This window comes from Danio rerio, chromosome 10 (assembly GCF_052040795.2).
Source record: "Danio rerio strain M-AB ecotype USA chromosome 10, GRCz13ab, whole genome shotgun sequence".
Taxonomy (NCBI): domain Eukaryota; kingdom Metazoa; phylum Chordata; class Actinopteri; order Cypriniformes; family Danionidae; genus Danio; species Danio rerio.
The window spans coordinates 19655441-19724843 of NC_141030.1; positions in this window are offsets into that span (position 1 = coordinate 19655441).

Here is a 69403-nt window from a genome sequence, read left to right on the forward strand (position 1 = left end):
CCTTGCCCTCCACCTAGGGGCCTCTGACCCCAGCAAGCTACCCAGGGCTCCACCTCTCTCCCTGGACTTGCAGTAGAGGCCCCAGGGTGCCCCCTTGCTCTCCATCCATGGACTACTGACCCCAGCAAGCTACCCAGGGCTCCACCTCTCTCCCTGAACTTGCAGTAGAGGCCCCAGGGTACCCACTGGCCCTTCACCTAGGGGCCTCTGACCCCAGCAAGCTACCCAGGGCTCCACCTCTCTCCCTGGACTTGTAGTAGAGGCCCTAGGCTGCCCTCTGGCCCTCCACCTAGGGGCCTTTGACCCCAGCAAGCTACCCAGGGCTCCACCTCTCTCCCTGGACTTGCAGTAGAGGCCCCAGGGTGCCCATTGGCCCTCCACCTAGGGGTCTCTGACCCCAGCAAGCTACCGAGGGGTCCACCTCTCTCCCTGGACTTGCAGTAGACGCCCCTGGGTGCCCCCTGGCCCTCCACCTAGGGGCCTCTGACCCCAGCTACCTACCCAGGGTTCCACCTCTCTCCCTGGACTTTTAGTAGAGGCCCCAGGGTACCCCGTGACCCTCCACCTAGGGGCCTCTGAACCCAGCAAGCTACCCAGGGGTCCAGCTCTCTCCCTGGACTTGCAATAGAGGCCCCAGGGTGCCCCCTTGCCCTCCACCCAGGGGCTACTGACCCCAGCAAGCTACCCAGGGCTCCACCTCTCTCCCTGGACTTGTAGTAGAGGCCCTAGGCTGACCTCTGGCCCTCCACCTAAGGGCTTCTGACCCCAGCAAGCTACCCAGGGCTCCACCTCTCTCCCTGGACTTGTTGTAGAGGCCCCAAGGTGCCCCGTGGCCCTCCACCTAGGGGCCTCTGACCCCAGCAAGCTACCTGGGGGTCCAGCTCTCTCCCTGGACTTGCAATAGAGGCCCCAGGGTGCCCCCTTGCCCTCCACCCAGGGGCTACTGACCCCAGCAAGCTACCCAGGGGTCCACATCTCTCCCTGGACTTTTAGTAGAGGCCACAGGGGGCCCCCTGGCCCTCCACCTAGGGGCCTCTGACCCCAGCAAACTACCCAGGGGTCCACCTCTCTTCCTGGACTTTCAGTAGAGGCCCTACAGTGCCCCCTGGCCCTCCCCCTAGGGGCCTCTGACACCAGCAAGCTACCCAGGGGACTACCTATCTCCCTGGACTTGCAGTAGAGTACCCAGGGTGCCCCATGGCCCTCCACCTAGGGTCCTCTGACCCCAGCAAGCTACCCAGGGGACTACCTATCTCCCTGGACTTGCAGTAGAGTACCCAGGGTGCCCCATGGCCCTCCACCTAGGGTCCTCTGACCCCAGCAAGCTACCCAGGGCTCCAACTCTCTCCCTGGACTTGCAGTATAGGCCACAGGGTGCCCCCTTGCCCTCCACCTAGTGGCCTCTGACCCCAGCAAGCTACCCAGGGCTCCACTTCTTTCCCTGGACTTTTAGTAGAGGCCCCAGGGTGCCCCCTGGTCCTCCACCTAGGGGCCTCTGACCCTAGCAAACTACCCAGGGGTCCACCTCTCTCCCTGGACTTGCAATAGAGGCCCCAGGGTGCTCCGTGGCCCTCCACCTAGGGGCCTCTGACCCCAGCAAGCTACCCTGGGGTCCACCTCTCTCCCTGGACTTGCAGTAGAGGCCCCAGGGTGCCCCTTGGGCCTCCACCTAGGGGCCTCTGACCCCAGCAAGCTACCGAGAGGTCCACCTCTCTCCCTGGACTTGCAGTAGAGGGCCCAGGGTGCCCCCTTGCCCTCCACCTAGGGAACTCTGACCCCAGCAAGCTACCCAGGGCTCCACTTCTGTCCCTGGACTTGCAGTAGAGGCCCCAGGGTGCCCCCTTGCCCTCCACCCAGGGGCTACTGACCCCAGCCAGCTACCCAGGGCTCCACCTCTCTCCTTGGACTTGCAGTAGAGGCCCCAGGGTACCCCGTGGCCCTCCACCTAGGGGCCTCTGAGTCCAGCAAGCTACCCAGGGGTCCACCTCTCTCCCTGGACTTGCAGTAGAGGCCCCAGAGTACCCCGTGGCCCTCCACCTAGGGGCCTCTGAACCCAGCAAGCTACCCAGGGGTCCAGCTCTCTCCCTGGACTTGCAATAGAGGCCCTACGGTGCCCCCTTGCCCTCCACCCAGGGGTTACTGACCCCAGCAAGCTACCCAGGGCTCCACCTCTCTCCCTGGACTTGCAGTAGAGGACCCAGGGTGCCCATTGGCCCTCCACCTAGGGGCCTCTGACCCAAGCAAGCTATCCAGGGGTCCACCTCTCTCCCTGGCTTATAGGTGAGGTCCAGGGTGCCCCCTGGCCCTCCACCTAGGGGCCTCTGACCCCAGCAAACTACCCAGGGGTCCACCTCTTTTCCTGGACTTACAGTAGAGTCCCCAGGGTGCCCCATGGCCCTCCACCTAGGGGCCTCTGAGTCCAGCAAGCTACCCAGGGCTCCCACTCTCTCCCTGGACTTGCACTATCAATCAATCAATCAATCAATCAAGCCTTTATTTGTCACTACACTTTCGTATAGCGAAATTGGACCCCCCAGACCATAGACAAAACATCACAAACAACTTTCCAGGGGAGACAGATCTTAGGAGGTAGCATTTAGAAACGAAGAAAGATACATTTGGACAGTTAGGCTAAAAAACACCCCCTCAGCTTGCCCTTGATTAGGACAAAGTGAGAAAAGGGAGAAAAACAGCCCTATCTCAGCATAAGCACACCGGCAAGACACAACATAGACAGAAGGGATGGGAACAGGGATAATTGAAAACAATCCGTTGAGTGCGGGCAGCCAACTGGCCCAGCAGCCATTCCTGGCGCAAGTCACAGCCCCGCCCACGCCCCACGTGGGTAAAAGCACACGAAGGCGTTTGGATGGGGATCGGTGGTGAATGTTTATCTGTAGATATGTTTGTGTGTGTGTGAGCCTGCATAGTCCAGAGTCCCGCAGGTGTCCTTGACAGGGGCAGGAATTCAGAGCGTCCGCTTATCTTGCTTATCCCAGGGAGTTGTTTACTTCCAGCCGAGGCCGTCTGGCAGGAGTAAGAGGAGAGCCGAAAAAAAGACAGTAAGATACTTCAACTTTAGGTCAATATCTGCCAATTTCACAGATATTTAATGTCCATCACTCGTCTCCCGATCTGGCCAAAATTTGTTGCAGAGCCGCTAGCTTCACCTCGATGGTTTCCAGTTTGTGGTCAAGGACCATAGTCTGATTCCCGACCCTACCCATCAGTGTTTCAATCAAGCCGGCCAGCCTAGTGGGGTTTTGAGCTGCGCTGACCGCTTTTATCAGTTTCCGATATCCCAGGGCCCCGCATAAGCCCATCAGCAGAAACCCTGTTATCAAAGTTCCGAATAGGTAGATATCTTCAATATCCTCCAGAGACAGAGCAGCTAGACAGAGGACTCTCCACTTCTCCCACCCGTCCATCACATATCCAGCTGCGAGCGTCCCCGCAGGACAGCTGGGTTCCCCGGAGCCCAGCGATCTCGTTGAGAAGATGGTGTCAATTGCATTCAGAGACCAGTTGATCAAATCCATAATTCCTTTTTCGTTTGGAAAGCAGGACAAGGAGAGCCTCAGAGATAGAATAAGACGAGACAAGAGGTGCTAGCAAGGAGAGATATGGGACGGAGCGGGAAGAAGAGCGACCGCCTTCGCCGAGAGCCAAATAAGAAGAAGAGGCTCCACCTCTCTCCCTGGACTTGCAGTATAGGCCACAGGGTGCCCCCTTGCCCTCCACCTTGGGGCCTCTGACCCCAGCAAGCTACCCAGGGCTCCACCTCTCTCCCTGGACTTGCAGTAGATGCCCCAGGGTGCCCCCTTGCCCTCCATCCATGGGCTACTGACCCCAGCAAGCTACCCAGGGCTCCACCTCTCTCCCTGAACTTGCAATAGAGGCCCCAGGGTACCCCCTGGCCCTCCTCCTAGGGGCCTCTGACCCCAGCAAGCTACCCAGGGCTCCAACTCTCTCCCTGGACTTGTAGTAGAGGCCCTAGGCTGCCCTCTGGCCCTCCACCTAGGGGTCTTTGACCCCAGCAAGCTACCCAGGGCTCCACCTCTCTCCCTGGACTTGCAGTAGAGGCCCCAGGGTGCCCATTGGCCCTCCACCTAGGGGTCTCTGACCCCAGCAAGCTACCGAGGGGTCAACCTCTCTCCCTGGACTTGCAATAGAGGCCCCAGGGTGCCCCGTGACCCTCCACCTAGGGGCCTCTGACCCCAGCAAGCTACCCAGGGGTCCACATCTCTCCCTGGACTTGCAGTAGACGCCCCTGGGTGCCCCCTGGCCCTCCACCTAGGGGCCTCTGACCCCAGCAAGCTACCCAGGGGTCCACCTCTCTCCCTGGACTTTTAGTAGAGGCCCCAGGGTGCCCCCTGGCCCTCCACCTAGGGGCCTCTGAGTCCAGCAAGCTACCCAGGGGTCCACATCTCTCCCTGGACTTGCAGTAGAGAACCCAGGGTACCCCATGACCTTCCACCTAGGGGCCTCTGAACCCAGCAAGCTACCCAGGGGTCCAGCTCTCTCCCTGGACTTGCAATAGAGGCCACAGGATGCCCCCTTGCCCTCCACCCAAGGGCTACTGACCCCAGCAAGCTACGCAGGGGTCCACCTCTCTCCCTGGACTTGCAGTAGAGGCTCCAGGGTGCCCATTGGCCCTCCACATAGGGGTCTCTGACACCAGCAAGCTACCGAGGGGTCCACCTCTCTCCCTGGACTTGCAATAGAGGCCCCAGGGTGCCCCGTGACCTTCCACCTAGGGGCCTCTGACCCCAGCAAGCTACCCAGGGGTCCACCTCTCTCCCTGGACTTTTAGTAGAGGCCCCAGGGTGCCCCCTGGCCCTCCACCTAGGGGCCTCTGACCCCAGCAAACTACCCAGGGGTCCACCTCTCTTCCTGGACTTGCAGTAGAGGCCCTACGGTGCCCCCTTGCCCTCTAACTAGGGGCCTCTGACCCCAGCAAGCTACCCAGGGGTCCACCTCTCTCCTTGGACTTGCAGTATAGGCCCCAGGGTGCCCCCTGGCCCTCCACCTAGGGGCATCTGACCCCAGCAAGCAACCCAGGGGTCCAACTCTCTCCCTGGACTTGTAGTAGAGGCCCTAGGCTGCCCTCTGGCCCTCCACCTAGGTGCCTCTGACCCCAGCAAGCTACCCAGGGGTCCACCTCTCTCCCTGGACTTGCAGTAGAGGCCCCAGGGTGCCCATTGGCCCTCCACCTAGGGGTCTCTGACCCCAGCAAGCTACCGAGGGTTCCACCTCTCTCCCTGGACTTGCAATAGAGGCCCCAGGGTGCCCCGTGACCCTCCACCTAGGGGCCTCTGACCCCAGCAAGCTACCCAGGGGTCCACATCTCTCCCTGGACTTTTAGTAGAGGCCCCAGGGTTCCCCGTGGCCCTCCACCTCTCTTCCTGGACTTGCAGTAGAGGCCCTACGGTGCCCCCTGGCCCTCCCCTTAGGGGCCTCTGACACCAGCAAGCTTCCCAGTGGTCCACCTCTCTCCCTAGACTTGCAGTAGAGGCCCCAGGGTGCCCCCTGGTCCTCCACCTAGGGGCCTCTGACCCAAGCAAACTACCCATGGGTCCACCTCTCTCCCTGGATTTGCTGTAGAGGCCCCAGGGTGCTCCGTGGCCCTCCACCTAGGGGCCTCTGACCCCAACAAGCTACCCTGGTGTCCACCTCTCTCCCTGGACTTGCTGTAGAGGCCCCAGGGTGCCCCTTGGCCCTCCACCTAGGGGCTACTGACCCCAGCAAGCTACCCAGGGCTCCACCTCTCTCCCTGGACTTGCAGTAGAGGCCCCAGGGTACCCCGTGGCCCTCCACCTAGGGGCCTCTGAGTCCAGCAAGCGACCCAGGGGTCCACCTCTCTCCCTGGACTTGCAGTAGAGGCCCCTGGGTACCCCGTGGCCCTCCACCTAGGGGCCTCTGAACCCAGCAAGCTACCCAGGGGTCCAGCTCTCTCCCTGGACTTGCAGTAGAGGCCCTACGGTGCCCCCTTGCCCTCCACCCAGGGGCTACTGACCCCTGCAAGCTACCCAGGGCTCCACCTCTCTCCCTGGACTTGCAGTAGAGGCCCCAGGGTGCCCATTGGCCCTCCACCTAGGGGCCTCTGACCCAAGCAAGCTACCCAGGGGTCCACCTCTCTCCCTGGCTTATAGGTGAGGTCCAGGGTGCCCCCTGGCCCTCCACCTAGGGGCCTCTGACCCCAGCAAACTACCCAGGGGTCCACCTCTTTTCCTGGACTTACAGTAGAGTCCCCAGGGTGCCCCTTGGCCCTCCACCTAGGGCCCTCTGACCCCAGCAAGCTACCCAGGGCTCCAACTCTCTCCCTGGACTTGCACTATAGGCCTCAGGGTGCCCCCTGGTCCTCCACCTAGGGGCCTCTGACCCTAGCAAACTACCCAGGGGTCCACCTCTCTCCCTGGACTTGCTGTAGAGGCCTCAGGGTGCCCCGTGGCCCTCCACCTAGGGGCCTCTGACCCCAGCAAGCTACCAAGGGGTCCACCTCTCTCCCTGGACTTGCAGTAGAGGCCCCAGGGTGCCCCTTGGCCCTCCACCTAGGGGCCTCTGACCCCAGCAAACTACCCAGGGGTCCACATCTCTCCCTAGACTTGCAGTAGACGCCCCTGGGTGCCCCCTGGCCCTCCACCTAGGGGCCTCTGACCCCAGCAAGCTACCCAGGGGTCCACATCTCTCCCTGGACTTATAGTAGAGGCCCTATGGTGCCCCCTGGCCCTCCCCCTAGGGCCCTTTGACCCCAACAAGCTACCCAGGGGTCCACCTCTCTCCCTGGGCTTGCAGTATAGGCCACAGGGTGCCCCCTTGCCCTCCACCTAGGGGCCTCTGACCCCAGCAAGCTACCCAGGGCTCCACCTCTCTCCCTGGACTTGCAGTAGAGGCCCCAGGGTGCCCCCTTACTCTCCATCCATGGACTACTGACCCCAGCAAGCTACCCAGGGCTCCACCTCTCTCCCTGAACTTGCAGTAGAGGCCCCAGGGTACCCCCTGGCCCTTCACCTAGGGGCCTCTGACCCCAGCAAGCTACCCAGGGCTCCACCTCTCTCCCTGGACTTGTAGTAGAGGCCCTAGGCTGCCCTCTGGCCCTCCACCTAGGGGCCTTTGACCCCAGCAAGCTACAGAGGGCTCCACCTCTCTCCCTGGACTTGCAGTAGAGGCCCCAGTGTGCCCATTGGCCCTCCACCTAGGGGTCTCTGACCCCAGCAAGCTACCGAGGGGTCCACCTCTCTCCCTGGACTTGCAGTATAGGCCCCAGGGTGCCCCCTGGCCCTCCACCTAGGGGCCTCTGACCCCAGCAAGCTACCCAGGGGTCCACCTCTCTCCCTGGACTTTTAGTAGAGGCCCCAGGGTACCCCGTGACCCTCCACCTAGGGGCCTCTGAACCCAGCAAGCTACCCAGGGGTCCAGCTCTCTCCCTGGACTTGCAATAGAGGCCCCAGGGTGCCCCCTTGCCCTCCACCCAGGGGCTACTGACCCCAGCAAGTTACCCAGGGCTCCACCTCTCTCCCTGGACTTGTAGTAGAGGCCCTAGGCTGCCCTCTGGCCCTCCACCTAAGGGCTTCTGACCCCAGCAAGCTACCCAAGGCTCCACCTCTCTCCCTGGACTTGCTGTAGAGGCCCCAAGGTGCCCAGTGGCCCTCCACCTAGGGGCCTCTGACCCCAGCAAGCTACCCAGGGCTCCACCTCTCTTCCTGGACTTGTAGTAGAGGCCCTAGGCTGCCCTCTGGCCCTCCACCTAGGGGCCTCTGACCCCAGCAAGCTACCGAGGGTTCCACCTCTCTCCCTGGACTTGCAATAGAGGCCCCAGGGTGCCCCGTGACCCTCCACCTAGGGGCCTCTGACCCCAGCAAGCTACCCAGGGGTCCACCTCTCTCCCTGAACTTTTAGTAGAGGCCCCAGGGTGCCCCCTGGCCCTCCACCTAGGGGCCTCTGACCCCAGCAAACTACCCAGGGGTCCACCTCTCTTCCTGGACTTGCAGTAGATGCCCTACAGTGCCCCCTGGCCCTCCCCCTAGGGGCCTCTGACACCAGCAAGCTTCCCAGTGGTCCACCTCTCTCCCTAGACTTGCAGTAGAGGCCCCAGGGTGACCCTTGGCCCTCCACCTAGGGGCCTCTGACCCCAGCAAGCTACCCAGGGGCCTACCTATCTCCCTGGACTTGCAGTAGAGTACCCAGGGTGCCCCATGGCCCTCCACCTAGGGTCCTCTGAGTCCAGCAAGCTACCCAGGGGTCCACATCTCTCCCTGGACTTGCAGTAGAGGCCCCAGGGTACCCCATGACCCTCCACCTAGGGGCCTCTGACCCCAGCAAGCTACCCTGGTGTCCACCTCTCTCCCTGGACTTGCTGTAGAGGCCCCAGGGTGCCCCTTGGCCCTCCACCTAGGGGCCTCTGACCCCAGCAAGCTACCCAGTGCTCCACCTCTCTCCCCGGACTTGCAGTAGGGGCCCCAGGGTACCCCGTGGCCCTCCACCTAGGGGCCTCTGATTTCAGCAAGCTACCCAGGGGTTCACCTCTCTCCCTGGACTTGCAGTAGAGGCCCCAGGGTACCCCTTGGCCCTCCACCTAGGGGCCTCTGAACCCAGCAAGCTACCCAGGGGTCCAGCTCTCTCCCTGGACTTGCAATAGAGGCCCCAGGGTGCCCCCTTGCCCTCCACCCAAGGGCTACTGACCCCAGCAAGCTACCCAGGGCTCCACCTCTCTCCCTGGACTTGTAGTAGAGGCCCTAGGCTGCCCTCTGGCCCTCCACCTAGGGGCCTCTGACCCCAGCAAGCTACCCAGGGGTCCACATCTCTCCCTGGACTTTTAGTAGAGGCCCCAGGGTGCCCCCTGGTCCTCCACCTAGGGGTATCTGACCCTAGCAAACTACCCAGGGGTCCACCTCTCTCCCTGGACTTGCTGTAGAGGCCTCAGGGTACCCCGTGGCCCTCCACCTAGGGGCCTCTGAGTCCAGCAAGCTACCCAGGGGTCCACCTCTCTCCCTGGACTTGCAGTAGAGGCCCCAGGGTACCCCGTGGCCCTCCACCTAGGGGCCTCTGAACCCAGCAAGCTACCCAGGGGTCCAGCTCTCTCCCTGGACTTGCAATAGAGGCCCTACTTTGCCCCCTTGCCCTCCACCCAGGGGCTACTGACCCCAGCAAGCTACCGAGGGCTCCACCTCTCTCCCTGGACTTGCAGTAGAGGACCCAGGGTGCCCATTGGCCCTCCACCCTAGGGGCCTCTGACCCAAGCAAGCTATCCAGGGGTCCACCTCTCTCCCTGGCTTATAGGTGAGGTCCATGGTGCCCCCTGGCCCTCCACCTAGGGGCCTCTGTCCCCAGCAAACTACCCAGGGGTCCACCTCTTTTCCTGGACTTACAGTAGAGTCCCCAGGGTGCCCCATGGCCCTCCACATAGGGCCCTCTGACCCCAGTAAGCTACCCAGGGCTCCAACTCTCTCCCTGGACTTGCACTATAGGCCCCAGGGTGCCCCCTGGTCCTCCACCTAGGGGCCTCTGACCCTAGCAAACTACCCAGGGGTCCACCTCTCTCCCTGGACTTGCTGTAGAGGCCTCAGGGTGCCCCGTGGCCTTCCACCTCGGGGCCTCTGACCCCAGCAAGCTACCGAGGGGTCCACCTCTCTCCCTGGACTTGCAGTAGAGGCCCCAGGGTGCCCCTTGGCCCTCCACCTAGGGGCCTCTGACCCCAGCAAACTACCCAGGGGTCCACATCTCTCCCTGGACTTGCAGTAGACGCCCCTGGGTGCCCCCTTGCCCTCCACCTTGGGGCTTCTGACCCCAGCAAGCTACCCAGGGCTCCACCTCTCTCCCTGGACTTGCAGTAGATGCCCCAGGGTGCCCCCTTGCCCTCCATCCATGGGCTACTGACCCCAGCAAGCTACCCAGGGCTCCACCTCTCTCCCTGAACTTGCAGTAGAGGCCCCAGGGTACCCCCTGGCCCTCCACCTAGGGGCCTCTGACCCCAGGAGGCTACCCAGGGCTCCACCTCTCTCCCTGGACTTGTAGTAGAGGCCCCAGGGTGCCCCCTGGTCCTCCACCTAGGGGTATCTGACCCTAGCAAACTACCCAGGGGTCCACCTCTCTCCCTGGACTTGCTGTAGAGGCCTCAGGGTACCCCGTGGCCCTCCACCTAGGGGCCTCTGACCCCAGCAAGCTATCCAGGGGTACACCTCTCTCCCTGGACTTTTAGTAGAGGCCCCAGGGTGCCCCCTGGCCCTCCATCTAGGGGCCTCTGAGTCCAGCAAGCTACCCAGGGGTCCACATCTCTCCCTGGACTTGCAGTAGAGGCCCCAGGGTTCCCCATGACCCTCCACCTTGGGGCCTCTGAACCCAGCAAACTACCCAGGGGTCCACCTATCTTCCTGGACTTGCAGTAGAGGCCCTACGGTGCCCCCTGGCCCTCCCCTTAGGGGCCTCTGACACCAGCAAGCTTCCCAGTGGTCCACCTCTCTCCCTAGACTTGCAGTAGAGGCCCCAGGGTGCCCCCTGGTCCTCCACCCAGGGGCCTCTGACCCTAGCAAACTACCCAGGGGTCCACCTCTCTCCCTGGATTTGCTGTAGAGGCCCCAGGGTGCTCCGTGGCCCTCCACCTAGGGGCCTCTGACCCCAGCAAGATACCCTGGTGTATACCTCTCTCCCTGGACTTGCAGTAGAGGCCCCAGGGTGCCCCTTGGCCCTCCACCTAGGGGCCTCTGACCCCAGCAAGCTACCGAGAGGTCCACCTCTCTCCCTGGACTTGCAGTATAGGCCTCAGGGTGCCCCCTGGTCCTCCACCTAGGTGCCCCTGACCCAAGCAAGCTGCCCAGGGGTCCACCTCTCTCCCTGGACTTGCAGTAGAGGCCCCAGGGTGCCCCCTTGCCCTCCACCCATGGGCCACTGACCCCAGCAAGCTACCCAGGGCTGCACCTCTCTCCCTGGACTTGCAGTAGAGGCCCCAGGGTACCCCGTGGCCCTCCACCTAGGGGCCTCTGAGTCCAGCAAGCTACCGAGGGGTCCACCTCTCTCCCTGGACTTGCAGTAGAGGCCCCTGGGTACCCCGTGGCCCTCCACCTAGGGGCCTCTGAACCCAGCAAGCTACCCAGGGGTCCAGCTCTCTCCCTGGACTTGCAATAGAGACCCTACGGTGCCCCCTTGCCCTCCACCCAGGGGCAACTGACCCCAGCAAGCTACCCAGGGCTCCACCTCTCTCCCTGGACTTGCAGTAGAGGCCCCAGGGTGCCCATTGGCCCTCCACCTAGGGGCCTCTGACCCAAGCAAGCTACCCAGGGGTCCACCTCTCTCCCTGGCTTATAGGTGAGGTCCAGGGTGCCCCCTGGCCCTCCACCTAGGGGCCTCTGACCCCAGCAAACTACCCAGGGGTCCACCTCTTTTCCTGGACTTACAGTAGAGTCCCCAGGGTGCCCCTTGGCCCTCCACCTAGGGCCCTCTGACCCAAGCAAGCTACCCAGGGCTCCAACTCTCTCCCTGGACTTGCACTATAGGCCTCAGGGTGCCCCCTGGTCCTCCACCTAGGGGCCTCTGTCCCTAGCAAACTACCCAGGGGTCCACCTCTCTCCCTGAACTTGCTGTAGAGGCCTCAGGGTGCCCCGTGGCCCTCCACCTCGGGGCCTCTGACACCAGCAAGCTACCCAGGGCTCCAATACTCTCCCTGGACTTGCAGTATAGGCCACAGGGTGCCCCCTTGCCCTCCACCTAGGGGCCTCTGACCCCAGCAAGCTACCCAGGGGTCCACATCTTTCCCTGGACTTGCAATAGAGGCCCCAGGGTGCCCCATGGCCCTCAACCTAGGGCCCTTTGACCCCAGCAAGCTACCCAGGGGTCCACCTCTCTCCCTGGACTTGCAGTATAGGCCACAGGGTGCCCCCTTGCCCTCCACCTAGGGGACTCTGACCCCAGCAAGCTACTCAGGGGTCCACATCTCTCCCTGGACTTGCAATAGAGGCCCCAGGGTGCCCCCTTGCCCTCCACCCAGGGGCTATTGACCCCAGCAAGCTACCCAGGGCTCCACCTCTCTCCCTGGACTTGCAGTAGAGGCCCCAGGGTACCCCTTGGCCCTCCACCTAGGGGCCTATGACCCCAGCAAGCTACCCAGGGGTCCACATCTCTCCCTGGACTTGCAGTAGAGGCTCCAGGGTGCCCATTGACCCTCCACGTAGGGGTCTCTGACCCCAGCAAGCTACCCAGGGGTCCACCTCTCTCCCTGAACTTGCAATAAAGGCCCCAGGGTGCCCCATGACCCTCCACCTAGGGGCCTCTGACCCCATCAAGCTACTCAGGGGTCCACCTCTCTCCCTGGACTTGCAGTATAGGCCCCTGGGTGCCCCCTGGCCCTCCATCCAGGGACGTCTGACCCCAGAAAGCTACCCAGGGGTCCACTTCTCTCCCTAGACTTGCAGACTAGGCCCCAGGGTGCCCCTTGGCCCTCCACCTAGGGCCCTCTGACCCCAGCAAGCTACCCAGGGGTCCACATCTCTCCCTGGACTTGCAGTATAGGCCACAAAGTGCCCCCTTGCCCTCCACCTAGGGCCCTTTGACCCCAGCAAGCTACCCAGGGCTCCACTTCTCTCCCTGGACTTGCAGTAGAGTCCCCAGGGTGCCCCCTTGCCCTCCAACCAGGGGCTAATGACCTCAGCAAGCTACCCAGGGCTCCCCCTCTCTCCCTGGACTTGCAGTAGAGGCCCCAGGGTACCCCGTGGCCCTCCGCCTAGGGGCCTCTGAGTCCAGCAAGCTACCCAGGGGTCCAGCTCTCTCCCTGGACTTGCAGTATAGGCCCCAGGGTGCCCCCTGGTCCTCCACCTAGGGGCCTTTGACCCTAGCAAACTACCCAGGGGTCTACCTCTCTCCCTGGACTTGCTGTAGAGGCCCCAGAGTGCCCTGTGGCCCTCCACCTAGGGGCCTCTGACCCCAGCAAGCTACCCTGGGCTCCACTTCTCTCCCTGGACTTGCAGTAGAGGCCCCAGGGTACCCCCTGGCCCTCCACCTAGGGGCCTCTGACCCCAGCAAGCTATCCAGGGCTCCACCTCTCTCCCTGGACTTGCAGTAGAGGCCCCAGGGTGCCCTGTGGCCCTCCCCCTAGGGGCCTCTGACACCAGCAAGCTTCCCAGTGGTCCACCTCTCTCCCTAGACTTGCAGTAGAGGCCCCAGGGTGACCCTTGGCCCTCCACCTAACGGCCTCTGACCCCAGCAAGCTACCCAGGGTCCTACCTATCTCCCTGGACTTGCAGTAGAGTCCCCAGGGTGCCCCATGGCCCTCCACCTAGCGGCCTCTGACCCCAGCAAGCTACCCAGGTCTCCAACTCTCTCCCTGGACTTGCAGTATAGGCCTCAGGGTGCCCCCTTGCCCTCCATTCATGGGCTACTGACCCCAGCAAGCTACCCAGGGCTCCACCTCTCTCCCTGAATTTGCAGTAGAGGCCCCAGGGTACCCCCTGGCCCTCCACCTAGGGGCCTCTGACCCCAGCAAGCTACCCAGGGCTCCACCTCTCTCCCTGGACTTGCAGTAGAGGCCCCAGGGTGCCCCCTGGCCGTACACCTAGGGGCATCTGACACCAGCAAGCTACCCAGGGCTCCACCTCTCTCCCTGGACTTGCAGTAGAGGCCCCAGGGTGCCCATTGGCCCTCCACCTAGGGGCCTCTGATCCAAGCAAGCTACCCAGGGGTCCACCTCTCTCCCTGGCTTATAGGTGAGGTCCAGGGTGCCCCCTGGCCCTCCACCTAGGGGCCTCTGACCCCAGCAAACTACCCAGGGGTCCACCTCTTTTCCTGGACTTACAGTAGAGTCCCCAGGGTGCCCCTTGGCCCTCCACCTAGGGCCCTCTGACCCCAGCAAGCTACCCAGGGCTCCAACTCTCTCCCTGGACTTGCACTATAGGCCTCAGGGTGCCCCCTGGTCCTCCACCTAGGGGCCTCTGACCCTAGCAAACTACCCAGGGGTCCACCTCTCTCCCTGGACTTGCTGTAGAGGCCTCAGGGTGCCCCGTGGCCCTCCACCTAGGGGCCTCTGACCCCAGCAAGCTACCAAGGGGTCCACCTCTCTCCCTGGACTTGCAGTAGAGGCCCCAGGGTGCCCCTTGGCCCTCCACCTAGGGGCCTCTGACCCCAGCAAACTACCCAGGGGTCCACATCTCTCCCTAGACTTGCAGTAGACGCCCCTGGGTGCCCCCTGGCCCTCCACCTAGGGGCCTCTGACCCCAGCAAGCTACCCAGGGGTCCACATCTCTCCCTGGACTTATAGTAGAGGCCCAATGGTGCCCCCTGGCCCTCCCCCTAGGGCCCTTTGACCCCAACAAGCTACCCAGGGGTCCACCTCTCTCCCTGGGCTTGCAGTATAGGCCACAGGGTGCCCCCTTGCCCTCCACCTAGGGGCCTCTGACCCCAGCAAGCTACCCAGGGCTCCACCTCTCTCCCTGGACTTGCAGTAGAGGCCCCAGGGTGCCCCCTTACTCTCCATCCATGGACTACTGACCCCAGCAAGCTACCCAGGGCTCCACCTCTCTCCCTGAACTTGCAGTAGAGGCCCCAGGGTACCCCCTGGCCCTTCACCTAGGGGCCTCTGACCCCAGCAAGCTACCCAGGGCTCCACCTCTCTCCCTGGACTTGTAGTAGAGGCCCTAGGCTGCCCTCTGGCCCTCCACCTAGGGGCCTTTGACCCCAGCAAGCTACAGAGGGCTCCACCTCTCTCCCTGGACTTGCAGTAGAGGCCCCAGTGTGCCCATTGGCCCTCCACCTAGGGGTCTCTGACCCCAGCAAGCTACCGAGGGGTCCACCTCTCTCCCTGGACTTGCAGTATAGGCCCCAGGGTGCCCCCTGGCCCTCCACCTAGGGGCCTCTGACCCCAGCAAGCTACCCAGGGGTCCACCTCTCTCCCTGGACTTTTAGTAGAGGCCCCAGGGTACCCCGTGACCCTCCACCTAGGGGCCTCTGAACCCAGCAAGCTACCCAGGGGTCCAGCTCTCTCCCTGGACTTGCAATAGAGGCCCCAGGGTGCCCCCTTGCCCTCCACCCAGGGGCTACTGACCCCAGCAAGTTACCCAGGGCTCCACATCTCTCCCTGGACTTGTAGTAGAGGCCCTAGGCTGCCCTCTGGCCCTCCACCTAAGGGCTTCTGACCCCACCAAGCTACCCAAGGCTCCACCTCTCTCCCTGGACTTGCTGTAGAGGCCCCAAGGTGCCCAGTGGCCCTCCACCTAGGGGCCTCTGACCCCAGCAAGCTACCCAGGGCTCCACCTCTCTTCCTGGACTTGTAGTAGAGGCCCTAGGCTGCCCTCTGGCCCTCCACCTAGGGGCCTCTGACCCCAGCAAGCTACCGAGGGTTCCACCTCTCTCCCTGGACTTGCAATAGAGGCCCCAGGGTGCCCCGTGACCCTCCACCTAGGGGCCTCTGACCCCAGCAAGCTACCCAGGGGTCCACCTCTCTCCCTGAACTTTTAGTAGAGGCCCCAGGGTGCCCCCTGGCCCTCCACCTAGGGGCCTCTGACCCCAGCAAACTACCCAGGGGTCCACCTCTCTTCCTGGACTTGCAGTAGATGCCCTACAGTGCCCCCTGGCCCTCCCCCTAGGGGCCTCTGACACCAGCAAGCTTCCCAGTGGTCCACCTCTCTCCCTAGACTTGCAGTAGAGGCCCCAGGGTGACCCTTGGCCCTCCACCTAGGGGCCTCTGACCCCAGCAAGCTACCCAGGGGCCTACCTATCTCCCTGGACTTGCAGTAGAGTACCCAGGGTGCCCCATGGCCCTCCATCTAGGGTCCTCTGAGTCCAGCAAGCTACCCAGGGGTCCACATCTCTCCCTGGACTTGCAGTAGAGGCCCCAGGGTACCCCATGACCCTCCACCTAGGGGCCTCTGACCCCAGCAAGCTACCCTGGTGTCCACCTCTCTCCCTGGACTTGCTGTAGAGGCCCCAGGGTGCCCCTTGGCCCTCCACCTAGGGGCCTCTGACCCCAGCAAGCTACCCAGTGCTCCACCTCTCTCCCCGGACTTGCAGTAGGGGCCCCAGGGTACCCCGTGGCCCTCCACCTAGGGGCCTCTGATTTCAGCAAGCTACCCAGGGGTTCACCTCTCTCCCTGGACTTGCAGTAGAGGCCCCAGGGTACCCCGTGGCCCTCCACCTAGGGGCCTCTGAACCCAGCAAGCTACCCAGGGGTCCAGCTCTCTCCCTGGACTTGCAATAGAGGCCCCAGGGTGCCCCCTTGCCCTCCACCCAAGGGCTACTGACCCCAGCAAGCTACCCAGGGCTCCACCTCTCTCCCTGGACTTGTAGTAGAGGCCCTAGGCTGCCCTCTGGCCCTCCACCTAGGGGCCTCTGACCCCAGCAAGCTACCCAGGGGTCCACATCTCTCCCTGGACTTTTAGTAGAGGCCCCAGGGTGCCCCCTGGTCCTCCACCTAGGGGTATCTGACCCTAGCAAACTACCCAGGGGTCCACCTCTCTCCCTGGACTTGCTGTAGAGGCCTCAGGGTACCCCGTGGCCCTCCACCTAGGGGCCTCTGAGTCCAGCAAGCTACCCAGGGGTCCACCTCTCTCCCTGGACTTGCAGTAGAGGCCCCAGGGTACCCCGTGGCCCTCCACCTAGGGGCCTCTGAACCCAGCAAGCTACCCAGGGGTCCAGCTCTCTCCCTGGACTTGCAATAGAGGCCCTACGGTGCCCCCTTGCCCTCCACCCAGGGGCTACTGACCCCAGCAAGCTACCGAGGGCTCCACCTCTCTCCCTGGACTTGCAGTAGAGGACCCAGGGTGCCCATTGGCCCTCCACCCTAGGGGCCTCTGACCCAAGCAAGCTATCCAGGGGTCCACCTCTCTCCCTGGCTTATAGGTGAGGTCCATGGTGCCCCCTGGCCCTCCACCTAGGGGCCTCTGTCCCCAGCAAACTACCCAGGGGTCCACCTCTTTTCCTGGACTTACAGTAGAGTCCCCAGGGTGCCCCATGGCCCTCCACATAGGGCCCTCTGACCCCAGTAAGCTACCCAGGGCTCCAACTCTCTCCCTGGACTTGCACTATAGGCCCCAGGGTGCCCCCTGGTCCTCCACCTAGGGGCCTCTGACCCTAGCAAACTACCCAGGGGTCCACCTCTCTCCCTGGACTTGCTGTAGAGGCCTCAGGGTGCCCCGTGGCCTTCCACCTCGGGGCCTCTGACCCCAGCAAGCTACCGAGGGGTCCACCTCTCTCCCTGGACTTGCAGTAGAGGCCCCAGGGTGCCCCTTGGCCCTCCACCTAGGGGCCTCTGACCCCAGCAAACTACCCAGGGGTCCACATCTCTCCCTGGACTTGCAGTAGACGCCCCTGGGTGCCCCCTTGCCCTCCACCTTGGGGCTTCTGACCCCAGCAAGCTACCCAGGGCTCCACCTCTCTCCCTGGACTTGCAGTAGATGCCCCAGGGTGCCCCCTTGCCCTCCATCCATGGGCTACTGACCCCAGCAAGCTACCCAGGGCTCCACCTCTCTCCCTGAACTTGCAGTAGAGGCCCCAGGGTACCCCCTGGCCCTCCACCTAGGGGCCTCTGACCCCAGGAGGCTACCCAGGGCTCCACCTCTCTCCCTGGACTTGTAGTAGAGGCCCCAGGGTGCCCCCTGGTCCTCCACCTAGGGGTATCTGACCCTAGCAAACTACCCAGGGGTCCACCTCTCTCCCTGGACTTGCTGTAGAGGCCTCAGGGTACCCCGTGGCCCTCCACCTAGGGGCCTCTGACCCCAGCAAGCTATCCAGGGGTACACCTCTCTCCCTGGACTTTTAGTAGAGGCCCCAGGGTGCCCCCTGGCCCTCCACCTAGGGGCCTCTGAGTCCAGCAAGCTACCCAGGGGTCCACATCTCTCCCTGGACTTGCAGTAGAGGCCCCAGGGTTCCCCATGACCCTCCACCTTGGGGCCTCTGAACCCAGCAAACTACCCAGGGGTCCACCTATCTTCCTGGACTTGCAGTAGAGGCCCTACGGTGCCCCCTGGCCCTCCCCTTAGGGGCCTCTGACACCAGCAAGCTTCCCAGTGGTCCACCTCTCTCCCTAGACTTGCAGTAGAGGCCCCAGGGTGCCCCCTGGTCCTCCACCCAGGGGCCTCTGACCCTAGCAAACTACCCAGGGGTCCACCTCTCTCCCTGGATTTGCTGTAGAGGCCCCAGGGTGCTCCGTGGCCCTCCACCTAGGGGCCTCTGACCCCAGCAAGATACCCTGGTGTATACCTCTCTCCCTGGACTTGCAGTAGAGGCCCCAGGGTGCCCCTTGGCCCTCCACCTAGGGGCCTCTGACCCCAGCAAGCTACCGAGAGGTCCACCTCTCTCCCTGGACTTGCAGTATAGGCCTCAGGGTGCCCCCTGGTCCTCCACCTAGGTGCCCCTGACCCAAGCAAGCTGCCCAGGGGTCCACCTCTCTCCCTGGACTTGCAGTAGAGGCCCCAGGGTGCCCCCTTGCCCTCCACCCAGGGGCCACTGACCCCAGCAAGCTACCCAGGGCTGCACCTCTCTCCCTGGACTTGCAGTAGAGGCCCCAGGGTACCCCGTGGCCCTCCACCTAGGGGCCTCTGAGTCCAGCAAGCTACCGAGGGGTCCACCTCTCTCCCTGGACTTGCAGTAGAGGCCCCTGGGTACCCCGTGGCCCTCCACCTAGGGGCCTCTGAACCCAGCAAGCTACCCAGGGGTCCAGCTCTCTCCCTGGACTTGCAATAGAGACCCTACGGTGCCCCCTTGCCCTCCACCCAGGGGCAACTGACCCCAGCAAGCTACCCAGGGCTCCACCTCTCTCCCTGGACTTGCAGTAGAGGCCCCAGGGTGCCCATTGGCCCTCCACCTAGGGGTCTCTGACCCAAGCAAGCTACCCAGGGGTCCACCTCTCTCCCTGGCTTATAGGTGAGGTCCAGGGTGCCCCCTGGCCCTCCACCTAGGGGCCTCTGACCCCAGCAAACTACCCAGGGGTCCACCTCTTTTCCTGGACTTACAGTAGAGTCCCCAGGGTGCCCCTTGGCCCTCCACCTAGGGCCCTCTGACCCAAGCAAGCTACCCAGGGCTCCAACTCTCTCCCTGGACTTGCACTATAGGCCTCAGGGTGCCCCCTGGTCCTCCACCTAGGGGCCTCTGTCCCTAGCAAACTACCCAGGGGTCCACCTCTCTCCCTGGACTTGCTGTAGAGGCCTCAGGGTGCCCCGTGGCCCTCCACCTCGGGGCCTCTGACACCAGCAAGCTACCCAGGGCTCCAACACTCTCCCTGGACTTGCAGTATAGGCCACAGGGTGCCCCCTTGCCCTCCACCTAGGGGCCTCTGACCCCAGCAAGCTACCCAGGGGTCCACATCTTTCCCTGGACTTGCAATAGAGGCCCCAGGGTGCCCCATGGCCCTCAACCTAGGGCCCTTTGACCCCAGCAAGCTACCCAGGGGTCCACCTCTCTCCCTGGACTTGCAGTATAGGCCACAGGGTGCCCCCTTGCCCTCCACCTAGGGGACTCTGACCCCAGCAAGCTACTCAGGGGTCCACATCTCTCCCTGGACTTGCAATAGAGGCCCCAGGGTGCCCCCTTGCCCTCCACCCAGGGGCTATTGACCCCAGCAAGCTACCCAGGGCTCCACCTCTCTCCCTGGACTTGCAGTAGAGGCCCCAGGGTACCCCTTGGCCCTCCACCTAGGGGCCTATGACCCCAGCAAGCTACCCAGGGGTCCACATCTCTCCCTGGACTTGCAGTAGAGGCTCCAGGGTGCCCATTGACCCTCCACGTAGGGGTCTCTGACCCCAGCAAGCTACCCAGGGGTCCACCTCTCTCCCTGAACTTGCAATAAAGGCCCCAGGGTGCCCCATGACCCTCCACCTAGGGGCCTCTGACCCCAGCAAGCTACTCAGGGGTCCACCTCTCTCCCTGGACTTGCAGTATAGGCCCCTGGGTGCCCCCTGGCCCTCCATCCAGGGACGTCTGACCCCAGAAAGCTACCCAGGGGTCCACTTCTCTCCCTAGACTTGCAGACTAGGCCCCAGGGTGCCCCTTGGCCCTCCACCTAGGGCCCTCTGACCCCAGCAAGCTACCCAGGGGTCCACATCTCTCCCTGGACTTGCATTATAGGCCACAAAGTGCCCCCTTGCCCTCCACCTAGGGCCCTTTGACCCCAGCAAGCTACCCAGGGCTCCACTTCTCTCCCTGGACTTGCAGTAGAGTCCCCAGGGTGCCCCCTTGCCCTCCAACCAGGGGCTAATGACCTCAGCAAGCTACCCAGGGCTCCCCCTCTCTCCCTGGACTTGCAGTAGAGGCCCCAGGGTACCCCGTGGCCCTCCGCCTAGGGGCCTCTGAGTCCAGCAAGCTACCCAGGGGTCCAGCTCTCTCCCTGGACTTGCAGTATAGGCCCCAGGGTGCCCCCTGGTCCTTCACCTAGGGGCCTTTGACCCTAGCAAACTACCCAGGGGTCTACCTCTCTCCCTGTACTTGCTGTAGAGGCCCCAGAGTGCCCTGTGGCCCTCCACCTAGGGGCCTCTGACCCCAGCAAGCTACCCTGGGCTCCACTTCTCTCCCTGGACTTGCAGTAGAGGCCCCAGGGTACCCCCTGGCCCTCCACCTAGGGGCCTCTGACCCCAGCAAGCTACCCAGGGCTCCACCTCTCTCCCTGGACTTGCAGTAGAGGCCCCAGGGTGCCCTGTGGCCCTCCCCCTAGGGGCCTCTGACACCAGCAAGCTTCCCAGTGGTCCACCTCTCTCCCTAGACTTGCAGTAGAGGCCCCAGGGTGACCCTTGGCCCTCCACCTAACGGCCTCTGACCCCAGCAAGCTACCCAGGGTCCTACCTATCTCCCTGGACTTGCAGTAGAGTCCCAAGGGTGCCCCATGGCCCTCCACCTAGCGGCCTCTGACCCCAGCAAGCTACCCAGGGCTCCAACTCTCTCCCTGGACTTGCAGTATAGGCCTCAGGGTGCCCCCTTGCCCTCCATTCATGGGCTACTGACCCCAGCAAGCTACCCAGGGCTCCACCTCTCTCCCTGAATTTGCAGTAGAGGCCCCAGGGTACCCCCTGGCCCTCCACCTAGGGGCCTCTGACCCCAGCAAGCTACCCAGGGCTCCACCTCTCTCCCTGGACTTGCAGTAGAGGCCCCAGGGTGCCCATTGGCCCTCCACCTAGGGGTCTATGACCCCAGCAAGCTACCGAGGGGTCCACCTCTCTCCCTGGACTTGCAATAGAGGCCCCAGGGTGCCCTGTGACCCTCCACCTAGGGGCCTCTGACCCCAGCAAGCTACCCAGGGGTCCACATCTCTCCCTGGACTTGCAGTAGACGCCCCTGGGTGCCCCCTGGCCCTCCACCTAGGGGCCTCTAACCCCAGCAAGCTACCCAGGGGTCCACATCTCTCCCTGGACTTGCAGTAGACGCCCCTGGGTGCCCCCTGGCCCTCCACCTAGGGGCCTCTGACCCCAGCAAGCTACCCAGGGGTCCACCTCTCTCCCTGGACTTTTATTAGAGGCCCCAGGGTGCCCACTGGCCCTCCACCTAGGGGCCTCTGAGTCCAGCAAGCTACCGAGAGGTCCACCTCTCTCCCTGGACTTGCAGTAGAGAACCCAGGGTGCCCCGTGGCCCTCCCCCTTGGGGCCTCTGACACCAGCAAGCTTCCCAGTGGTCCACCTCTCTCCCTAGACTTGCAGTAGAGGCCCCAGGGTGACCCTTGGCCCTCCACCTAGGGGCCTCTGACCCCAGCAAGCTACCGAGAGGTCCACCTCTCTCCCTGGACTTGCAGTAGAGGCCCCAGGGTGCCCCGTGGCCCTCCCCCTTGGGGCCTCTGACACCAGCAAGCTTCCCAGTGGTCCACCTCTCTCCCTAGACTTGCAGTAGAGGCCCCAGGGTGACCCTTGGCCCTCCACCTAGGGGCCTCTGACCACAGCAAGCTACCCAGGGGCCTACCTATTTCTCTGGACTTGCAGTAGAGTCCCCAGGGTGCCCCATGGCCCTCCACCTAGGGCCCTCTGACCCCAGCAAGCTACCCAGGGCTCCAACTCTTTCCCTGGACTTGCAGTATAGGCCTCAGGGTGCCCCCTGGTCCTCCACCTAGGGGCCCCTGACCCAAGCAAGCTGCCCAGGGGTCCACCTCTCTCCCTGGACTTGCAATAGAGGCCCCAGGGTGCCCCTTGGCCCTCCACCTAGGGGCCTCTGACCCCAGAAAGCTACCCAGGGGTCCATCTCTCTCCCTGGACTTGCAATATAGGCCACAGGGTGCCCCCTTGCCCTCCACACAGGGGCTACTGACCCCAGCAAGCTACCCAGGGCTCCACCTCTCTCCCTGGACTTGCAGTAGGGGCCCCAGGGTACCCCGTGGCCCTCCACCTAGGGGCTTCTGAGTCCAGCAAGCTACCCATGGGTCTACCTCTCTCCCTGGACTTGCAGTAGAGGCCCCTGGGTACCCCGTGGCCCTCCACCTAGGGGCCTCTGAACCCAGCAAGCTACCCAGGGGCCTACCTATTTCTCTGGACATGCAGTAGAGTCCCCAGGGTGCCCCATGGCCCTCCACCTAGGGCACTCTGACCCCAGCAAGCTACCCAGGGCTCCAACTCTCTCCCTGGACTTGCACTATAGGCCCCAGGGTGCCCCCTGGTCCTCCACCTAGGGGCCTCTGACCCTAGCAAACTACCCAGGGGTCCACCTCTCTCCCTGGACTTGCTGTAGAGGCCTCAGGGTGCCCCGTGGCCATCCACCTCGGGGCCTCTGACCCCAGCAAGCTACCCAGGGGTCCACATCTCTCCCTGGACTTATAGTGGAGGCCCTACGGTGCCCCCTGGCCCTCCCCCTAGGGCCCTTTGACCCCAGCAAGCTATCCAGGGCTCCACCTCTCTCCCTGGACTTGCAGTATAGGCCACAGGGTGCCCCCTTGCCCTCCACCTAGGGGCCTCTGACCCCAGCAAGCTACCCAGGGCTCCACCTCTCTCCCTGGACTTGCAGTAGAGGCCCCAGGGTGCCCCCTTGCCCTCCATTCATGGGCTACTGACCCCAGCAAGCTACCCAGGGCTCCACCTCTCTCCCTGAATTTGCAGTAGAGGCCCCAGGGTACTCCCTGGCCCTCCAGCTAGGGGCCTCTGACCCCAGCAAGCTACCCAGGGCTCCACCTCTCTCCCTGGACTTGCAGTAGAGGCCCCAGGGTGACCCTTGGCCCTCCACCTAACGGCCTCTGACCCCAGCAAGCTACCCAGGGTCCTACCTATCTCCCTGGACTTGCAGTAGAGTCCCCAGGGTGCCCCATGGCCCTCCACCTAGCGGCCTCTGACCCCAGCAAGCTACCCAGGTCTCCAACTCTCTCCCTGGACTTGCAGTATAGGCCTCAGGGTGCCCCCTTGTCCTCCACCTAGGGGCCCCTGACCCAAGCAAGCTGCCCAGGGGTCCACCTCTCTCCCTGGACTTGCAATAGAGGCCCCAGGGTGCCCCTTGGCCTCCACCTAGGGGCCTCTGACCCCAGAAAGCTACCCAGGGGTCCACCTCTCTCCCTAGACTTGCAAACTAGGCCCCAGGGTGACCCTTGACCCTCCACCTAGGGGCTTCTGACCCCAGCAAGCTGCACAGGTGCCTGCCTATCTCCCTGGACTTGCAGTAGAGACCCCAGGGTGCCCCATGGCCCTCCACCTAGGGCCCTCTGACCCCAGAAAGCTACCCAGGGGTCCACATCTCTCCCTGAACTTGCAGTTTAGGCCACAGGGTGCCCCCTTGCCCTCCACCTAGGGGCCCCTGACCCCAGCAAGCTACCGAGGGGTCCACCTCTCTCCCTGGACTTGCAGTAGAGGCCCCAGGGTGCCCCTTGGCCCTCCACCTAGGGGCCTCTGACCCCAGCAAACTACCCAGGGGTTCACATCTCTCCCTAGACTTGCAGTAGACGCCCCTGGGTGCCCCCTGGCCCTCCACCTAGGGGCCTCTGACCCCAGCAAGCTACCCAGGGGTCCACATCTCTCCCTGGACTTATAGTAGAGGCCCTACGGTGCCCCCTGGCCCTCCCCCTAGGGCCCTTTGACCCCAGCAAGCTATCCAGGGCTCCACCTCTCTCCCTGGACTTGCAGTATAGGCCACAGGGTGCCCCCTTGCCCTCCACCTAGGGGCCTCTGACCCCAGCAAGCTTCCCAGGGCTCCACCTCTCTCCCTGGACTTGCAGTAGAGGCCCCAGGGTGCCCCCTTGCCCTCCATTCATGGGCTACTGACCCCAGCAAGCTACCCAGGGCTCCACCTCTCTCCCTGAATTTGCAATAGAGGCCCCAGGGTACCCCCTGGCCCTCCACCTAGGGGCCTCTGACCCCAGCAAGCTACCCAGGGCTCCACCTCTCTCCCTGGACTTGTAGTAGAGGCCCCAGGGTGCCCATTGGCCCTCCACCTAGGGGTCTATGACCCCAGCAAGCTACCGAGGGGTCCACCTCTCTCCCTGGACTTGCAATAGAGGCCCCAGGGTGCCCTGTGACCCTCCACCTAGGGGCCTCTGACCCCAGCAAGCTACCCAGGGGTCCACATCTCTCCCTGGACTTGCAGTAGACGCCCCTGGGTGCCCCCTGGCCCTCCACCTAGGGGCCTCTAACCCCAGCAAGCTACCCAGGGGTCCACATCTCTCCCTGGACTTGCAGTAGACGCCCCTGGGTGCCCCCTGGCCCTCCACCTAGGGGCCTCTGACCCCAGCAAGCTACCCAGGGGTCCACCTCTCTCCCTGGACTTTTAGTAGAGGCCCCAGCGTGCCCACTGGCCCTCCACCTAGGGGCCTCTGAGTCCAGCAAGCTACCCAGGGGTCCACATCTCTTCCTGGACTTGCAGTAGAGGCCCCAGGGTGCCCCTTGGCCCTCCACCTAGGGGCCTCTGACCCCAGCAAGCTACCGAGAGGTCCACCTCTCTCCCTGGACTTGCAGTAGAGGCCCCAGGGTGCCCCGTGGCCCTCCCCCTTGGGGCCTCTGACACCAGCAAGCTTCCCAGTGGTCCACCTCTCTCCCTAGATTTGCAGTAGAGGCCCCAGGGTGACCCTTGGCCCTCCACCTAGGGGCCTCTGACCCCAGCAAGCTACCCAGGGGCCTACCTATTTCTCTGGACTTGCAGTAGAGTCCCCAGGGTGCCCCATGGCCCTCCACCTAGGGCCCTCTGACCCCAGCAAGCTACCCAGGGCTCCAACTCTTTCCCTGGACTTGCAGTATAGGCCTCAGGGTGCCCCCTTGGCCTTCCACCTAGGGGTTCTCTGACCCCAGCAAGCTACCCAGGGCTCCACTTCTCTCCCTGGACTTGCAGTAGAGGCCCCAGGGTGCCCCCTTGCCCTCCACACAGGGGCTACTGACCCCAGAAAGCTACCCAGGGCTCCACCTCTCTCCCTGGACTTGCAGTAGAGGCCCCAGGGTGCCCCCTTGCCCTCCACACAGGGGCTACTGACCCCAGCAAGCTACCCAGGGCTCCACCTCTCTCCCTGGACTTGCAGTAGGGGCCCCAGGGTACCCCGTGGCCCTCCACCTAGGGGCCTCTGAGTCCAGCAAGCTACCCAGGGGTCCACCTCCCTCCCTGGACTTGCAGTAGAGGCCCCTGGGTACCCCGTGGCCCTCCACCTAGGGGCCTCTGAGTCCAGCAAGCTACCCAGGGGTCCACCTCCCTCCCTGGACTTGCAGTAGAGTCCCCAGGGTGCCCCATGGCCCTCCACCTAGGGCCCTCTGACCCCAGCAAGCTACCCAGGGCTCCAACTCTTTCCCTGGACTTGCAGTATAGGCCTCAGGGTGCCCCCTGGTCCTCCACCTAGGGGCCCCTGACCCAAGCAAGCTGCCCAGGGGTCCACCTCTCTCCCTGGACTTGCAATAGAGGCCCCAGGGTGCCCCTTGGCCCTCCACCTAGGGGCCTCTGACCCCAGAAAGCTACCCAGGGGTCCATCTCTCTCCCTGGACTTGCAATATAGGCCACAGGGTGCCCCCTTGGCCTTCCACCTAGGGGTTCTCTGACCCCAGCAAGCTACCCAGGGCTCCACTTCTCTCCCTGGACTTGCAGTAGAGGCCCCAGGGTGCCCCCTTGCCCTCCACACAGGGGCTACTGACCCCAGCAAGCTACCCAGGGCTCCACCTCTCTCCCTGGACTTGCAGTAGGGGCCCCAGGGTACCCCGTGGCCCTCCACCTAGGGGCCTCTGAGTCCAGCAAGCTACCCAGGGGTCTACCTCTCTCCCTGGACTTGCAGTAGAGGCCCCTGGGTACCCCGTGGCCCTCCACCTAGGGGCCTCTGAACCCAGCAAGCTACCCAGGGGCCTACCTATTTCTCTGGACATGCAGTAGAGTCCCCAGGGTGCCCCATGGCCCTCCACCTAGGGCACTCTGACCCCAGCAAGCTACCCAGGGCTCCAACTCTCTCCCTGGACTTGCACTATAGGCCCCAGGGTGCCCCCTGGTCCTCCACCTAGGGGCCTCTGACCCTAGCAAACTACCCAGGGGTCCACCTCTCTCCCTGGACTTGCTGTAGAGGCCTCAGGGTGCCCCGTGGCCATCCACCTCGGGGCCACTGACCCCAGCAAGCTACCCAGGGGTCCACATCTCTCCCTGGACTTATAGTGGAGGCCCTACGGTGCCCCCTGGCCCTCCCCCTAGGGCCCTTTGACCCCAGCAAGCTATCCAGGGCTCCACCTCTCTCCCTGGACTTGCAGTATAGGCCACAGGGTGCCCCCTTGCCCTCCACCTAGGGGCCTCTGACCCCAGCAAGCTACCCAGGGCTCCACCTCTCTCCCTGGACTTGCAGTAGAGGCCCCAGGGTGCCCCCTTGCCCTCCATTCATGGGCTACTGACCCCAGCAAGCTACCCAGGGCTCCACCTCTCTCCCTGAATTTGCAGTAGAGGCCCCAGGGTACTCCCTGGCCCTCCAGCTAGGGGCCTCTGACCCCAGCAAGCTACCCAGGGCTCCACCTCTCTCCCTGGACTTGCAGTAGAGGCCCCAGGGTGACCCTTGGCCCTCCACCTAACGGCCTCTGACCCCAGCAAGCTACCCAGGGTCCTACCTATCTCCCTGGACTTGCAGTAGAGTCCCCAGGGTGCCCCATGGCCCTCCACCTAGCGGCCTCTGACCCCAGCAAGCTACCCAGGTCTCCAACTCTCTCCCTGGACTTGCAGTATAGGCCTCAGGGTGCCCCCTTGTCCTCCACCTAGGGGCCCCTGACCCAAGCAAGCTGCCCAGGGGTCCACTTCTCTCCCTGGACTTGCAATAGAGGCCCCAGGGTGCCCCTTGGCCTCCACCTAGGGGCCTCTGACCCCAGAAAGCTACCCAGGGGTCCACCTCTCTCCCTAGACTTGCAGACTAGGCCCCAGGGTGACCCTTGACCCTCCACCTAGGGGCTTCTGACCCCAGCAAGCTGCACAGGTGCCTGCCTATCTCCCTGGACTTGCAGTAGAGACCCCAGGGTGCCCCATGGCCCTCCACCTAGGGCCCTCTGACCCCAGAAAGCTACCCAGGGGTCCACATCTCTCCCTGAACTTGCAGTTTAGGCCACAGGGTGCCCCCTTGCCCTCCACCTAGGGGCCCCTGACCCCAGCAAGCTACCGAGGGGTCCACCTCTCTCCCTGGACTTGCAGTAGAGGCCCCAGGGTGCCCCTTGGCCCTCCACCTAGGGGCCTCTGACCCCAGCAAACTACCCAGGGGTTCACATCTCTCCCTAGACTTGCAGTAGACGCCCCTGGGTGCCCCCTGGCCCTCCACCTAGGGGCCTCTGACCCCAGCAAGCTACCCAGGGGTCCACATCTCTCCCTGGACTTATAGTAGAGGCCCTACGGTGCCCCCTGGCCCTCCCCCTAGGGCCCTTTGACCCCAGCAAGCTATCCAGGGCTCCACCTCTCTCCCTGGACTTGCAGTATAGGCCACAGGGTGCCCCCTTACCCTCCACCTAGGGGCCTCTGACCCCAGCAAGCTTCCCAGGGCTCCACCTCTCTCCCTGGACTTGCAGTAGAGGCCCCAGGGTGCCCCCTTGCCCTCCATTCATGGGCTACTGACCCCAGCAAGCTACCCAGGGCTCCACCTCTCTCCCTGAATTTGCAATAGAGGCCCCAGGGTACCCCCTGGCCCTCCACCTAGGGGCCTCTGACCCCAGCAAGCTACCCAGGGCTCCACCTCTCTCCCTGGACTTGTAGTAGAGGCCCCAGGGTGCCCATTGGCCCTCCACCTAGGGGTCTATGACCCCAGCAAGCTACCGAGGGGTCCACCTCTCTCCCTGGACTTGCAATAGAGGCCCCAGGGTGCCCTGTGACCCTCCACCTAGGGGCCTCTGACCCCAGCAAGCTACCCAGGGGTCCACATCTCTCCCTGGACTTGCAGTAGACGCCCCTGGGTGCCCCCTGGCCCTCCACCTAGGGGCCTCTAACCCCAGCAAGCTACCCAGGGGTCCACATCTCTCCCTGGACTTGCAGTAGACGCCCCTGGGTGCCCCCTGGCCCTCCACCTAGGGGCCTCTGACCCCAGCAAGCTACCCAGGGGTCCACCTCTCTCTCTGGACTTTTAGTAGAGGCCCCAGCGTGCCCACTGGCCCTCCACCTAGGGGCCTCTGAGTCCAGCAAGCTACCCAGGGGTCCACATCTCTCCCTGGACTTGCAGTAGAGGCCCCAGGGTGCCCCTTGGCCCTCCACCTAGGGGCCTCTGACCCCAGCAAGCTACCGAGAGGTCCACCTCTCTCCCTGGACTTGCAGTAGAGGCCCCAGGGTGCCCCGTGGCCCTCCCCCTTGGGGCCTCTGACACCAGCAAGCTTCCCAGTGGTCCACCTCTCTCCCTAGACTTGCAGTAGAGGCCCCTGGGTGACCCTTGGCCCTCCACCTAGGGGCCTCTGACCCCAGCAAGCTACCCAGGGGCCTACCTATTTCTCTGGACTTGCAGTAGAGTCCCCAGGGTGCCCCATGGCCCTCCACCTAGGGCCCTCTGACCCCAGCAAGCTACCCAGGGCTCCAACTCTTTCCCTGGACTTGCAGTATAGGCCTCAGGGTGCCCCCTTGGCCTTCCACCTAGGGGTTCTCTGACCCCAGCAAGCTACCCAGGGCTCCACTTCTCTCCCTGGACTTGCAGTAGAGGCCCCAGGGTGCCCCCTTGCCCTCCACACAGGGGCTACTGACCCCAGCAAGCTACCCAGGGCTCCACCTCTCTCCCTGGACTTGCAGTAGAGGCCCCAGGGTGCCCCCTTGCCCTCCACACAGGGGCTACTGACCCCAGCAAGCTACCCAGGGCTCCACCTCTCTCCCTGGACTTGCAGTAGGGGCCCCAGGGTACCCCGTGGCCCTCCACCTAGGGGCCTCTGAGTCCAGCAAGCTACCCAGGGGTCCACCTCCCTCCCTGGACTTGCAGTAGAGGCCCCTGGGTACCCCGTGGCCCTCCACCTAGGGGCCTCTGAACCCAGCAAGCTACCCAGGGGTCCAGCTCTCTCCCTGGACTTGCAATAGAGGCCCTACGGTGCCCCCTTGCCCTCCACCCAGGGGCTACTGACCCCAGCAAGCTACCCAGGGCTCCACCTCTCTCCCTGGACTTGCAGTAGAGGCCCCAGGGTGCCCATTGGCCCTCCACCTAGGGGCCTCTGACCCAAGCAAGCTACCCAGGGGTCCACCTCTCTCCCTGGCTTATAGGTGAGGTCCAGGGTGCCCCCTGGCCCTCCACCTAGGGGCCTCTGACCCCAGCAAACTACCCAGGGGTCCACCTCTTTTCCTGGACTTTCAGTAGAGTCCCCAGGGTGCCCCATGGCCCTCCACCTAGGGCACTCTGACCCCAGCAAGCTACCCAGGGCTCCAACTCTCTCCCTGGACTTGCACTATAGGCCCCAGGGTGCCCCCTGGTCCTCCACCTAGGGGCCTCTGACCCCAGCAAGCTATCCAGGGCTCCACCTCTCTCCCTGGACTTGCAGTATAGGCCACAGGGTGCCCCCTTGCCCTCCACCTAGGGGCCTCTGACCCCAGCAAGCTACCCAGGGCTCCACCTCTCTCCCTGGACTTGCAGTAGAGGCCCCAGGGTGCCCCCTTGCCCTCCATTCATGGGCTACTGACCCCAGCAAGCTACCCAGGGCTCCACCTCTCTCCCTGAATTTGCAGTAGAGGCCCCAGGGTACTCCCTGGCCCTCCACCTAGGGGCCTCTGACCCCAGCAAGCTACCCAGGGCTCCACCTCTCTCCCTGGACTTGCAGTAGAGGCCCCAGGGTGCCCTGTGGCCCTCCCCCTAGGGGCCTCTGACCCCAGCAAGCTACCCAGGGTCCTACCTATCTCCCTGGACTTGCAGTAGAGTCCTCAGGGTGCCCCATGGCCCTCCACCTAGCGGCCTCTGACCCCAGCAAGCTACCCAGGGCTCCAACTCTCTCCCTGGACTTGCAGTATAGGCCTCAGGGTGCCCCCTTGTCCTCCACCTAGGGGCCCCTGACCCAAGCAAGCTGCCCAGGGGTCCACCTCTCTCCCTGGACTTGCAATAGAGGCCCCAGGGTGCCCCTTGGCCTCCACCTAGGGGCCTCTGACCCCAGAAAGCTACCCAGGGGTCCACCTCTTTCCCTAGACTTGCAGACTAGGCCCCAGGGTGACCCTTGACCCTCCACCTAGGGGCTTCTGACCCCAGCAAGCTGCACAGGTGCCTGCCTATCTCCCTGGACTTGCAGTAGAGACCCCAGGGTGCCCCATGGCCCTCCACCTAGGGCCCTCTGACCCCAGAAAGCTACCCAGGGGTCCACATCTCTCCCTGAACTTGCAGTTTAGGCCACAGGGTGCCCCCTTGCCCTCCACCTAGGGGCCTCTGACCCCAGCAAGCTACCCAGGGCTCCACCTCTCTCCCTGGACTTGCAGTAGAGGCCCCAGGGTACCCCGTGGCCCTCCACCTAGGGGCCTCTGAGTCCAGCAAGCTACCCAGGGCTCCACCTCTCTCCCTGGACTTGTAGTAGAGGCCCTATGCTGCCCTCTGGCCCTCCACCTAGGGGCCTCTGACCCCAGCAAGCTACCCAGGGCTCCACCTCTCTCCCTGGACTTGCAGTAGAGGCCCCAGGGTGCCCATTGGCCCTCCAACTAGGGTTCTCTGACCCCAGCAAGCTACCCAGGGGTCCACCTCTCTCCTTGGACTTGCAGTTTAGGCCCCAGGGTGCACCCTGGCCCTCCACTTAGGGGCATCTGACCCCAGCAAGCTACCCAGGGGTCCACCTCTCTCCCTGGACTTGCAGTATAGGACCCAGGGTGCCCCCTGGCCTTCCACCTAGGGTCATCTGACACCAACAAGCTAACCAAGGGTCCACCTCTCTCCCTGGACTTGCAGTATAGGACCCAGGGTGCCCTCTGGCCCTCCACCTAGGGGCCTCTGACCCTAGCAAACTACCCAGGGGTCCACCTCTCTCCCTGGACTTGCTGTAGAGGCCCCAGGGTGCCCCTTGCCCTCCACCTAGGGGCTACTGACCCCAGCAAGCTACCCAGGGCTTCACCTCTCTTCCTGGACTTGCAGTAAAGGCCCCAGGGTGCCCATTGGCCCTCCACCTAGGGGCCTCTGACCCCAGCAAACTACCGAGGGGTCCACCTCTCTCCCTGGACTTGCAGTAGAGGCCCCAAGGTGCCCCGTGGCTCTCCACCTAGGGGCCTCTGACCCCAGCAAGCTTCCCAGTGGTCCACCTCTCTCCCTAGACTTGCAGTAGAGGCCCCAGGGACACCGTTGGCCCTCCACCTAGAAGCCTCTGACCCCAGCAAGCTACCCAGGGTCCTACCTATCTCCCTGTACTTGCAGTAGAGTCCCCAGGGTACCCCCTGGCCCTCCACCTAGGGGCCTCTGAACCCAGCAAGCTACCCAGGGGTCCAGCTCTCTCCCTGGACTTGCAATAGAGGCCCCAGGGTGCCCCCTTGCCCTCCACCCAAGGGCTACTGACCCCAGCAAGCTACCCAGGGCTCCACCTCTCTCCCTGGACTTGTAGTAGAGGCCCTAGGCTATCCTCTGGCCCTCCACCTAGGGGCCTCTGACCCCAGCAAGCTACCCGGGCTCCACCTCTCTCCCTGGACTTGCAGTAGAGGCCCCAGGGTGCCCATTGGCCCTCCACCTAGGGGTCTCTGACCCCAGCAAGCTACCGAGGGGTCAACCTCTCTCCCCCTGGACTTGCAATAGAGGCCCCAGGGTGCCCCGTGACCCTCCACCTAGGGCCCTCTGACCCAAGCAAGCTACCCAGGGCTCCAACTCTCTCCCTGGACTTGCACTATAGGCCTCAGGGTGCCCCCTGGTCCTCCACCTAGGGGCCTCTGTCCCTAGCAAACTACCCAGGGGTCCACCTCTCTCCCTGGACTTGCTGTAGAGGCCTCAGGGTGCCCCGTGGCCTTCCACCTCAGGGCCTCTGACCCCAGCAAGCTACCCTGGTGTCCACCTCTCTCCCTGGACTTGCAGTAGAGGCCCCAGGGTGCCCCTTGGCCCTCCACCTAGGGGCCTCTGACCCCAGCAAGCTACCAAGGGGTCCACCTCTCTCCCTGGACTTATAGTAGAGGCCCTACGGTGCCCCCTGGCCCTCTCCCTAGGGGCCTCTGACACCAGCAAGCTACTCAGGGGTCCACATCTCTCCCTGGACTTGCAATAGAGGCCCCAGGGTGCCCCTTGGCCCTCCACCTAGGGGCCTCTGACCCCAGAAAGCTACCCAGGGGTCCACCTCTCTCCCTAGACTTGCAGACTTGGCCCCAGGGTGACCCTTGGCCCTCCACCTAGGGGCATCTGACCCCAGCAAGCTACCCAGGGGTCCACCTCTCTCCCTGGACTTGCAGTATAGGCCCCAGGGTGGCCCCTGGCCCTACAACTAGGGGCCTCTGTCCCCAGCAAGCTACCCAGGGGTCCACCTCTCTCTTTGGACTTGCAGTATAGGCCCCAGGGTGCCCTCTGGCCCTCCACTAGGGGCCTCTGACCCCAGCAAGCTACCCAGGGGTCCACCTCTCTCCCTGGACTTGCAGTATAGGACCCAGGGTGCCCACTGGCCCTCCACCTAGGGGCATCTGACACCAGCAAGCTACCCAGGGGTCCACCTCTCTCCCTGGACTTGCAGTATAGGCCCCAAGGTGCCCTCTGGCCTTTCACCTAGGGGCCTCTGACCCTAGCAAACTACCCAGGGGTCCACCTCTCTCCTTGGACATGCTGTAGAGGCCCCAGGGTGCCCCTTGCCCTCCACCTAGGGGCCTCTGACCCCAGCAAGCTACCCTGGAGTCCACCTCTCTCCCTGGACTTGCAGTAGAGGCCCCAGGGTGCCCCTTGGCCCTCCACCTAGGGGCCTCTAACCCCAGCAAGCTACCGAGGGGTCCACCTCTCTCCGTGGACTTGCAGTAGAGGCCCCAGGGTGCCCCGTGGGCCTCCACCTAGGGGCCTCTGACCCCAGCATGCTACCCAGGGGTCCACATCTCTCCTTGGACTTGCAGTGGAGGCCCCTGGGTGCCCCCTGGCCCTCCACCTAGGGGCCTCTGACCCCAGCAAGCTACCCGGGGGTCCAGCTCTCTCCCTGGACTTGCAATAGAGGCCCCAGGGTGCCCCTTGCCCTCCACCTAGGGGCCTCTGACCCCAGCAAGCTACCCAGGGCTCCACCTCTCTCCCTGGACTTGCAGTAGAGGCCCCAGGGTGCCCATTGGCCCTCCACCTAGGGGCCTCTGACCCCAGCAAGCTACCGAGGGGTCCACCTCTCTCCCTGGACTTGCAGTAGAGGCCCCAGGGTGCCCATTGGCCCTCCACCTAGGGGCCTCTGACCCCAGCAAGCTACCGAGGGGTCCACCTCCTTCCCTGGACTTGCAGTAGAGGCCCCAGGGTGCCCCGTGGCCCTCCACCTAGGGGCCTCTGACCCCAGCTAGCTTCCCAGTGGTCCACCTCTCTCCCTAGACTTGCAGTATAGGCCACAGGGTGCCCCCTTGCCCTCAACCTAGGGGCCTCTGAACCGAGCAAGCTACCCAGGGGTCCAGCTCTCTCCCTGGACTTGCAATAGAGGCCCCAGGGTGCCCCCTTGCCCTCCACCCAGGGGCTACTGACCCCAGCAAGCTACACAATGTTCCACTTCTCTCCCTGGACTTGTAGTAGAGGCCCTGGGCTGCCCTCTGGCCCTCCACCTAGGGACCTCTGACCCCAGCAAGCTACCCAGGGCTCCAACTCTCTCCCTGGACTTGCAGTATAGGCCCCAGGGTGCCACCTGGTCCTCCACCTAGGGGCCCCTGACCCAAGCAAGCTGCCCAGGGGTCCACGTCTGTCCCTGGACTTGCAATAGAGGCCCCAGGGTGCAACTTGGCCCTCCACCTAGGGGCCTCTGACCCCAGAAATCTACCCAGGGGTCCACCTCTCTCCCTAGACTTGCAAACTAGGCCCCAGGGTGACACTTGGCCCTCCACCTAGGGGCCTCTAACCCCAGCAAGCTGCCAAGGGGCCTGCCTATCTCCCTGGACTTGCAGTAGAGTCCCCAGGGTGCCCCTTGGCCCTCCACCTAGGGCCCTCTGACCCCAGCAAGCTACCCAGGGGTCCACATCTCTCCCTGGACTTGCAGTATAGGCCACAGGGTGCCCCCTTGCCCTCCACCTAGGGGCCTCTGACCCCAGCAAGCTACCCGGGGCTCCACTTCTCTCCCTGGACTTGCAGTAGAGGCCCCAGGGTGCCCCCTTGCCCTCCACCCAGGGGTTACTGACCCCAGCAAGCTACCCAGGGCTCCACCTCTCTCCCTGGACTTGCAGTAGAGGCCCCAGGGTATCTCGTGGCCCTCCACCTAGGGGAATCTTAACCCAGCAAGCTACCCAGGGGTCCAGCTCTCTTTCTGGACTCGCAGTATAGGACCCAGGGTGCCCCACGCCCTCCACCTAGGGGCATCTGACACCAGCAAGCTACCCTGGGGTCCACCTCTCTCCCTGGACTTGCAGTAGAGACCCCAGGGTGCTCGTGGCCCTCCACCTAGGGGGCCTCTGACCCCAGCAAGCTAACCAGGGGTCCACATCTCTCCTTGGACTTGCAGTGGAGGCCCCTGGGTGCCCCCTGGCCCTCCACCTAGGGGCCTCTGACCCCTGCAAGCTACCCGGGGGTCCAGCTCTCTCCCTGGACTTGCAATAGAGGCCCCAGGGTGCCCCCTTGCCCTCCACCCAGGGGCTACTGACCCCAGCAAGCTACCGAGGGGTCCACCTCTCTCCCTGGACTTGCAGTAGAGGCCCCAGGGTGGCCCGTTGCCCTCTACCTAGGGGCCTCTGACCCCAGCAAGCTACCCAGGGGTCCACATCTCATCCTGGACTTGCAGTAGACGCCCCTGGGTGCCCCCTGGCCCTCCACCTAGGGGCCTCTGACCCCAGCAAGCTACCCAGGGGTCCACCTCTCTCCCTGGACTTATAGTAGAGGCCCTACGGTGCCCCCTGGCCCTCTCCCTAGGGGCCTCTGACACCAGCAAGCTACCCAGGGCTCCAACACTCTCCCTGGACTTGCAGTATAGGCCACAGGGTGCCCCCTTGCTCTCCACCTAGGGGCCTCTGACCCCAGCAAGCTACCCAGGGGTCCACATCTCTCCCTGGACTTGCAATAGAGGCCCCAGGGTGCCCAATGGCCCTCAACCTAGGGCTAATTGACCCCAGCAAGCTACCCAGGGGTCCACCTCTCTCCCTGGACTTGCAGTATAGGCCACAGGGTGCCCCCTTGCCCTCCACCTAGGGGCCTCTGACCCCAGCAAGCTACTCAGGGGTCCACATCTCTCCCTGAACTTGCAATAGAGGCCCCAGGGTGCCCCCTTGCCCTCCAACCAGGGGCTATTGACCCCAGCAAGCTACCCAGGGCTCCACCTCTCTCCCTGGACTTGCAGTAGAGGCCCCAGGGTACCCCTTGGCCCTCCACCTAGGGGCCTCTGACCCCAGCAAGCTACCCAGGGGTCCACATCTCTCCCTGGACTTGCAGTAGAGGCCCCAGGGTGCCCATTGGCCCTCCACCTAGGGGTCTCTGACCCAAGCAAGCTACCGAGGGGTCCACCTCTCTCCCTGAACTTGCAATAGAGGCCCCAGGGTGCCCCATGACCCTCCACCTAGGGGCTTCTGACCCTAGCAAGCTACCCAGGGGTCCACCTCTCTCCCTGGACTTGCAGTATAGGCCCCTGGGTGCCCCCTGGCCCTCTATCCAGGGACGTCTGACCCCAGAAAGGTACCAAGGGGTCCACCTCTCTCCCTAGACTTGCAGACTAGGCCCCAGGGTGACCCTTGGCCCTCCACCTAGGGGCCTCTAACCCCAGCAAGCTGCCCAGGGGCCTGCCTATCTCCCTGGACTTGCAGTAGAGTCCCCAGGGTGCCCCTTGGCCCTCCACCTAGGGCCCTCTGACCCCAGCAAGCTACCCAGGGGTCCACATCTCTCCCTGGACTTGCAGTATAGGCCACAGGGTGCCCCCTTGCCCTCCACCTAGGGCCCTTTGACCCCAGCAAGCTACCCAGGGCTCCACTTTTCTCCCTGGACTTGCAGTAGAGTCCCCAGGGTGCCCCCTTGCCCTCCAACCAGGGATTACTGACCTCAGCAAGCTACCCAGGGGTCCACCTCTCTCCCTGGACTTGCTGTAGAGGCCTCAGGGTACCCCTAGGCCCTCCACCTAGGGGCCTCTGACCCCAGCAAGCTATCCAGGGGTACACCTCTCTCCATGGACTTTTAGTAGAGGCCCCAGGGTGCCCCCTGGCCCTCCACCTAGGGGCCTCTGAGTCCAGCAAGCTACCCAGGGGTCCACATCTCTCCCTGGACTTGCAGTAGAGGCCCCAGGGTTCCCCATGACCCTCCACCTAGGGGCCTCTGAACCCAGCAAACTACCCAGGGGTCCACCTCTCTTCCTGGACTTGCAGTAGAGGCCCTACGGTGCCCCCTGGCCCTCCCCTTAGGGGCCTCTGACACCAGCAAGCTTCCCAGTGGTCCACCTCTCTCCCTAGACTTGCAGTAGAGGCCCCAGGGTTCCCCCTGGTCCTCCACCCAGGGGCCTCTGACCCTAGCAATCTACCCAGGGGTCCACCTCTCTCCCTGGATTTGCTGTAGAGGCCCCAGAGTGCTCCGTGGCCCTCCACCTAGGGGCCTCTGACCCCAGGAAGCTACCCTGGTGTATACCTCTCTCCCTGGACTTGCAGTAGAGGCCCCAGGGTGCCCCTTGGCCCTCCACCTAGGGGCCTCTGACCCCAGCAAGCTACCGAGAGGTCCACCTCTCTCCCTGGACTTGCAGTATAGGCCTCAGGGTGCCCCCTGGTCCTCCACCTAGGTGCCCCTGACCCAAGCAAGCTGCCCAGTGGTCCACCTCTCTCCCTGGACTTGCAGTAGAGGCCCCAGGGTGCCCCCTTGCCCTCCACCCAGGGGCCACTGACCCCAGCAAGCTACCCAGGGCTGCACCTCTCTCCCTGGACTTGCAGTAGAGGCCCCAGGGTACCCCGTGGCCCTCCACCTAGGGGCCTCTGAGTCCAGCAAGCTACCCAGGGGTCCACCTCTCTCCCTGGACTTGCAGTAGAGGCCCCTGGGTACCCCGTGGCCCTCCACCTAGGGGCCTCTGAACCCAGCAAGCTACCCAGGGGTCCAGCTCTCTCCCTGGACTTGCAATAGAGACCCTACGGTGCCCCCTTGCCCTCCACCCAGGGGCAACTGACCCCAGCAAGCTACCCAGGGCTCCACCTCTCTCCCTGGACTTGCAGTAGAGGCCCCAGGGTGCCCATTGGCCCTCCACCTAGGGGCCTCTGACCCAAGCAAGCTACCCAGGGGTCCACCTCTCTCCCTGGCTTATAGGTGAGGTCCAGGGTGAACCCTGGCCCTCAACCTAGGGGCCTCTGACCCCAGCAAACTACCCAGGGGTCCACCTCTTTTCCTGGACTTACAGTAGAGTCCCCAGGGTGCCCCTTGGCCCTCCACCTAGGGCCCTCTGACCCAAGCAAGCTACCCAGGGCTCCAACTCTCTCCCTGGACTTGCACTATAGGCCTCAGGGTGCCCCCTGGTCCTCCACCTAGGGGCCTCTGTCCCTAGCAAACTACCCAGGGGTCCACCTCTCTCCCTGGACTTGCTGTAGAGGCCTCAGGGTGCCCCGTGGCCTTCCACCTCGGGGCCTCTGACCCCAGCAAGCTACCCTGGTGTCCACCTCTCTCCCTGGACTTGCAGTAGAGGCCCCAGGGTGCCCCTTGGCCCTCCACCTAGGGGCCTCTGACCCCAGCAAGCTACCAAGGGGTCCACCTCTCTCCCTGGACTTATAGTAGAGGCCCTACGGTGCCCCCTGGCCCTCTCCCTAGGGGCCTCTGACACCAGCAAGCTACCCAGGTCTCCAACACTCTCCCTGGACTTGCAGTATAGGCCACAGGGTGCCCCCTTGCCCTCCACCTAAGGGCCTCTGACCCCAGCAAGCTACCTAGGGGTCCACATCTCTCCCTGGACTTGCAATAGAGGCCCCAGGGTGCCCCATGGCCCTCAACCTAGGGCCCTTTGACCCCAGCAAGCTACCCAGGGGTCCACCTCTCTCCCTGGACTTGCAGTATAGGCCACAGGGTGCCCCCTTGCCCTCCACCTAGGGGCCTCTGACCCCAGCAAGCTACTCAGGGGTCCACATCTCTCCCTGGACTTGCAATAGAGGCCCCAGGGTGCCCCCTTGCCCTCCACCCAGGGGCTATTGACCCCAGCAAGCTACCCAGGGCTCCACCTCTCTCCCTGGACTTGCAGTAGAGGCCCCAGGGTACCCCTTGGCCCTCCACCTAGGGGCCTCTGACCCCAGCAAGCTACCCAGGGGTCCACATCTCTCCCTGGACTTGCAGTAGAGGCCCCAGGGTGCCCATTGACCCTCCACCTAGGGGTCTCTGACCCCAGCAAGCTACCGAGGGGTCCACCTCTCTCCCTGAACTTGCAATAAAGGCCCCAGGGTGCCCCATGACCCTCCACCTAGGGGCCTCTGACCCCAGCAAGCTACTCAGGGGTCCACCTCTCTCCCTGGACTTGCAGTATAGGCCCCTGGGTGCCCCCTGGCCCTCCATCCAGGGACGTCTGACCCCAGAAAGCTACCCAGGGGTCCACCTCTCTCCCTAGACTTGCAGACTAGGCCCCAGGGTGCCCCTTGGCCCTCCACCTAGGGCCCTCTGACCCCAGCAAGCTACCCAGGGGTCCACATCTCTCCCTGGACTTGCAGTATAGGCCACAGGGTGCCCCCTTGCCCTCCACCTAGGGCCCTTTGACCCCAGCAAGCTACCCAGGGCTCCACTTCTCTCCCTGGACTTGCAGTAGAGTCCCCAGGGTGCCCCCTTGTCCTCCAACCAGGGGCTAATGACCTCAGCAAGCTACCCAGGGCTCCACCTCTCTCCCTGGACTTGCAGTAGAGGCCCCAGGGTACCCCGTGGCCCTCCGCCTAGGGGCCTCTGAGTCCAGCAAGCTACCCAGGGGTCCAGCTCTCTCCCTGGACTAGCAATAGAGGCCCCAGGGTGCCCCCTTGCCCTCCACCCAAGGGCTACTGACCCCAGCAAGCTACCCAGGGCTCCACCTCTCTCCCTGGACTTGTAGTAGAGGCCCTAGGCTGCCCTCTGGCCCTCCACCTAGGGGCTTCTGACCCCAGCAAGCTACCCAGGGCTCCACCTCTCTCCCTGGACTTGCTGTAGAGGCCCCAAGGTGCCCCGTGGCCCTCCGCCTAGGGGCCTCTGAGTCCAGCAAGCTACCCAGGGGTCCAGCTCTCTCCCTGGACTTGCAATAGAGGCCCCAGGGTGCCCCCTTGCCCTCCACCCAGGGGCTACTGACCCCAGCAAGCTACCCAGGGCTCCACCTCTCTCCCTGGACTTGTGGTAGAGGCCCAAGGCTGCCCTCTGGCCCTCCACCTAGGGGCCTCTGACCCCAGCAAGCTACCCAGGGGTCCACCTCTCTCCCTGGACTTGCAGTAGAGGCCCTAGGGTGCCCATTGGCCCTCCACCTAGGGGTCTCTGACCCCAGCAAGCTACCGAGGGTTCCACCTCTCTCCCTGGACTTGCAATAGAGGCCCCAGGGTGCCCCGTGACCCTCCACCTAGGGGCCTCTGAACCCAGCAAGCTACCCAGGGGTCCACATCTCTCCCTGGACTTTTAGTAGAGGCCCCAAGGTGCCCCCTGGCCCTCCACCTAGGGGCCTCTGACCCCAGCAAACTACCCAGGGGTCCATCTCTCTTCCTGGACTTGCAGTAGAGGCCCTACGGTGCCCCCTGGCCCTCCCCCTAGGGGCCTCTGACACCAGCAAGCTTCCCAGTGGTCCACCTCTCTCCCTAGACTTGCAGTAGAGGCCCCAGGGTGATCCTTGGCCCTCCACCTAGGGGCCTCTGACCCCAGCAAGCTACCCAGGGGCCTACCTATCTCCCTGGACTTGCAGTAGAGTACTCAGGGTGCCCCATGGCCCTCCACCTAGGGTCCTCTGACCCCAGCAAGCTACCCAGGGCTCCACTTCTCTCCCTGGACTTGCAGTATAGGCCACAGGGTGCCCCCTTGGCCTCCACCTAGGGCCCTCTGACCCTAGCAAGCTACCCAGGGCTCCAACTCTCTCCCTGGACTTGCAGTATAGGCCCCAGGGTGCCCCATGGTCCTCCACCTAGGGGCCCCTGACCCAAGCAAGCTGCCCAGGGGTCCACCTCTCTCCCTGGACTTGCAATAGAGGCCCCAGGGTGCCCCTTGGCCCTCCACCTAGGGGCCTCTGACCCCAGAAAGCTTCCCAGGGGTCCACCTCTCTCCCTAGACTTGCAGACTTGGCCCCAGGGTGACCCTTGGCCCTCCACCTAGGGGCATCTGACCCCAGCAAGCTACCCAGGGGTCCACCTCTCTCCCTAGACTTGCAGTATAGGACCCAGGGTGCCCCCTGGCCCTCCACCTAGGGGCATCTGACACCAGCAAGCTACACAGGGGTCCACCTCTCTCCCTGGACTTAAAGTAGAGGCCCCGGGTTGCCCCCTGGCCCTCCACCTAGGGGCCTCTGACCCCAGTAAACTACCCAGAATCCACCTCTCTTCCTGGACTTGCAGTAGAGTCCCCAGGGTGTCCCATGGCCCTCCACCTAGGGCCCTTTGACCCCAGCAAGCTACCCAGGGCTCCAACTCTCTCCCTGGACTTTCAGTATAGGCCCCAGGGTGCCCCCTGGTCCTCCACCTAGGGGCCTTTGACCCTAGCAAACTACCCAGGGGTCTACCTCTCTCCCTGGACTTGCTGTAGAGGCCCCAGAGTGCCCTGTGGCCCTCCACCTAGGGGCCTCTGACCCCAGCAAGCTACCCTGGGCTCCACTTCTCTCCCTGGACTTGCAGTAGAGGCCCCAGGGTACCCCCTGGCCCTCCACCTAGGGGCCTCTGACCCCAGCAAGCTACCCAGGGCTCCACCTCTCTCCCTGGACTTGCAGTAGAGGCCCCAGGGTGCCCTGTGGCCCTCCCCCTAGGGGCCTCTGACACCAGCAAGCTTCCCAGTGGTCCACCTCTCTCCCTAGAGTTGCAGTAGAGGCCCCAGGGTGACCCTTGGCCCTCCACCTAACGGCCTCTGACCCCAGCAAGCTACCCAGGGTCCTACCTATCTCCCTGGACTTGCAGTAGAGTCCCCAGGGTGCCCCATGGCCCTCCACCTAGCGGCCTCTGACCCCAGCAAGCTACCCAGGTCTCCAACTCTCTCCCTGGACTTGCAGTATAGGCCTCAGGGTGCCCCCTTGTCCTCCACCTAGGGGCCCCTGACCCAAGCAAGCTGCCCAGGGGTCCACCTCTCTCCCTGGACTTGCAATAGAGGCCCCAGGGTGCCCCTTGGCCTCCACCTAGGGGCCTCTGACCCCAGAAAGCTACCCAGGGGTCCACCTCTCTCCCTAGACTTGCAGACTAGGCCCCAGGGTGACCCTTGACCCTCCACCTAGGGGCTTCTGACCCCAGCAAGCTGCACAGGTGCCTGCCTATCTCCCTGGACTTGCAGTAGAGACCCCAGGGTGCCCCATGGCCCTCCACCTAAGGCCCTCTGACCCCAGAAAGCTACCCAGGGGTCCACATCTCTCCCTGAACTTGCAGTTTAGGCCACAGGGTGCCCCCTTGCCCTCCACCTAGGGGCCTCTGACCCCAGCAAGCTACCGAGGGGTCCACCTCTCTCCCTGGACTTGCAGTAGAGGCCCCAGGGTGCCCCTTGGCCCTCCACCTAGGGGCCTCTGACCCCAGCAAACTACCCAGGGGTTCACATCTCTCCCTAGACTTGCAGTAGACGCCCCTGGGTGCCCCCTGGCCCTCCACCTAGGGGCCTCTGACCCCAGCAAGCTACCCAGGGGTCCACATCTCTCCCTGGACTTATAGTAGAGGCCCTACGGTGCCCCCTGGCCCTCCCCCTAGGGCCCTCTGACCCCAGCAAGCTACCCAGGGGTCCACCTCTCTCCCTGGACTTGCAGTAGAGGCCCTAGGGTGCCCATTGGCCCTCCACCTAGGGGTCTCTGACCCCAGCAAGCTACCGAGGGTTCCACCTCTCTCCCTGGACTTGCAATAGAGGCCCCAGGGTGCCCCGTGACCCTCCACCTAGGGGCCTCTGAACCCAGCAAGCTACCCAGGGGTCCACATCTCTCCCTGGACTTTTAGTAGAGGCCCCAGGGTGCCCCCTGGCCCTCCACCTAGGGGCCTCTGACCCCAGCAAACTACCCAGGGGTCCATCTCTCTTCCTGGACTTGCAGTAGAGGCCCTACGGTGCCCCCTGGCCCTCCCCCTAGGGGCCTCTGACACCAGCAATTTTCCCAGTGGTCCACCTCTCTCCCTAGACTTGCAGTAGAGGCCCCAGGGTGACCCTTGGCCCTCCACCTAGGGGCCTCTGACCCCAGCAAGCTACCCAGGGGCCTACCTATCTCCCTGGACTTGCAGTAGAGTACCCAGGGTGCCCCATGGCCCTCCACCTAGGGTCCTCTGACCCCAGCAAGCTACCCAGGGCTCCACTTCTCTCCCTGGACTTGCAGTATATACCACAGGTTGCCCCCTTGCCCTCCACCTAGAGCCCTCTGACCCTAGCAAGCTACCCAGGGCTCCACCTCTCTCCCTGGACTTGCAGTATAGGCCCCAGGGTGCCCCATGGTCCTCCACCTAGGGGCCCCTGACCCAAGCAAGCTGCCCAGGGGTCCACCTCTCTCCCTGGACTTGCAATAGAGGCCCCAGGGTGCCCCTTGGCCCTCCACCTAGGGGCCTCTGACCCCAGAAAGCTACCCAGGGGTCCACCTCTCTCCCTAGACTTGCAGACTAGGCCCCAGGGTGACCCTTGGCCCTCCACCTAAGGGCATCTGACCCCAGCAAGCTACCCAGGGGTCCACCTCTCTCCCTAGACTTGCAGTATAGGACCCAGGGTGCCCCCTGGCCCTCCACCTAGGGGCATCTGACACCAGCAAGCTACCCAGGGGTCCACCTCTCTCCCTGGACTTAAAGTAGAGGCCCCGGGTTGCCCCCTGGCCCTCCACCTAGGGGCCTCTGACCCCAGTAAACTACCCAGAATCCACCTCTCTTCCTGGACTTGCAGTAGAGTCCCCAGGGTGCCCCATGGCCCTCCACCTAGGGCCCTTTGACCCCAGCAAGCTACCCAGGGCTCCAACTCTCTCCCTGGACTTGCAGTATAGGCCCCAGGGTGCCCCCTGGTCCTCCACCTAGGGGCCTCTGACCCTAGCAAACTACCCAGGGGTCTACCTCTCTTCCTGGACTTGCTGTAGAGGCCCCAGAGTGCCCTGTGGCCCTCCACCTAGGGGCCTCTGACCCCAGCAAGCTACCCTGGGCTCCACTTCTCTCCCTGGACTTGCAGTAGAGGCCCCAGGGTACCCCCTGGCCCTCCACCTAGGGGCCTCTGACCCCAGCAAGCGACCCAGGGCTCCACCTCTCTCCCTGGACTTGCAGTAGAGGCCCCAGGGTGCCCTGTGGCCCTCCCCCTAGGGGCCTCTGACACCAGCAAGCTTCCCAGTGGTCCACCTCTCTCCCTAGACTTGCAGTAGAGGCCCCAGGGTGACCCTTGGCCCTCCACCTAACGGCCTCTGACCCCAGCAAGCTACCCAGGGTCCTACCTATCTCCCTGGACTTGCAGTAGAGTCCCCAGGGTGCCCCATGGCCCTCCACCTAGCGGCCTCTGACCCCAGCAAGCTACCCAGGTCTCCAACTCTCTCCCTGGACTTGCAGTATAGGCCTCAGGGTGCCCCCTTGTCCTCCACCTAGGGGCCCCTGACCCAAGCAAGCTGCCCAGGGGTCCACCTCTCTCCCTGGACTTGCAATAGAGGCCCCAGGGTGCCCCTTGGCCTCCACCTAGGGGCCTCTGACCCAAGCAAGCTACCCAGGGCTCCACTTCTCTCCCTGATTTTGCAGTAGAGGCCCCAGGGTACCCCCTGGCCCTCCACCTAGGGGCCTCTGACCCCAGCAAGCTACCCAGGGCTCCACCTCTCTCCCTGGACTTGTGGTAGAGGCCCTAGGCTGCCCTCTGGCCCTCCACCTAGGGGCCTCTGACCCCAGCAAGCTACCCAGGGGTCCACCTCTCTCCCTGGACTTGCAGTAGAGGCCCTAGGGTGCCCATTGGCCCTCCACCTAGGGGTCTCTGACCCCAGCAAGCTACCGAGGGTTCCACCTCTCTCCCTGGACTTGCAATAGAGGCCCCAGGGTGCCCCGTGACCCTCCACCTAGGGGCCTCTGAACCCAGCAAGCTACCCAGGGGTCCACATCTCTCCCTGGACTTTTAGTAGAGGCCCCAGGGTGCCCCCTGGCCCTCCACCTAGGGTCCTCTGACCCCAGCAAACTACCCAGGGGTCCATCTCTCTTCCTGGACTTGCAGTAGAGGCCCTACGGTGCCCCCTGGCCCTCCCCCTAGGGGCCTCTGACACCAGCAATTTTCCCAGTGGTCCACCTCTCTCCCTAGACTTGCAGTAGAGGCCCCAGGGTGACCCTTGGCCCTCCACCTAGGGGCCTCTGACCCCAGCAAGCTACCCAGGGGCCTACCTATCTCCCTGGACTTGCAGTAGAGTACCCAGGGTGCCCCATGGCCCTCCACCTAGGGTCCTCTGACCCCAGCAAGCTACCCAGGGCTCCACTTCTCTCCCTGGACTTGCAGTATAGGCCACAGGTTGCCCCCTTGCCCTCCACCTAGGGCCCTCTGACCCTAGCAAGCTGCCCAGGGGTCCACCTCTCTCCCTGGACTTGCAATAGAGGCCCCAGGGTGCCCCTTGGCCCTCCACCTAGGGGCCTCTGACCCCAGAAAGCTACCCAGGGGTCCACCTCTCTCCCTAGACTTGCAGACTAGGCCCCAGGGTGACCCTTGGCCCTCCACCTAGGGGCATCTGACCCCAGCAAGCTACCCAGGGGTCCACCTCTCTCCCTAGACTTGCAGTATAGGACCCAGGGTGCCCCCTGGCCCTCCACCTAGGGGCATCTGACACCAGCAAGCTACCCAGGGGTCCACCTCTCTCCCTGGACTTAAAGTAGAGGCCCCAGGTTGCCCCCTGGCCCTCCACCTAGGGGCCTCTGACCCCAGTAAACTACCCAGAATCCACCTCTCTTCCTGGACTTGCAGTAGAGTCCCCAGGGTGCCCCATGGCCCTCCACCTAGGGCCCTTTGACCCCAGCAAGCTACCCAGGGCTCCAACTCTCTCCCTGGACTTGCAGTATAGGCCCCAGGGTGCCCCCTGGTCCTCCACCTAGGGGCCTCTGACCCTAGCAAACTACCCAGGGGTCTACCTCTCTCCCTGGACTTGCTGTAGAGGCCCCAGAGTGCCCTGTGGCCCTCCACCTAGGGGCCTCTGACCCCAGCAAGCTACCCTGGGCTCCACTTCTCTCCCTGGACTTGCAGTAGAGGCCCCAGGCTACCCCCTGGCCCTCCACCTAGGGGCCTCTGACCCCAGCAAGCTACCCAGGGCTCCACCTCTCTCCCTGGACTTGCAGTAGAGGCCCCAGGGTGCCCTGTGGCCCTCCCCCTAGGGGCCTCTGACACCAGCAAGCTTCCCAGTGGTCCACCTCTCTCCCTAGACTTGCAGTAGAGGCCCCAGGGTGACCCTTGGCCCTCCACCTAACGGCCTCTGACCCCAGCAAGCTACCCAGGGTCCTACCTATCTCCCTGGACTTGCAGTAGAGTCCCCAGGGTGCCCCATGGCCCTCCACCTAGCGGCCTCTGACCCCAGCAAGCTACCCAGGTCTCCAACTCTCTCCCTGGACTTGCAGTATAGGCCTCAGGGTGCCCCCTTGTCCTCCACCTAGGGGCCCCTGACCCAAGCAAGCTGCCCAGGGGTCCACCTCTCTCCCTGGACTTGCAATAGAGGCCCCAGGGTGCCCCTTGGCCTCCACCTAGGGGCCTCTGACCCCAGAAAGCTACCCAGGGGTCCACCTCTCTCCCTAGACTTGCAGACTAGGCCCCAGGGTGACCCTTGACCCTCAACCTAGGGGCTTCTGACCCCAGCAAGCTGCACAGGTGCCTGCCTATCTCCCTGGACTTGCAGTAGAGACCCCAGGGTGCCCCATGGCCCTCCACCTAGGGCCCTCTGACCCCAGAAAGCTACCCAGGGGTCCACATCTCTCCCTGAACTTGCAGTTTAGGCCACAGGGTGCCCCCTTGCCCTCCACCTAGGGGCCTCTGACCCCAGCAAGCTACCGAGGGGTCCACCTCTCTCCCTGGACTTGCAGTAGAGGCCCCAGGGTGCCCCTTGGCCCTCCACCTAGGGGCCTCTGACCCCAGCAAACTACCCAGGGGTTCACATCTCTCCCTAGACTTGCAGTAGACGCCCCTGGGTGCCCCCTGGCCCTCCACCTAGGGGCCTCTGACCCCAGCAAGCTACCCAGGGGTCCACATCTCTCCCTGGACTTATAGTAGAGGCCCTACGGTGCCCCCTGGCCCTCCCCCTAGGGCCCTTTGACCCCAGCAAGCTATCCAGGGGTCCACCTCTCTCCCTGGACTTGCAGTATAGGCCACAGGGTGCCCCCTTGCCCTCCACCTAGGGGCTTCTGACCCCAGCAAGCTTCCCAGGGCTCCACCTCTCTCCCTGGACTTGCAGTAGAGGCCCCAGGGTGCCCCCTTGCCCTCCATTCATGGGCTACTGACCCCAGCAAGCTACCCAGGGCTCCACCTCTCTCCCTGAATTTGCAGTAGAGGCCCCAGGGTACCCCCTGGCCCTCCACCTAGGGGCCTCTGACCCCAGCAAGCTACCCAGGGCTCCACCTCTCTCCCTGGACTTGCAGTAGAGGCCCCAGGGTGCCCATTGGCCCTCCACCTAGGGGTCTATGACCCCAGCAAGCTACCGAGGGGTCCACCTCTCTCCCTGGACTTGCAATAGAGGCCCCAGGGTGCCCTGTGACCCTCCACCTAGGGGCCTCTGACCCCAGCAAGCTACCCAGGGGTCCACATCTCTCCCTGGACTTGCAGTAGACGCCCCTGGGTGCCCCCTGGCCCTCCACCTAGGGGCCTCTAACCCCAGCAAGCTACCAAGGGGTCCACATCTCTCCCTGGACTTGCAGTAGACGCCCCTGGGTGCCCCCTGGCCCTCCACCTAGGGGCCTCTGACCCCAGCAAGCTACCCAGGGGTCCACCTCTCTCCCTGGACTTTTAGTAGAGGCCCCAGGGTGCCCACTGGCCCTCCAACTAGGGGCCTCTGAGTCCAGCAAGCTACACAGGGGTCCACATCTCTCCCTGGACTTGCAGTAGAGGCCCCAGGGTGCCCCTTGGCCCTCCACCTAGGGGCCTCTGACCCCAGAAAGCTACCCAGGGGTCCATCTCTCTCCCTGGACTTGCAATATAGGCCACAGGGTGCCCCCTTGGCCTTCCACCTAGGGGTTCTCTGACCCCAGCATGCTACCCAGGGCTCCACTTCTCTCCCTGGACTTGCAGTAGAGGCCCCAGGGTGCCCCCTTGCCCTCCACACAGGGGCTACTGACCCCAGCAAGCTACCCAGGGCTCCACCTCTCTCCCTGGACTTGCAGTAGGGGCCCCAGGGTACCCCGTGGCCCTCCACCTAGGGGCCTCTGAGTCCAGCAAGCTACCCAGGGGTCCACTTCTCTCCCTGGACTTGCAGTAGAGGCCCCTGGGTACCCCGTGGCCCTCCACCTAGGGGCCTCTGAACCCAGCAAGCTACCCAGGGGTCCAGCTCTCTCCCTGGACTTGCAATAGAGGCCCTACGGTGCCCCCTTGCCCTCCACCCAGGGGCTACTGACCCCAGCAAGCTACCCAGGGCTCCACCTCTCTCCCTGAACTTGCAGTAGAGGCCCCAGGGTGCCCATTGGCCCTCCACCTAGGGGCCTCTGACCCAAGCAAGCTACCCAGGGGTCCACCTCTCTCCCTGGCTTATAGGTGAGGTCCAGGGTGCCCCCTGGCCCTCCACCTAGGGGCCTCTGACCCCAGCAAACTACCCAGGGGTCCACCTCTTTTCCTGGACTTTCAGTAGAGTCCCCAGGGTGCCCCATGGCCCTCCACCTAGGGCACTCTGACCCCAGCAAGCTACCCAGGGCTCCAACTCTCTCCCTGGACTTGCACTATAGGCCCCAGGGTGCCCCCTGGTCCTCCACCTAGGGGCCTCTGACCCTAGCAAACTACCCAGGGGTCCACCTCTCTCCCTGGACTTGCTGTAGAGGCCTCAGGGTGCCCCGTGGCCATCCACCTCGGGGCCTCTGACCCCAGCAAGCTACCCATGGGTCCACATCTCTCCCTGGACTTATAGTGGAGGCCCTACGGTGCCCCCTGGCCCTCCCCCTAGGGCCCTTTGACACCAGCAAGCTATCCAGGGCTCCACCTCTCTCCCTGGACTTGCAGTATAGGCCACAGGGTGCCCCCTTGCCCTCCACCTAGGGGCCTCTGACCCCAGCAAGCTACCCAGGGCTCCACCTCTCTCCCTGGACTTGCAGTAGAGGCCCCAGGGTGCCCCCTTGCCCTCCATTCATGGGCTACTGACCCCAGCAAGCTACCCAGGGCTCCACCTCTCTCCCTGAATTTGCAGTAGAGGCCCCAGGGTACCCCCTGGCCCTCCACCTAGGGGCCTCTGAACCCAGCAAGCTACCCAGGGCTCCACCTCTCTCCCTGGACTTGCAGTAGAGGCCCCAGGGTGCCCTGTGGCCCTCCCCCTAGGGGCCTCTGACCCCAGCAAGCTACCCAGGGTCCTACCTATCTCCCTGGACTTGCAGTAGAGTCCCCAGGGTGCCCCATGGCCCTCCACCTAGCGGCCTCTGACCCCAGCAAGCTACCCAGGGCTCCAACTCTCTCCCTGGACTTGCAGACTAGGCCCCAGGGTGACCCTTGACCCTCCACCTAGGGGCTTCTGACCCCAGCAAGCTGCACAGGTGCCTGCCTATCTCCCTGGACTTGCAGTAGAGACCCCAGGGTGCCCCATGGCCCTCCACCTAGGGCCCTCTGACCCCAGAAAGCTACCCAGGGGTCCACATCTCTCCCTGAACTTGCAGTTTAGGCCACAGGGTGCCCCCTTGCACTCCACCTAGGGGCCTCTGACCCCAGCAAGCTACCCAGGGCTCCACTTCTCTCCCTGGATTTGCAGTAGAGGCCCCAGGGTGCCCCCTTGCCCTCCACCCAGGGGCTACTGACCCCAGCAAGCTACCCAGGGCTCCACCTCTCTCCCTGGACTTGCAGTAGAGGCCCCAGGGTACCCCGTGGCCCTCCACCTAGGGGCCTCTGAGTCCAGCAAGCTACCCAGGGGTCCACCTCTCTCCCTGGACTTGCAGTAGAGGCCCCAGGGTACCCCGTGGCCCTCCACCTAGGGGCCTTTGAATCCAGCAAGCTACCCAGGGGTCCAGCTCTCTCCCTGGACTTGCAATAGAGCCCCCAGGGTGCCCTCTTGCCCTCCACCCAAGGGCTACTGACCCCAGCAAGCTACCCAGGGCTCCACCTCTCTCCCTGGACTTGTAGTAGAGGCCCTATGCTGCCCTCTGGCCCTCCACCTAGGGGCCTCTGACCCCAGCAAGCTACCCAGGGCTCCACCTCTCTCCCTGGACTTGCAGTAGAGGCCCCAGGGTGCCCATTGGCCCTCCAACTAGGGTTCTCTGACCCCAGCAAGCTACCCAGGGGTCCACTTCTCTCCTTGGACTTGCAGTATAGGCCCCAGGGTGCACCCTGGCCCTCCACCTAGGGGCATCTGACCCCAGCAAGCTACCCAGGGGTCCACCTCTCTCCCTGGACTTGCAGTATAGGACCCAGGGTGCCCCCTGTCCTTCCACCTAGGGTCATCTGACACCAACAAGCTAACCAAGGGTCCACCTCTCTCCCTGGACTTGCAGTAGAGGCCCCAGGGTGCCCCCTTGCCCTCCACACAGGGGCTACTGACCCCAGCAAGCTACCCAGGGCTCCACCTCTCTCCCTGGACTTGCAGTAGGGGCCCCAGGGTACCCCGTGGCCCTCCACCTAGGGGCCTCTGAGTCCAGCAAGCTACCCAGGGGTCCACTTCTCTCCCTGGACTTGCAGTAGAGGCCCCTGGGTACCCCGTGGCCCTCCACCTAGGGGCCTCTGAACCCAGCAAGCTACCCAGGGGTCCAGCTCTCTCCCTGGACTTGCAATAGAGGCCCTACGGTGCCCCCTTGCCCTCCACCCAGGGGCTACTGACCCCAGCAAGCTACCCAGGGCTCCACCTCTCTCCCTGAACTTGCAGTAGAGGCCCCAGGGTGCCCATTGGCCCTCCACCTAGGGGCCTCTGACCCAAGCAAGCTACCCAGGGGTCCACCTCTCTCCCTGGCTTATAGGTGAGGTCCAGGGTGCCCCCTGGCCCTCCACCTAGGGGCCTCTGACCCCAGCAAACTACCCAGGGGTCCACCTCTTTTCCTGGACTTTCAGTAGAGTCCCCAGGGTGCCCCATGGCCCTCCACCTAGGGCACTCTGACCCCAGCAAGCTACCCAGGGCTCCAACTCTCTCCCTGGACTTGCACTATAGGCCCCAGGGTGCCCCCTGGTCCTCCACCTAGGGGCCTCTGACCCTAGCAAACTACCCAGGGGTCCACCTCTCTCCCTGGACTTGCTGTAGAGGCCTCAGGGTGCCCCGTGGCCATCCACCTCGGGGCCTCTGACCCCAGCAAGCTACCCATGGGTCCACATCTCTCCCTGGACTTATAGTGGAGGCCCTACGGTGCCCCCTGGCCCTCCCCCTAGGGCCCTTTGACACCAGCAAGCTATCCAGGGCTCCACCTCTCTCCCTGGACTTGCAGTATAGGCCACAGGGTGCCCCCTTGCCCTCCACCTAGGGGCCTCTGACCCCAGCAAGCTACCCAGGGCTCCACCTCTCTCCCTGGACTTGCAGTAGAGGCCCCAGGGTGCCCCCTTGCCCTCCATTCATGGGCTACTGACCCCAGCAAGCTACCCAGGGCTCCACCTCTCTCCCTGAATTTGCAGTAGAGGCCCCAGGGTACCCCCTGGCCCTCCACCTAGGGGCCTCTGAACCCAGCAAGCTACCCAGGGCTCCACCTCTCTCCCTGGACTTGCAGTAGAGGCCCCAGGGTGCCCTGTGGCCCTCCCCCTAGGGGCCTCTGACCCCAGCAAGCTACCCAGGGTCCTACCTATCTCCCTGGACTTGCAGTAGAGTCCCCAGGGTGCCCCATGGCCCTCCACCTAGCGGCCTCTGACCCCAGCAAGCTACCCAGGGCTCCAACTCTCTCCCTGGACTTGCAGTATAGGCCTCAGGGTGCCCCCTTGTCCTCCACCTAGGGGCCCCTGACCCAAGCAAGCTGCCCAGGGGTCCACCTCTCTCCCTGGACTTGCAATAGAGGCCCCAGGGTGCCCCTTGGCCTCCACCTAGGGGCCTCTGACCCCAGAAAGCTACCCAGGGGTCCACCTCTCTCCCTAGACTTGCAGACTAGGCCCCAGGGTGACCCTTGACCCTCCACCTAGGGGCTTCTGACCCCAGCAAGCTGCACAGGTGCCTGCCTATCTCCCTGGACTTGCAGTAGAGACCCCAGGGTGCCCCATGGCCCTCCACCTAGGGCCCTCTGACCCCAGAAAGCTACCCAGGGGTCCACATCTCTCCCTGAACTTGCAGTTTAGGCCACAGGGTGCCCCCTTGCACTCCACCTAGGGGCCTCTGACCCCAGCAAGCTACCCAGGGCTCCACTTCTCTCCCTGGATTTGCAGTAGAGGCCCCAGGGTGCCCCCTTGCCCTCCACCCAGGGGCTACTGACCCCAGCAAGCTACCCAGGGCTCCACCTCTCTCCCTGGACTTGCAGTAGAGGCCCCAGGGTACCCCGTGGCCCTCCACCTAGGGGCCTCTGAGTCCAGCAAGCTACCCAGGGGTCCACCTCTCTCCCTGGACTTGCAGTAGAGGCCCCAGGGTACCCCGTGGCCCTCCACCTAGGGGCCTTTGAATCCAGCAAGCTACCCAGGGGTCCAGCTCTCTCCCTGGACTTGCAATAGAGCCCCCAGGGTGCCCTCTTGCCCTCCACCCAAGGGCTACTGACCCCAGCAAGCTACCCAGGGCTCCACCTCTCTCCCTGGACTTGTAGTAGAGGCCCTATGCTGCCCTCTGGCCCTCCACCTAGGGGCCTCTGACCCCAGCAAGCTACCCAGGGCTCCACCTTTCTCCCTGGACTTGCAGTAGAGGCCCCAGGGTGCCCATTGGCCCTCCAACTAGGGTTCTCTGACCCCAGCAAGCTACCCAGGGGTCCACCTCTCTCCTTGGACTTGCAGTATAGGCCCCAGGGTGCACCCTGGCCCTCCACCTAGGGGCATCTGACCCCAGCAAGCTACCCAGGGGTCCACCTCTCTCCCTGGACGTGCAGTATAGGACCCAGGGTGCCCCCTGTCCTTCCACCTAGGGTCATCTGACACCAACAAGCTAACCAAGGGTCCACCTCTCTCCCTGGACTTGCAGTAGAGGCCCCAGGGTGCCCTGTGGCCCTCCCCCTAGGGGCCTCTGACACCAGCAAGCTTCCCAGTGGTCCACCTCTCTCCCTAGACTTGCAGTAGAGGCCCCAGGGTGACCCTTGGCCCTCCACCTAACGGCCTCTGACCCCAGCAAGCTACCCAGGGTCCTACCTATCTCCCTGGACTTGCAGTAGAGTCCCCAGGGTGCCCCATGGCCCTCCACCTAGCGGCCTCTGACCCCAGCAAGCTACCCAGGTCTCCAACTCTCTCCCTGGACTTGCAGTATAGGCCTCAGGGTGCCCCCTTGTCCTCCACCTAGGGGCCCCTGACCCAAGCAAGCTGCCCAGGGGTCCACCTCTCTCCCTGGACTTGCAATAGAGGCCCCAGGGTGCCCCTTGGCCTCCACCTAGGGGCCTCTGACCCCAGAAAGCTACCCAGGGGTCCACCTCTCTCCCTAGACTTGCAGACTAGGCCCCAGGGTGACCCTTGACCCTCAACCTAGGGGCTTCTGACCCCAGCAAGCTGCACAGGTGCCTGCCTATCTCCCTGGACTTGCAGTAGAGACCCCAGGGTGCCCCATGGCCCTCCACCTAGGGCCCTCTGACCCCAGAAAGCTACCCAGGGGTCCACATCTCTCCCTGAACTTGCAGTTTAGGCCACAGGGTGCCCCCTTGCCCTCCACCTAGGGGCCTCTGACCCCAGCAAGCTACCGAGGGGTCCACCTCTCTCCCTGGACTTGCAGTAGAGGCCCCAGGGTGCCCCTTGGCCCTCCACCTAGGGGCCTCTGACCCCAGCAAACTACCCAGGGGTTCACATCTCTCCCTAGACTTGCAGTAGACGCCCCTGGGTGCCCCCTGGCCCTCCACCTAGGGGCCTCTGACCCCAGCAAGCTACCCAGGGGTCCACATCTCTCCCTGGACTTATAGTAGAGGCCCTACGGTGCCCCCTGGCCCTCCCCCTAGGGCCCTTTGACCCCAGCAAGCTATCCAGGGGTCCACCTCTCTCCCTGGACTTGCAGTATAGGCCACAGGGTGCCCCCTTGCCCTCCACCTAGGGGCCTCTGACCCCAGCAAGCTTCCCAGGGCTCCACCTCTCTCCCTGGACTTGCAGTAGAGGCCCCAGGGTGCCCCCTTGCCCTCCATTCATGGGCTACTGACCCCAGCAAGCTACCCAGGGCTCCACCTCTCTCCCTGAATTTGCAGTAGAGGCCCCAGGGTACCCCCTGGCCCTCCACCTAGGGGCCTCTGACCCCAGCAAGCTACCCAGGGCTCCACCTCTCTCCCTGGACTTGCAGTAGAGGCCCCAGGGTGCCCATTGGCCCTCCACCTAGGGGTCTATGACCCCAGCAAGCTACCGAGGGGTCCACCTCTCTCCCTGGACTTGCAATAGAGGCCCCAGGGTGCCCTGTGACCCTCCACCTAGGGGCCTCTGACCCCAGCAAGCTACCCAGGGGTCCACATCTCTCCCTGGACTTGCAGTAGACGCCCCTGGGTGCCCCCTGGCCCTCCACCTAGGGGCCTCTAACCCCAGCAAGCTACCAAGGGGTCCACATCTCTCCCTGGACTTGCAGTAGACGCCCCTGGGTGCCCCCTGGCCCTCCACCTAGGGGCCTCTGACCCCAGCAAGCTACCCAGGGGTCCACCTCTCTCCCTGGACTTTTAGTAGAGGCCCCAGGGTGCCCACTGGCCCTCCAACTAGGGGCCTCTGAGTCCAGCAAGCTACACAGGGGTCCACATCTCTCCCTGGACTTGCAGTAGAGGCCCCAGGGTGCCCCTTGGCCCTCCACCTAGGGGCCTCTGACCCCAGAAAGCTACCCAGGGGTCCATCTCTCTCCCTGGACTTGCAATATAGGCCACAGGGTGCCCCCTTGGCCTTCCACCTAGGGGTTCTCTGACCCCAGCATGCTACCCAGGGCTCCACTTCTCTCCCTGGACTTGCAGTAGAGGCCCCAGGGTGCCCCCTTGCCCTCCACACAGGGGCTACTGACCCCAGCAAGCTACCCAGGGCTCCACCTCTCTCCCTGGACTTGCAGTAGGGGCCCCAGGGTACCCCGTGGCCCTCCACCTAGGGGCCTCTGAGTCCAGCAAGCTACCCAGGGGTCCACTTCTCTCCCTGGACTTGCAGTAGAGGCCCCTGGGTACCCCGTGGCCCTCCACCTAGGGGCCTCTGAACCCAGCAAGCTACCCAGGGGTCCAGCTCTCTCCCTGGACTTGCAATAGAGGCCCTACGGTGCCCCCTTGCCCTCCACCCAGGGGCTACTGACCCCAGCAAGCTACCCAGGGCTCCACCTCTCTCCCTGAACTTGCAGTAGAGGCCCCAGGGTGCCCATTGGCCCTCCACCTAGGGGCCTCTGACCCAAGCAAGCTACCCAGGGGTCCACCTCTCTCCCTGGCTTATAGGTGAGGTCCAGGGTGCCCCCTGGCCCTCCACCTAGGGGCCTCTGACCCCAGCAAACTACCCAGGGGTCCACCTCTTTTCCTGGACTTTCAGTAGAGTCCCCAGGGTGCCCCATGGCCCTCCACCTAGGGCACTCTGACCCCAGCAAGCTACCCAGGGCTCCAACTCTCTCCCTGGACTTGCACTATAGGCCCCAGGGTGCCCCCTGGTCCTCCACCTAGGGGCCTCTGACCCTAGCAAACTACCCAGGGGTCCACCTCTCTCCCTGGACTTGCTGTAGAGGCCTCAGGGTGCCCCGTGGCCATCCACCTCGGGGCCTCTGACCCCAGCAAGCTACCCATGGGTCCACATCTCTCCCTGGACTTATAGTGGAGGCCCTACGGTGCCCCCTGGCCCTCCCCCTAGGGCCCTTTGACACCAGCAAGCTATCCAGGGCTCCACCTCTCTCCCTGGACTTGCAGTATAGGCCACAGGGTGCCCCCTTGCCCTCCACCTAGGGGCCTCTGACCCCAGCAAGCTACCCAGGGCTCCACCTCTCTCCCTGGACTTGCAGTAGAGGCCCCAGGGTGCCCCCTTGCCCTCCATTCATGGGCTACTGACCCCAGCAAGCTACCCAGGGCTCCACCTCTCTCCCTGAATTTGCAGTAGAGGCCCCAGGGTACCCCCTGGCCCTCCACCTAGGGGCCTCTGAACCCAGCAAGCTACCCAGGGCTCCACCTCTCTCCCTGGACTTGCAGTAGAGGCCCCAGGGTGCCCTGTGGCCCTCCCCCTAGGGGCCTCTGACCCCAGCAAGCTACCCAGGGTCCTACCTATCTCCCTGGACTTGCAGTAGAGTCCCCAGGGTGCCCCATGGCCCTCCACCTAGCGGCCTCTGACCCCAGCAAGCTACCCAGGGCTCCAACTCTCTCCCTGGACTTGCAGTATAGGCCTCAGGGTGCCCCCTTGTCCTCCACCTAGGGGCCCCTGACCCAAGCAAGCTGCCCAGGGGTCCACCTCTCTCCCTGGACTTGCAATAGAGGCCCCAGGGTGCCCCTTGGCCTCCACCTAGGGGCCTCTGACCCCAGAAAGCTACCCAGGGGTCCACCTCTCTCCCTAGACTTGCAGACTAGGCCCCAGGGTGACCCTTGACCCTCCACCTAGGGGCTTCTGACCCCAGCAAGCTGCACAGGTGCCTGCCTATCTCCCTGGACTTGCAGTAGAGACCCCAGGGTGCCCCATGGCCCTCCACCTAGGGCCCTCTGACCCCAGAAAGCTACCCAGGGGTCCACATCTCTCCCTGAACTTGCAGTTTAGGCCACAGGGTGCCCCCTTGCACTCCACCTAGGGGCCTCTGACCCCAGCAAGCTACCCAGGGCTCCACTTCTCTCCCTGGATTTGCAGTAGAGGCCCCAGGGTGCCCCCTTGCCCTCCACCCAGGGGCTACTGACCCCAGCAAGCTACCCAGGGCTCCACCTCTCTCCCTGGACTTGCAGTAGAGGCCCCAGGGTACCCCGTGGCCCTCCACCTAGGGGCCTCTGAGTCCAGCAAGCTACCCAGGGGTCCACCTCTCTCCCTGGACTTGCAGTAGAGGCCCCAGGGTACCCCGTGGCCCTCCACCTAGGGGCCTTTGAATCCAGCAAGCTACCCAGGGGTCCAGCTCTCTCCCTGGACTTGCAATAGAGCCCCCAGGGTGCCCTCTTGCCCTCCACCCAAGGGCTACTGACCCCAGCAAGCTACCCAGGGCTCCACCTCTCTCCCTGGACTTGTAGTAGAGGCCCTATGCTGCCCTCTGGCCCTCCACCTAGGGGCCTCTGACCCCAGCAAGCTACCCAGGGCTCCACCTCTCTCCCTGGACTTGCAGTAGAGGCCCCAGGGTGCCCATTGGCCCTCCAACTAGGGTTCTCTGACCCCAGCAAGCTACCCAGGGGTCCACCTCTCTCCTTGGACTTGCAGTATAGGCCCCAGGGTGCACCCTGGCCCTCCACCTAGGGGCATCTGACCCCAGCAAGCTACCCAGGGGTCCACCTCTCTCCCTGGACTTGCAGTATAGGACCCAGGGTGCCCCCTGTCCTTCCACCTAGGGTCATCTGACACCAACAAGCTAACCAAGGGTCCACCTCTCTCCCTGGACTTGCAGTATAGGACCCAGGGTGCCCTCTGGCCCTCCACCTAGGGGCCTCTGACCCTAGCAAACTACCCAGGGGTCCACCTCTCTCCCTGGACTTGCTGTAGAGGCCCCAGGGTGCCCCTTGCCCTCCACCTAGGGGCCTCTGACCCCAGCAAGCTACCCTGGAGTCCACCTCTCTTCCTGGACTTGCAATATAGGCCCCAGGGTGCCCCATGGCCCTCCATCTAGGGGCCTCTGACCCCAGCAAGCTACCGAGGGGTCCACCTCTCTCCCTGGACATGCAGTAGAGGCCCCAGGGTGCCCCGTGGCACTCCACCTAGGGGCCTCTGACCCCAGCAAGCTGCCCAGGGGTCCACATCTCTCCTTGGACTTGCAGTGGAGGCCCCTGGGTGCCCCCTGGCCCTCCACCTAGGGGCCTCTGTCCCTAGCAAGCTACCCGGGGGTTCAGCTCTCTCCCTGGACTTGCAATAGAGGCCCCAGGGTGCCCCCTTGCCCTCCACCCAGGGGCTACTGACCCCAGCAAGCTACCCAGGGCTCCACCTCTCTCCCTGGACTTGCAGTAGAGGCCCCAGGGTACCCCGTGGCCCTCCGCCTAGGGGCCTCTGAGTCCAGCAAGCTACCCAGGGGTCCACATCTCTCCCTGGACTTGCAATAGAGGCCCCAGGGTGCCCCCTTGCCCTCCACCCAAGGGCTACTGACCCCAGCAAGCTACCCAGGGCTCCACCTCTCTCCCTGGACTTGTAGTAGAGGCCCTAGGCTGCCCTCTGGCCCTCCACCTAGGGGATTCTGACCCCAGCAAGCTACCCAGGGCTCCACCTCTCTCCTTGGACTTGCTGTCGAGGCCCCAAGGTGCCCCGTGGCCCTCCACCTAGGGGCCTCTGACCCCAGCAAGCTACCTGGGGGTCCAGCTCTCTCCCTGGACTTGCAATAGAGGCCCCAGGGTGCCCCCTTGCCCTCCACCCAGGGGCTACTGACCCCAGCAAGCTACCCAGGGCTCCACCTCTCTCCCTGGACTTGTGGTAGAGGCCCTAGGCTGCCCTCTGGCCCTCCACCTAGGGGCCTCTGACCCTAGCAAACTACCCAGGGGTCCACCTCTCTCCCTGGACTTGCAGTAGAGGCCCCAGGGAGCCCATTGGCCCTCCACCTAGGGGCCTCTGACACCAGCAAGCTTCCCAGTGGTCCACCTCTCTCCCTAGACTTGCAGTAGAGGCGCCAGGGTGACCCTTGGCCCTCCACCTAGGGGCCTCTGACCCCAGCAAGCTACCCAGGGGCCTACCTATTTCTCTGGACTTGCAGTAGAGTCCCCAGGGTGCCCCAAGGCCCTCCACCTAGGGCCCTCTGACCCCAGCAAGCTACCCAGGGCTCCAACTCTTTCCCTGGTCTTGCAGTATAGGCCTCAGGGTGCCCCCTGGTCCTCCACCCAGGGGCTACTGACCCCAGCAAGCTACCCAGGGCTCCACCTCTCTCACTGGACTTGCAGTAGGGGCCCCAGGGTACCCCGTGGCCCTCCACCTAGGGGGCTCTGAACCCAGCAAGCTACCCAGGGGTCCACCTCTCTCCCTGGACTTGCAGTAGAGGCCCCTGGGTACCCCGTGGCCCTCCACCTAGGGGGCTCTGAACCCAGCAAGCTACCCAGGGGTCCAGCTCTCTCCCTGGACTTGCAATAGAGGCCCCAGGGTGCCCATTGGCCCTCCACCTAGGGGCCTCTAACACAAGCAAGCTACCCAGGGGTCGGTCCACCTCTCTCCCTGGCTTTTAGGTGAGGTTCAAGGTGCCCTCTGGCCCTCCACCTAGGGGCCTCTGACCCCAGCAAACTACCCAGGGGTCCACCTCTTTTCCTGGACTTTCAGTAGAGTCCCCAGGGTGCCCCATGGCCCTCCACCTAGGGCCCTCTGACCCCAGCAAGCTACCCATGGCTCCAACTCTCTCCCTGGACTTGCACTATAGGCCCCAGGGTGCCCCCTGGTCCTCCACCTAGGGGCCTCTGACCCTAGCAAACTACCCAGGGGTCCACCTCTCTCCCTGGACTTGCTGTAGAGGCCTCAGTGTGCCCCGTGGCCCTCCAGCTCGGGGCCTCTGACCCCAGCAAGCTACCCTGGGGTCCACCTCTCTCCCTGGACTTGCAGTAGAGGCCCCAGGGTACCCCTTGGCCCTCCACCTAGGGGCCTCTGACCCCAGCAAGCTACCGAGGGGTCCACCTCTCTCCCTGGACTTGCAGTAGAGGCCCCAGGGTGCCCCTTGGCCCTCCACCTAGGGGCCTCTGACCCCAGCAAACTACCCAGGGGTCCACATCTCTCCCTAGACTTGCAGTAGACGCCCCTGGGTGCCCCCTGGCCCTCCACCTAGGGGCCTCTGACCCCAGCAAGCTACCCAGGGGTCCACATCTCTCCCTGGACTTATAGTAGAGGCCCTACGGTGCCCCCTGGCCCTCCCCCTAGGGCCCTTTGACCCCAGCAAGCTATCCAGGGCTCCACCTCTCTCCCTGGACTTGCAGTATAGGCCACAGGGTGCCCCCTTGCCCTCCACCTAGGGGCCTCTGACCCCAGCAAGCTACCCAGGGCTCCACCTCTCTCCCTGGACTTGCAGTAGAGGCCCCAGGGTGCCCCCTTGCCCTCCATTCATGGGCTACTGACCCCAGCAAGCTACCCAGGGCTCCACCTCTCTCCCTGGACTTGCAGTAGAGGCCACAGGGTGCCCCCTTGCCCTCCACCTAGGGGTTCTCTGACCCCAGCAAGCTACCCAGGGCTCCACTTCTCTCCCTGGACTTGCAGTAGAGGCCCCAGGGTGCCCCCTTGCCCTCCACCCAAGGGCTACTGACCCCAGCAAGCTACCCAGGGCTCCACCTCTCTCCCTGGACTTGCAGTAGGGGCCCCAGGGTACCCCGTGGCCCTCCACCTAGGGGCCTCTGAGTCCAGCAAGCTACCCAGGGGTCCACCTCTCTCCCTGGACTTGCAGTAGAGGCCCCTTTGTACCCCATGGCCCTCCACCTAGGGGCCTCTGAACCCAGCAAGCTACCCAGTGGTCCAGCTCTCTCCCTGGACTTGCAGTAGAGGCCCCAGGGTGCCCATTGGCCCTCCACCTAGGGGCCTCTGACCCAAGCAAGCTACCCAGGGGTCCACCTCTCTCCCTGGCTTATAGGTGAGGTCCAGGGTGCCCCCTGGCCCTCCACCTAGTGGCCTCTGACCCTAGCAAACTACCCAGGGGTCCACCTCTTTTCCTGGACTTTCAGTAGAGTCCCCAGGGTGCCCCATGGCCCTTCACCTAGGGCACTCTGTCCCCAGCAAGCTACCCAGGGCTCCAACTCTCTCCCTGGACTTGCACTAAAGGCCCCAGGGTGCCCCCTGGTCCTCCACCTAGGGGCCTCTGACCCTAGCAAACTACCCAGGGGTCCACCTCTCTCCCTGGACTTGCTGTAGAGGCCTCAGGGTGCCCCGTGGCCCTCCACCTCGGGGCCTCTGACCCCAGCAAGCTACCCAGGGGTCCACATCTCTCCCTGGACTTATAGTGGAGGCCCTACGGTGCCCCCTGGCCCTCCCCCTAGGGCCCTTTGACCCCAGCAAGCTATCCAGGGCTCCACCTCTCTCCCTGGACTTGCAGTATAGGCCACAGGGTGCCCCCTTGCCCTCCACCTAGGGGCCTCTGACCCCAGCAAGCTACCCAGGGCTCCACCTCTCTCCCTGGACTTGCAGTAGAGGCCCCAGGGTGCCCCCTTGCCCTCCATTCATGGGCTACTGACCCCAGCAAGCTACCCAGGGCTCCACCTCTCTCCCTTAATTTGCAGTAGAGGCCCCAGGGTGCCCCCTGGCCCTCCACCTAGGGGCCTCTGACCCCAGCAAGCTACCCAGGGCTCCACCTCTCTCCCTGGACTTGCAGTAGAGGCCCCAGGGTGCCCATTGGCCCTCCACCTAGGGGTCTCTGACCCCAGCAAGCTACCGAGGGGTCCATCTCTCTCCCTGGACTTGCAATAGAGGCCCCAGGGTGCCCCGTGACCCTCCACCTAGGGGCCTCTGACCCCAGCAAGCTACCCAGGGGTCCACCTCTCTCCCTGGACTTGCAGTAGAGGCCACAGGGTGCCCCCTTGCCCTCCACCTAGGGGTTCTCTGACCCCAGCAAGCTACCCAGGGCTCCACTTCTCTCCCTGGACTTGCAGTAGAGGCCCCAGGGTGCCCCCTTGCCCTCCACCCAAGGGCTACTGACCCCAGCAAGCTACCCAGGGCTCCACCTCTCTCCCTGGACTTGCAGTAGGGGCCCCAGGGTACCCCGTGGCCCTCCACCTAGGGGCCTCTGAGTCCAGCAAGCTACCCAGGGGTCCACCTCTCTCCCTGGACTTGCAGTAGAGGCCCCTGGGTACCCCATGGCCCTCCACCTAGGGGCCTCTGAACCCAGCAAGCTACCCAGTGGTCCAGCTCTCTCCCTGGACTTGCAGTAGAGGCCCCAGGGTGCCCATTGGCCCTCCACCTAGGGGCCTCTGACCCATGCAAGCTACCCAGGGGTCCACCTCTCTCCCTGGCTTATAGGTGAGGTCCAGGGTGCCCCCTGGCCCTCCACCTAGTGGCCTCTGACCCTAGCAAACTACCCAGGGGTCCACCTCTTTTCCTGGACTTTCAGTAGAGTCCCCAGGGTGCCCCATGGCCCTTCACCTAGGGCACTCTGTCCCCAGCAAGCTACCCAGGGCTCCAACTCTCTCCCTGGACTTGCACTAAAGGCCCCAGGGTGCCCCCTGGTCCTCCACCTAGGGGCCTCTGACCCTAGCAAACTACCCAGGGGTCCACCTCTCTCCCTGGACTTGCTGTAGAGGCCTCAGGGTGCCCCGTGGCCCTCCACCTCGGGGCCTCTGACCCCAGCAAGCTACCCAGGGGTCCACATCTCTCCCTGGACTTATAGTGGAGGCCCTACGGTGCCCCCTGGCCCTCCCCCTAGGGCCCTTTGACCCCAGCAAGCTATCCAGGGCTCCACCTCTCTCCCTGGACTTGCAGTATAGGCCACAGGGTGCCCCCTTGCCCTCCACCTAGGGGCCTCTGACCCCAGCAAGCTACCCAGGGCTCCACCTCTCTCCCTGGACTTGCAGTAGAGGCCCCAGGGTGCCCCCTTGCCCTCCATTCATGGGCTACTGACCCCAGCAAGCTACCCAGGGCTCCACCTCTCTCCCTGAATTTGCAGTAGAGGCCCCAGGGTGCCCCCTGGCCCTCCACCTAGGGGCCTCTGACCCCAGCAAGCTACCCAGGGCTCCACCTCTCTCCCTGGACTTGCAGTAGAGGCCCCAGGGTGCCCATTGGCCCTCCACCTAGGGGTCTCTGACCCCAGCAAGCTACCGAGGGGTCCATCTCTCTCCCTGGACTTGCAATAGAGGCCCCAGGGTGCCCCGTGACCCTCCACCTAGGGGCCTCTGACCCCAGCAAGCTACCCAGGGGTCCACATCTCTCCCTGGACTTGCAGTAGACGCCCCTGGGTGCCCCCTGGCCCTCCACCTAGGGGCCTCTGACCCCAGCAAGCTACCCAGGGGTCCACATCTCTCCCTGGACTTGCAGTAGACGCCCCTGGGTGCCCCCTGGCCCTCCACCTAGGGGCCTCTGACCCCAGCAAGCTACCCAGGGGTCCACCTCTCTCCCTGGACTTTTAGTAGAGGCCCCAGGGTGCCCCCTGGCCCTCCACCTAGGGGCCTCTGAGTCCAGCAAGCTACCCAGGGGTCCAAATCTCTCCCTGGACTTGCAGTAGAGGCCCCAGGGTACCCCGTGACCCTCCACCTAGGGGCCTCTGAACCCAGCAAGCTACCCAGGGGTCCTGCTCTCTCCCTGGACTTGCAATAGAGGCCCCAGGGTGCCCCCTTGCCCTCCACCCAGGGGCTACTGACCCCAGCAAGCTACCCAGGGCTCCACCTCTCTCCCTGGACTTGTAGTAGAGGCCCTAGGCTGCCCTCTGGCCCTCCACCTAGGGGCCTCTGACCCCAGCAAGCTACCCAGGGGTCCACCTCTCTCCCTGGACTTGCAGTAGAGGCCCCAGGGTGCCCATTTGCCCTCCACCTAGGGGCCTCTGAACCCAGCAAGCTACCCAGTGGTCCAGCTCTCTCCCTGGACTTGCAGTAGAGGCCCCAGGGTGCCCATTGGCCCTCCACCTAGGGGCCTCTGACCCATGCAAGCTACCCAGGGGTCCACCTCTCTCCCTGGCTTATAGGTGAGGTCCAGGGTGCCCCCTGGCCCTCCACCTAGTGGCCTCTGACCCTAGCAAACTACCCAGGGGTCCACCTCTTTTCCTGGACTTTCAGTAGAGTCCCCAGGGTGCCCCATGGCCCTTCACCTAGGGCACTCTGTCCCCAGCAAGCTACCCAGGGCTCCAACTCTCTCCCTGGACTTGCACTAAAGGCCCCAGGGTGCCCCCTGGTCCTCCACCTAGGGGCCTCTGACCCTAGCAAACTACCCAGGGGTCCACCTCTCTCCCTGGACTTGCTGTAGAGGCCTCAGGGTGCCCCGTGGCCCTCCACCTCGGGGCCTCTGACCCCAGCAAGCTACCCAGGGGTCCACATCTCTCCCTGGACTTATAGTGGAGGCCCTACGGTGCCCCCTGGCCCTCCCCCTAGGGCCCTTTGACCCCAGCAAGCTATCCAGGGCTCCACCTCTCTCCCTGGACTTGCAGTATAGGCCACAGGGTGCCCCCTTGCCCTCCACCTAGGGGCCTCTGACCCCAGCAAGCTACCCAGGGCTCCACCTCTCTCCCTGGACTTGCAGTAGAGGCCCCAGGGTGCCCCCTTGCCCTCCATTCATGGGCTACTGACCCCAGCAAGCTACCCAGGGCTCCACCTCTCTCCCTGAATTTGCAGTAGAGGCCCCAGGGTGCCCCCTGGCCCTCCACCTAGGGGCCTCTGACCCCAGCAAGCTACCCAGGGCTCCACCTCTCTCCCTGGACTTGCAGTAGAGGCCCCAGGGTGCCCATTGGCCCTCCACCTAGGGGTCTCTGACCCCAGCAAGCTACCGAGGGGTCCATCTCTCTCCCTGGACTTGCAATAGAGGCCCCAGGGTGCCCCGTGACCCTCCACCTAGGGGCCTCTGACCCCAGCAAGCTACCCAGGGCTCCACCTCTCTCCCTGGACTTGTGGTAGAGGCCCTAGGCTGCCCTCTGGCCCTCCACCTAGGGGCCTCTGACCCTAGCAAACTACCCAGGGGTCCACCTCTCTCCCTGGACTTGCAGTAGAGGCCCCAGGGAGCCCATTGGCCCTCCACCTAGGGGCCTCTGACACCAGCAAGCTTCCCAGTGGTCCACCTCTCTCCCTAGACTTGCAGTAGAGGCGCCAGGGTGACCCTTGGCCCTCCACCTAGGGGCCTCTGACCCCAGCAAGCTACCCAGGGGCCTACCTATTTCTCTGGACTTGCAGTAGAGTCCCCAGGGTGCCCCAAGGCCCTCCACCTAGGGCCCTCTGACCCCAGCAAGCTACCCAGGGCTCCAACTCTTTCCCTGGTCTTGCAGTATAGGCCTCAGGGTGCCCCCTGGTCCTCCACCCAGGGGCTACTGACCCCAGCAAGCTACCCAGGGCTCCACCTCTCTCACTGGACTTGCAGTAGGGGCCCCAGGGTACCCCGTGGCCCTCCACCTAGGGGGCTCTGAACCCAGCAAGCTACCCAGGGGTCCACCTCTCTCCCTGGACTTGCAGTAGAGGCCCCTGGGTACCCCGTGGCCCTCCACCTAGGGGGCTCTGAACCCAGCAAGCTACCCAGGGGTCCAGCTCTCTCCCTGGACTTGCAATAGAGGCCCCAGGGTGCCCATTGGCCCTCCACCTAGGGGCCTCTAACACAAGCAAGCTACCCAGGGGTCGGTCCACCTCTCTCCCTGGCTTTTAGGTGAGGTTCAAGGTGCCCTCTGGCCCTCCACCTAGGGGCCTCTGACCCCAGCAAACTACCCAGGGGTCCACCTCTTTTCCTGGACTTTCAGTAGAGTCCCCAGGGTGCCCCATGGCCCTCCACCTAGGGCCCTCTGACCCCAGCAAGCTACCCATGGCTCCAACTCTCTCCCTGGACTTGCACTATAGGCCCCAGGGTGCCCCCTGGTCCTCCACCTAGGGGCCTCTGACCCTAGCAAACTACCCAGGGGTCCACCTCTCTCCCTGGACTTGCTGTAGAGGCCTCAGTGTGCCCCGTGGCCCTCCAGCTCGGGGCCTCTGACCCCAGCAAGCTACCCTGGGGTCCACCTCTCTCCCTGGACTTGCAGTAGAGGCCCCAGGGTACCCCTTGGCCCTCCACCTAGGGGCCTCTGACCCCAGCAAGCTACCGAGGGGTCCACCTCTCTCCCTGGACTTGCAGTAGAGGCCCCAGGGTGCCCCTTGGCCCTCCACCTAGGGGCCTCTGACCCCAGCAAACTACCCAGGGGTCCACATCTCTCCCTAGACTTGCAGTAGACGCCCCTGGGTGCCCCCTGGCCCTCCACCTAGGGGCCTCTGACCCCAGCAAGCTACCCAGGGGTCCACATCTCTCCCTGGACTTATAGTAGAGGCCCTACGGTGCCCCCTGGCCCTCCCCCTAGGGCCCTTTGACCCCAGCAAGCTATCCAGGGCTCCACCTCTCTCCCTGGACTTGCAGTATAGGCCACAGGGTGCCCCCTTGCCCTCCACCTAGGGGCCTCTGACCCCAGCAAGCTACCCAGGGCTCCACCTCTCTCCCTGGACTTGCAGTAGAGGCCCCAGGGTGCCCCCTTGCCCTCCATTCATGGGCTACTGACCCCAGCAAGCTACCCAGGGCTCCACCTCTCTCCCTGGACTTGCAGTAGAGGCCACAGGGTGCCCCCTTGCCCTCCACCTAGGGGTTCTCTGACCCCAGCAAGCTACCCAGGGCTCCACTTCTCTCCCTGGACTTGCAGTAGAGGCCCCAGGGTGCCCCCTTGCCCTCCACCCAAGGGCTACTGACCCCAGCAAGCTACCCAGGGCTCCACCTCTCTCCCTGGACTTGCAGTAGGGGCCCCAGGGTACCCCGTGGCCCTCCACCTAGGGGCCTCTGAGTCCAGCAAGCTACCCAGGGGTCCACCTCTCTCCCTGGACTTGCAGTAGAGGCCCCTTTGTACCCCATGGCCCTCCACCTAGGGGCCTCTGAACCCAGCAAGCTACCCAGTGGTCCAGCTCTCTCCCTGGACTTGCAGTAGAGGCCCCAGGGTGCCCATTGGCCCTCCACCTAGGGGCCTCTGACCCAAGCAAGCTACCCAGGGGTCCACCTCTCTCCCTGGCTTATAGGTGAGGTCCAGGGTGCCCCCTGGCCCTCCACCTAGTGGCCTCTGACCCTAGCAAACTACCCAGGGGTCCACCTCTTTTCCTGGACTTTCAGTAGAGTCCCCAGGGTGCCCCATGGCCCTTCACCTAGGGCACTCTGTCCCCAGCAAGCTACCCAGGGCTCCAACTCTCTCCCTGGACTTGCACTAAAGGCCCCAGGGTGCCCCCTGGTCCTCCACCTAGGGGCCTCTGACCCTAGCAAACTACCCAGGGGTCCACCTCTCTCCCTGGACTTGCTGTAGAGGCCTCAGGGTGCCCCGTGGCCCTCCACCTCGGGGCCTCTGACCCCAGCAAGCTACCCAGGGGTCCACATCTCTCCCTGGACTTATAGTGGAGGCCCTACGGTGCCCCCTGGCCCTCCCCCTAGGGCCCTTTGACCCCAGCAAGCTATCCAGGGCTCCACCTCTCTCCCTGGACTTGCAGTATAGGCCACAGGGTGCCCCCTTGCCCTCCACCTAGGGGCCTCTGACCCCAGCAAGCTACCCAGGGCTCCACCTCTCTCCCTGGACTTGCAGTAGAGGCCCCAGGGTGCCCCCTTGCCCTCCATTCATGGGCTACTGACCCCAGCAAGCTACCCAGGGCTCCACCTCTCTCCCTTAATTTGCAGTAGAGGCCCCAGGGTGCCCCCTGGCCCTCCACCTAGGGGCCTCTGACCCCAGCAAGCTACCCAGGGCTCCACCTCTCTCCCTGGACTTGCAGTAGAGGCCCCAGGGTGCCCATTGGCCCTCCACCTAGGGGTCTCTGACCCCAGCAAGCTACCGAGGGGTCCATCTCTCTCCCTGGACTTGCAATAGAGGCCCCAGGGTGCCCCGTGACCCTCCACCTAGGGGCCTCTGACCCCAGCAAGCTACCCAGGGGTCCACCTCTCTCCCTGGACTTGCAGTAGAGGCCACAGGGTGCCCCCTTGCCCTCCACCTAGGGGTTCTCTGACCCCAGCAAGCTACCCAGGGCTCCACTTCTCTCCCTGGACTTGCAGTAGAGGCCCCAGGGTGCCCCCTTGCCCTCCACCCAAGGGCTACTGACCCCAGCAAGCTACCCAGGGCTCCACCTCTCTCCCTGGACTTGCAGTAGGGGCCCCAGGGTACCCCGTGGCCCTCCACCTAGGGGCCTCTGAGTCCAGCAAGCTACCCAGGGGTCCACCTCTCTCCCTGGACTTGCAGTAGAGGCCCCTGGGTACCCCATGGCCCTCCACCTAGGGGCCTCTGAACCCAGCAAGCTACCCAGTGGTCCAGCTCTCTCCCTGGACTTGCAGTAGAGGCCCCAGGGTGCCCATTGGCCCTCCACCTAGGGGCCTCTGACCCATGCAAGCTACCCAGGGGTCCACCTCTCTCCCTGGCTTATAGGTGAGGTCCAGGGTGCCCCCTGGCCCTCCACCTAGTGGCCTCTGACCCTAGCAAACTACCCAGGGGTCCACCTCTTTTCCTGGACTTTCAGTAGAGTCCCCAGGGTGCCCCATGGCCCTTCACCTAGGGCACTCTGTCCCCAGCAAGCTACCCAGGGCTCCAACTCTCTCCCTGGACTTGCACTAAAGGCCCCAGGGTGCCCCCTGGTCCTCCACCTAGGGGCCTCTGACCCTAGCAAACTACCCAGGGGTCCACCTCTCTCCCTGGACTTGCTGTAGAGGCCTCAGGGTGCCCCGTGGCCCTCCACCTCGGGGCCTCTGACCCCAGCAAGCTACCCAGGGGTCCACATCTCTCCCTGGACTTATAGTGGAGGCCCTACGGTGCCCCCTGGCCCTCCCCCTAGGGCCCTTTGACCCCAGCAAGCTATCCAGGGCTCCACCTCTCTCCCTGGACTTGCAGTATAGGCCACAGGGTGCCCCCTTGCCCTCCACCTAGGGGCCTCTGACCCCAGCAAGCTACCCAGGGCTCCACCTCTCTCCCTGGACTTGCAGTAGAGGCCCCAGGGTGCCCCCTTGCCCTCCATTCATGGGCTACTGACCCCAGCAAGCTACCCAGGGCTCCACCTCTCTCCCTGAATTTGCAGTAGAGGCCCCAGGGTGCCCCCTGGCCCTCCACCTAGGGGCCTCTGACCCCAGCAAGCTACCCAGGGCTCCACCTCTCTCCCTGGACTTGCAGTAGAGGCCCCAGGGTGCCCATTGGCCCTCCACCTAGGGGTCTCTGACCCCAGCAAGCTACCGAGGGGTCCATCTCTCTCCCTGGACTTGCAATAGAGGCCCCAGGGTGCCCCGTGACCCTCCACCTAGGGGCCTCTGACCCCAGCAAGCTACCCAGGGGTCCACATCTCTCCCTGGACTTGCAGTAGACGCCCCTGGGTGCCCCCTGGCCCTCCACCTAGGGGCCTCTGACCCCAGCAAGCTACCCAGGGGTCCACATCTCTCCCTGGACTTGCAGTAGACGCCCCTGGGTGCCCCCTGGCCCTCCACCTAGGGGCCTCTGACCCCAGCAAGCTACCCAGGGGTCCACCTCTCTCCCTGGACTTTTAGTAGAGGCCCCAGGGTGCCCCCTGGCCCTCCACCTAGGGGCCTCTGAGTCCAGCAAGCTACCCAGGGGTCCAAATCTCTCCCTGGACTTGCAGTAGAGGCCCCAGGGTACCCCGTGACCCTCCACCTAGGGGCCTCTGAACCCAGCAAGCTACCCAGGGGTCCTGCTCTCTCCCTGGACTTGCAATAGAGGCCCCAGGGTGCCCCCTTGCCCTCCACCCAGGGGCTACTGACCCCAGCAAGCTACCCAGGGCTCCACCTCTCTCCCTGGACTTGTAGTAGAGGCCCTAGGCTGCCCTCTGGCCCTCCACCTAGGGGCCTCTGACCCCAGCAAGCTACCCAGGGGTCCACCTCTCTCCCTGGACTTGCAGTAGAGGCCCCAGGGTGCCCATTTGCCCTCCACCTAGGGGCCTCTGAACCCAGCAAGCTACCCAGTGGTCCAGCTCTCTCCCTGGACTTGCAGTAGAGGCCCCAGGGTGCCCATTGGCCCTCCACCTAGGGGCCTCTGACCCATGCAAGCTACCCAGGGGTCCACCTCTCTCCCTGGCTTATAGGTGAGGTCCAGGGTGCCCCCTGGCCCTCCACCTAGTGGCCTCTGACCCTAGCAAACTACCCAGGGGTCCACCTCTT